This window comes from Zingiber officinale, chromosome 9A (genome assembly GCF_018446385.1).
Source record: "Zingiber officinale cultivar Zhangliang chromosome 9A, Zo_v1.1, whole genome shotgun sequence".
NCBI classification, from domain to species: domain Eukaryota; kingdom Viridiplantae; phylum Streptophyta; class Magnoliopsida; order Zingiberales; family Zingiberaceae; genus Zingiber; species Zingiber officinale.
Window position 1 is genome coordinate 124,763,061 of NC_056002.1, and position 72,089 is coordinate 124,835,149.

The window sequence follows — 72,089 nt, forward strand, 5'->3', positions numbered from 1 at the left end:
TTTTTCTTTACTTAGTCTCTTTTATTTATTTATTACAAGTGTTCATTATATAGTTGAAATCCGAGAAAGGTTCGTGTTTTAATTTATAGGGCAATTCACCCCTCCCCTCTTGTCGGCCTCCAAAGGGACCAACAATTCTGATTTGGTCCCTTTCTTTGTCCTACACATTGAGATTCATGCAATTCGAAAGTGGAGAAAAGATTTTCTAAAGTACTCACCTCAAGATCTTTGAAGATATAGTAGGAGTCTACTATAGATGTCTATTCTGGTGTTCTCAGGAACGCATTTAAAGCATACCTTAGCGTGTCCTGATTGGCTACCGTTTCTCTGAGGTCTGTTAGGCTAGTGATTAGTTCCTTGATTCTTCCATGTAGTTGAGCAACCGATTCGTCTTCTTCCATTCAGAGATTGTTGATTTGGTTTCGGAGTAGATCCCGTTTTACGAGTTTAGCTTTGGACGTACCTTCGTGTTGTTCCAGAAACTTTTCCCAAAGTTCCTTTGCTGATTTGTACATGCCAATTCTGTTGACTTCTTGCGGAGGTAGCACGCTCAATAGGTGGAATTCAGCTAGTCCATTTGCCACGAAATATGTTTGCTCCTTTTTGGTCCATTGATACTCCTCTTTGTCTTTCGGTGCTACAAGTCCATATTTTAATATTAATAATAATTCAAAATTGGTTTTAAAAATACCTTCATATGTTTCTTCCAAGATGCAAATTCTCTCTCGAACTTTGGTGGGTAAATTGTCGGCCCGTCCATTGTTTCGGTGCTTCAGTTGACGGTTAGTCCTTCTGAGACAGTAAGGCTCTGATACCACTTGTTGGCACAGCGGAGCCGGCAAGAGGGGGTGAATTGCCTGTCAAAAAGAAAACAAACACCTTTCCTATTCTTTCAACTCTAATTAAAAGCAACTATAATAATAGATGAAAATAACAACTTAAAAGATGAGGCACAAGATTTACTTAGTTACAACCTGCGTGGTTGTTAATCTAAGACCAATGAAAGTACTAAAAATAAAATCTCCTTCGTTGAAGGTGGAGAAGCCTCTTACACTGGTTGAAAAGCTTAGAAAGTTGCTAGGAAATTAAAACATGAGTTGTTATCTATTTCCTAGGTTCAGGGGTCTTTTTATAGCCTCTGGAAAATCTTATCCGTGGCTTGAAGGCACTTTCCATAGGACTGGAATGTGCCTCTAGCGAGGCACCAAAGGATAAAGCTTTATCCTTTGGCAACGGCTAAAATCAGCTTGGTCGAAGGTGCCTTCCATGCACACTGAAGGTGTCTTCCATGAAGGGTTCAAGGCGTATTCCATGCACATTAAAGGCGCCTTCCATGAAGGCCTGAAGGTGCCTTCCATGAAGGCATGAAGGTGTTGGGGTTGCAAGGTTTCAAATATAGTCTCACACTGAAAACACATGGGAAAGATCATGAGTTTATAAGAGAAAAAAGATATCTCCATTAGTATGAGGTATTTTGGGTAGAGCCCTGAAGGGCGCTAGAATTCCTTTCTATTTAAATTTCTCTGTACAAAAATTATACAAGAAAATAACTTTTCCTAGCAACCCGCATGTTCGATCAAACATGTGTTTGATCAATCAACCAAGTTCTTGAATGATCAAAGCACACCATGATCGAAGTACAAGATCGCTGGCCTCTTGTGTTGGTATTCAAAATTGATACAAAGAAAACCGAACTAATTACGCGGTGGAATTAAAGAACTAGTTGTACTTTTTCTTTGTAGCTAAAGACCTCTTGATCTTCTGTCGTATTCCTCTCCTCTTCTTGGGCGTCGTGTGGGCGACGATCTACCAAGACAACACCACCCTCCTTTTCTTCTTGATTTCCAAACCGCTGGCTATAAAAGGAGGCTCTAGGATAGGGCACCTTCTAATCTTCTTCCTTCTCTTCTTCTTCCTCTTCTTCTTCCTCTTCTCCAATCCGCCAGCCACCAAGTAGGAGGGAGCGTCGGCCACTAAGGAGGAGGGGCGCTGGCCACCAAGGAGGAGGGGCGCCGGCCACCAAGGATAAAGGGGGTGTCGGCCCTAGCAAAGGAGAAGGGGAGGGGTGCCGGCCCTAGGTGAGGAGGAAAGGGAGGGGCGCCGACCACAAGGAGGAGAAGAGAGAAAATTAGAAAGTTAGGTTTTAGGGGTCACCACCTACTCCTTTTTATAGGTTTGTCGTTGGTTACAAAGAAAGAAAAATAACAGAATTCTATTAAGAAAAAATCTCTCTTTCTATAACCAAACCAAAACCAAGTTAAGTTAAACCAAACCAAGTTAAACCAAGTTAAACCAAGTTAAACCAAATAAAGTTAAACCAAACCAAGTTATGGATGGGTGGATGTGAGACTTTATATAGAGGCTACAAGAGGGACCTAGACGAGGAATTGGTTTAGGCCTCCTGATGGGTTTGGGCTTCCTGTGTTCGGCCCGAACACCCAACCCAAGTCCATCAATAATAACTCATACCACTAAAGGGTTATTATTAAATTACCGCACCAATCCCATATTACAATATGGGCTCCTTCTTATCATGAGTGTGTTAAACTCCCTGTGTTTAAGATATCGTATGTCCGTTAATTAAATGAGTTACTGACAACTCAATTAATTAACATCTAATTCCAAGAGTAGTACCACTCAACTTTATTATTATATCAGACTAAGTCCACCTGCAAAGTTTACATGATAATCCTTATGAGCTCCTCAAGGGGACATCATCAACCTAAATAATTAGGACACAGATTCTTTCTATAATCAACAACACACCATATAAATAGTACTATTTCCCAACTCATCAGGCCTATTGATTTAACGAATAAATCTCATCTATTGATAAGTTAAAGAAATAAATACTAAGTATACATGTTTATTATTATATAGGGATTAAGAGGTTGCACATCCATAATAACAGAGGTTCTGTTTTTTTATATAGTCAGTATAAATCGAACAATCTCAAATGGTCCTGCTCAATACACACATAGTGTACTAGTGTAATTTTATAGCCAAGACAGACTAATATTAAATTATACTACAACTGTTCCAATGATTTGTCCCAATTCATCTTGATTGTGAGCTACTATTTATAATTTATAAGGAACCGATAACATGATCTTTTGTGTTGCACCACACACCATGTTATCTATAATATAAATTAAATGGACAATTATATTGACATATATATAAATATGAAATGCAAACATTTGACCAAAGTGATTCTCATTTCAAAATATTTCAAAACAAATGTTCATACAAAAGCTAGGCTTATAGTATACATCCCAACAAGCCCAAGAGCAAAATCATGAGGGCTTAGACCCAAAGTGAATAATATCATACTATTATGGAGATATCTAAATTCTTTTCAATCCTACAATTAGTATCAGAGCCCAGACTGCCAGAAAGTTTAACCGCCAACTGTGCACAAGAGCTATGGTCTAATTGAGCCATGTGGGTACAATATTGACCTCGAACAAAGAAATTAGGAGCTCCTATGTTCGGATCAAGAGGTCCAGACACCAGACAGGAAGTCCTAGTAGGTTGGGTGGACCGAGGGGCAGGAAGACCTAGTGGGTCGAGGATCGAACGTGGGAAATCTGTGATCCTTTATTTGAGGGGGGGGGTTGTTGGGGTTGCAAGGTTGCAAACATAGTCCCACATTGAAAACACATGGGAAAGATCATGGGTTTATAAGAGAAAAAAGATATCTCCATTGGCATGAAGCCTTTTGGGTAGAGCCCAAGAGCAAAATCATGAGGGTTTAGGCCAAAAGTGGATAATATCATACTATTGTGGAGATATCTAAATTTTTTTCGATCATACAGAAGGCGCCTTCCATGAAAGCTTGAAGGCACCTTCCAGCAGAAGGCTTCAGCAGCTACCGAGCTTCACTCTCTTCCTCTGGCTCTTCCGCTTGGGTGATTTTGGCCAATAGAAATAGGGCTCATCCGAACCCATTTTTCGACCTTCTCCTCGGGCAGACTTCCGCTCCATCTTCTTATCCCTCGAACATCATGCACGTCCTTCTCATCCACCAGTGTACTCTTCCGCAGCACCTCGTCCCTCGGATGCACCGAGCCTATCTACTCCCTTCCCGTGTCATCCTTCTCGCTAGCTGCGTCTTCCGCTCGACTTCTTGTGTTCCTAAACTCTTGCACATTTAGACACAAGGATCAAAATATAACAAGACCTAACTTAACTTGGTTGATCACATCAAAACTATCACGGTGTCCAATAATACTATCTAACAATGTATTTATTTATCTCATCAGAATCAGGCTGAGATATTGGTAGGAATCCATAACTGTCTATTTTGTCAATGATTTCTTCCCTGACTTGATTGTTCGTGGAAGTTTTTTTACTACAACATTCTTTATTAAAATTTTCTTATTTCGCCTAACAGGGTGTTCAATTAACAAAAATTTATGGTGATTGTCAAACCATGATACTTTCCCACTACAAGGCAATAAAAAATCATCCAACTTTGTCATGTAATGTGGACATGCTAATTTACCAGTCGTTCTATATTCTAACAACATTGAGTATAGTAGAAAATCACTAATAGTCCATAATAAGAAAATATGCAATATAATATTAGCTTTAATTGCAACGCCATAAGTCTCCGAGTCTCCATTCTACAATTCATTCAACTCAGTAATTAGAAGTTGTAAGAAAATATTTATCTTCTCTTTCAAATTATTGGACCTGGAATAAGTACAGTAAGGAATATGAATTCATCTTTTATGCACATCCATGATGGTAAGTTGTACAGTGTGAATATAACTAGTCAAAATAAATATTGTTGTCCCAACTGACCAAATGACTAAAATCCATCTACAAAAAGTCTTAATCTCATATTATGTGGTTCCATTGCAAAGGAGGAAAATATTGTATCAAGATGTTCCATGAAGAAAAATCACAAGAATGACACATTATACCTCCTTTGTACATATGCTCATGATGTCACCTCATGTGACATGTTGTTGCAGCAGATGCACATAAGCATTAAGTCTAGCAGTTAACGAAAAGTAATACATAACTTTACATGCAATTTTTTCTTCTTCTTTCTTGGTATGCGACTATCATGTTTATAACGAGTCTTCTCTATAATAAACCTAAACTTCTCACTAATTTTTTTATACTATATAAACTATCAGTCATTAGGTGATCAACAGGGAGGACATCAATTGACAAATATCATCATAACATCATTCTGAGAAATGATATTCTGCCTTAATATTCAATAACCTAATAGTAGCTGATAGTTGGAAATTACTAGATGGATGTCTTCCCACATTTCTCTTTCACTAGCCTTTATAATGTCATATAATTGCCGAACTTCAATGTTGGTATTGCATCTATATTGGACTGATCAATTGCATTGATTGCATCGTGGACCATTGATTGAATTACATTGTCATTATATGATGATTCCCCTAGAGCAGTTGTGTCAGATGAAGAAGCAACCAAAGTTCCAATTGAATTAAACAAATAATGCTCTCCATGACAGTACCAGTTGTAGTAATTTGGAATAATTTTTTTTACAAAGACGTACTTTCACAGTGTCCTCATCACAAAAAGTTTTATTTCTACATTTGGAATAATTACATGACCAACGTAATGCAGCATCATTCATACATTGTGGATGACTCTTAGAAAAGTTCACAAACTCTTCAACTCTAGCAAAATATTCATCTTGAATAAATCTATTTTCTAATTTATTGTACATTCAAATTTTGTTCATGTACATTATATCCTAATGATCATAAAATTTCCAATATTACCAACACAAGTATAATAAATTATGACCTAATTTAGTACCATAGAATTAACTTATTCATAAAAAACTACAACATACGTAAAAAAATAAATTTATGACCTAATTTTTGACCAAACATACCTATCCAACAACTACAACATATTTAATCTAAGAATTGGTGCAAAAGGAAGAAAATTAATGCATAGAAGCTATCATAGTATGCAAAATCAAGATATACAAAATTTTTAAATCAAAATTTAGATTTATTTCAATCTAGACCGAGCTGGCTAAGGCCAAGCTCATGGCAGCCACGTGGCCATCCCCATGGTTGATCGGGGCCAAGCTAGCCGCAAGCAACCTAGCTATGACTGACCAAGCTCGCGATTAAGGGGTTGCGACCAAGCCGACCACGGCAGGCCAAGCTGTACACAGCCGACCAAGTTTGTCACGAGCAAGCTAGCTAGGGCCGAGCTCATGGAAATGAGATCTAAAGGGGAGAGGAGAGGAAGAGAGGCTTACCGAAGCTAGAGAGGAGTCAGAGAGAAGCTACGAATGCACTAGAGAGTGTTGGACCCTTGGCGGCCGGCTAGAGGGGGTGAGTAGCCCTACAAAGAAAAATGAATCTTCCTCATGCTTTACAGCTTATAATCAACACTTGCATAAAGGAAATAAGAGACTTAAATAAAGAAAGGAAGAGGCACAAACGATTTACTTGGTTATAACCGGAGAGGTTGTTAATCCAAGGAAGTTGAACGCTCACTAAACTCTTCTTCAAGTGGAGAAGCCTCTTTACAGCAATTAAAGCACTAGATTACATAATAAAATTGAATAGGAATCAATCACAAGTGATGTTGTGACCTTCTGGGAACAGAGCTGTATTTATACCCCTGGTCGGGGTGCCTGGAAGGATTCCAAGCACCTCTAGGGGGATAAAACTTTATCCCTGTCGCAACACAACGCGCTACATTATGTTTGGTTAAATTTTCTGGTTCGAGCACCTAGAAGAGTTCTGAGCGCCCGGAGTCCGAGCTCTTGGACCAAGTCCGGGCGCCCCAAACAGGTCCAGGCGCCTCGAACTTGGTCGGAGCGCCCCGGACCGAAAAATCAACTTTTTGTTGATTTTTGGTCCCGGTCTTCCACTCTGTTTCCACTCACATTGGTCCGGGTCTTCCGCTCTTGTTCTGCTCGCTTGGGTGATCTCGGCCATCCGGAATATGACTCACCCAAACTCAACTTTCGGCCTTCTCGAGCAAACTTCCTCTTCGGCTTCTCGCCCCTTAAAAATGTCACGCGCCTCCTTCTCGTCCGCCCGTGTACTCTTCCGCAGCACCTCGTCCCTAGGATGCACCAAGTACGTTGGCTCTCTCCCATACCGTTCTTCTCACTAGCTGCATCTTTTGCCTGACTTCTTGTGCTCCTAAGTTCTTGCACATATAGACACAAGGGTTAAATACAAACAGGACCGAACATAACTTGGTTGATCACATCAAAACAACCTTGGGGTACTAACAGAGAGAAGCTGTACCGGAGAGAAGTTGCAGCCAAAATAACATAAGGAGAATGATGGGAGGTTCAGGGTAGGAGTTTTGGGAATAAAATTCAGTGTCAAAATTAAAATTCAGTCGGTATTTTGCCAATTGAATTAGGGTTCAGTCACCATCTAGCGACTGAATTAGATTCCGTCAGTGAAATACCGACTGAATTCTAAATCAATCGCTAAACCCATATTTTTTGGATTCCTTCTTTGCCCTAGCCCCATAAGTTACGTAGCTTAGCAACTGATTTTTTTAATTCAGTCGCTACATTAGCGACCGAAATTAAAATCAGTTGCTAAATCTTAGGTTCCGTGGCCTTATCTCTAAACTTGCAACTGATATATTATTTCAATCGCTAAATAGCGACGAAATTTAATTCCGTAACTATTTGAGGATATTCCTATAGTGTAATGCACTAGCCTACACTAAAGATATAACTTGATAAGCCTCAATCTTGCACAATGGGCGTCATTCAACTGGTTGCTCCTGTTGGTATTTAGCACAACTCAGTTTGAGAGGCTTTGGAAAGAATCAAAGGCTGCCTTTGGCAACTAGGAGCTCTCTTGGAGTTTGTTCACGGTGTGTGTGTCTCTGAGATGATTGCTCCCCCATTAGGGATCTTTCATGGAAGGTAACTCTGCTCAATGCGTATGCCACTCTCAGTCAAAGTTAAGATACACAGCAAATTAGATTAAAAAATAAAAAATAAAGTTCCATCCTTCAATTGCATTATGAACGAGATAGGAGATGTTGAGCATCTCTTTTTTTCATGCTTTACTAGTTCTATCAATCGAAACATCATATTCTCTATATTATTGGATGGATGATTTCCAAAATTAATTAGATACATCGCATACTCTCGTTTGTGATCATCAGAGAAGAAACTTATGCATGTATGACTTTCTCACAAACATAGTTTCAAATAATTTGGAATAATAAATACACAATGATTTTCCAAGCCAACAATTCTTTGGAGGAAGAGGGTTCTTGTGCAATTAGAAGGAAACTACTATGAATTGTTAAGAACAGTTTGGCCAAAATTGTTACACTGATCCAATTACAAAAATGAACCCCTTACGTGTTGCCTATATATTCTTTTATTGCTTTATGCCTTTATTTTTTTCAATTTTGACCGTCATATAATAAGTTTTGACTAAACTTACTACATGGATTCAAATCATTTAAATTTCACAAATAAACCCTTTATACTTTCCTTGGACCCTCTTAAGTCTCTCTATTCTTTTTTTTTCCAGTTCTAATTAATTTAGGTCTATAGTCAAAACTATAACATAGAGAGTCAAACTTCCTATTTTCCAAATGAACCTCTATTATATTTCCTAGACATTCTAAAGTCGTTCTATCCCTTTGTTTTTTTTTTTTTGGGCTAGTTTAAGTGGCTAAAATTGATACATCAATTCAAATTTCTAAGTTCACTTATTTGTTGTGTGCCCTAAAGCTCTAGAGTCATTTTATGTCTTTATTTTTTTTTTTAAATTTTGACCATTTTAGGTCTATATCATATTAGTTTTGGTTAAAATTACTATATAAACCCAAACTATCTAAAGTCCATAAACAAGTACTCCTTGTATGCTCTAGTGAGTTCTTGTTCTTGTCTTCTGCCATTAAAGCCTTAAAACTCGATCATGCCTCTTAACGCATAATGCCCCTTCTCCATCGGACTTCTCTAAAAACTAACTATAATTTCTTTCTAGGTTTGCATCTTTTTCTAAATAAGTGTTGTCTCATGGTCATGGGAATCTTCAATCAAACACATTTAAAACCTCAATATAAAACCAATGGTTTTGAACTTTCAAAATTATAGCTCCCTAGTGAACACAGTATTATTATCAATCAAAACCATAATTTTCAAACATCAAAATTTACATGACCAACCCTACAGGTGTGGTGTAGTTTTAAAGCACTTTGAGGGCAAATAAAAAGATCAGAAATTCGAATCTAGTTGGGATGATTCTCCAGTTGGGACATTTCTGAAGATTTCTAACTCTAAGTATGCATAAAATTGTACTTTAGATTTACTCTGTAGGTGAATAAGAGAGAAGGTCGTCTACCTTTAGAATTAATTAGGCGAAGCTTGGACATTTAAATAATCAAAAAATAAAAAATAAATAGCCAAGTTTGAGTTAGAAGCAATGAGTAAAGGCTTATATTTGATGTGTTTTTTTTTTAATATGACACTACACCACTCCTCTATACTAAATATTATCTCTACCGGCTAAAAGATTTCATCTTTCTATATATATATATATATATTAAGTATCGGAATGTTCTAAGGCACATATCTCATGATGATGATGATAGAAAAAACTTAATAAAACATGTTGACATTGTATGCCACCAATTGTTTTGATTTAATGTTCTTAGACATTAAGAATGGTAGTTTTGGGTCTACATAAAACATTGTTAAAACAATATCTTACAATTTAACAATAAAACCTCTGCTCTCATACATTTTATGGATGAAAGTTTGTTTGGTTTCGATTATGATTCAACAGGATCAGGCAGTTAAACACCAACCAGATAGTGATAGTGACCTTTAAATTTTCCCAAACCATTCAATAAATATGTTCACTAGGGTAGGCATACCTAGATCATAGCATAGGTTAATATATAATGTTATCATATATTTATTTTGTAATACAACTTGCTATTCTCTAGGAACTGAATTTCAGACGTAGGAAAATAATAATTCAAGTTGAGGAGAAGAGATAAATATAAATTCACTAGTTAAGTATCTAGTTGCAAATGATAATGCAGGAGAAAGATCTTCTCTTATCACAACTAAATCTCCATAGATGAAATAGTGACTGAGAACTAAGGTTTCCTTTGTTGACGACAATGCTTAGTTTGGTCTTATCTTATCTGTGTGTCAGTTGCAGGTAAAGAAAGGATAGCAGGGATGACCTCAAGATGGTTATATATGGTAATAACAATGAACTTCAATTTGCAACTCGATGAGACGATTATGTCAGAAAATCTGATTGCATTCATCAAGTTGGAACTTTCTAAGACAGCATCTCTGTCTGCTAAACAATATCCAATATATATGAAAATGCTAGAAAATGAAACAATAGCAATAGAGTTGAATATATGGCTCTTTATCAATTAAACATCATTTTGACTACTCAATACCCTGCCTATCATGTTGATTATGATTCTCTCTTTACCACATAATAGCATTCTTATGCAGGAACATGATATTCTAGAACACTGATATTGCAGGAACTTGGCAGTTAGCTATAAGTTAATCATGTGATTTACCTCCCTATAACTTGAGGACGGACTCTAAGGGGCATATGGGATGAACATAATCATCTTTTGTTACAATAATATTATAGAACAAAAACAAAAGAAACCTCAAGTTTTACAACAATACATATATAGTGGCATCTTCTTGGCAATGCAATATAGTAGCTGTAACTGTTGGGAAAAACCCGTTACAATCAGTGTGATTTTGCAACTCTTCTGAGTAAATACCAAAGTCACAAGAACTTACAATCAAGTAGGTTTGAGCAGATAATCTCAAACTGTCGACTCTAGCGAGCCGAGCCACGTGCCGAGTAGATGAGTCGTGGACACCGTGAGTTGTCGAGCAGCGCCACGTTGTGCTAAGAGTTGCTGACAGGATGTCGAGAGCTGCAACACGAACTCAGAGTGGATGCCGAGTCCAGCAGAGCGCTGTCTCCTTAAAACAGATTCGGCCCCTCCGTGGTGCTCAGAGGATTAAGTGGACGTCTGTTTCCCAGGATAAAACGGCAGGATCACGAGTACAACCGAGCACTGGTTGTCGTGACGATCTGAACTAGCTCCGAAAACTATCACTATTTCTGTTGAGCAAAAGAAGTGCACAACAGAAGGGAAAGAAACATGGGGATTCAAAGTGGAAGGGAAGCACGTGCACACAAAGCTTAGTTTTCCACACGAAACTCACTGAAGCTGTTTCTTGTGCTCTCCTTCGTTTCTGTGCTCAAGGTCTTATATAGACCTTGTGCAAGCTTGGCTTGCAAGCACAGCAAGCCACAACGTGGCTTGCTGTTGGCTTTCATTGGCCAGCAAGCCACAACGTGGCTTGCTGGTGGTTGCAAGCAAGCCACGTTGTGGCTTGCATGGAAGCCACTTGGCTTGCAAGCTTGTTTATCATGTGGCCTTGTTTGCCATGTGGCACAAGTAAACGTGCCACGTGGCGTGTAAGCAAGCTGGCAATTTTCCATATCTTGTATGCTGGCCAACAAGTTGTTTGACTGATATAACAAATAATGGGGTTCACAAAACTACCCCTCGGGTTGTTGTCGTCCGGGTCCTAGATTTCCAACCCCCTTCGTTCCGAATCAGTCGGAAAGCCTTGCTTGCAATCGTTGTGGGACTACAACCCACACGTCGCGTTTTCATTCAATTTTTTCCAACAATCCCCCACATGAATGAAAACAAGGATTTGTGATAGTTTTCGACAGTTGAGTCGAGTATAGGATAGGTAGGTGTTACCCTTTGAACCTTCCCTTGTAAACTCTGTTTGCTCACTGGCTAATTAGTAGACGTGATGTCTTTGAACTGTTTGGCCGTTGGTATAAGCATGGACAGATCTTACCCAAGACTCTCCCTGATATAGTTCAGGTCTCATGAGTGTGTTCGTTCTTGGCCATGAACACGCCTGGTTCTGTGAGAAGCTCTTAGAATTGTGCCTCCAATTCTCTTCGAAGCGGCCTCACTTCTTTCTCACATAGGTGATCCCTCAAGAGTTACCTTCTACTCTTTTTTGATCATTAAAAGCCCATCGGCTTATCCTGGTCTCGTCACTGTTTCATGGGGCTTCCCTTACAGTGTGTCTAGTTAGTGCAGATTAGTTGTCCCTTTGAACCTAGTTCTTGGGATCTCCAGTCAGCATAGGTTGGGTGTCCTCTGTACTGATCGCTGACAACGGCATCAAGCCCATTCCCTGTGATGAGCTTGCAACTAACTCTCGATTTAACCCTTTGGTTAGCGGATCCGCTAAGTTATCTTTTGACTTCACATAGTCAACATTGATAACTCCAGTTGAGAGTAGTTGTCTAATGGTATTATGTCTACGACGTATATGTCTAGACTTACCATTATACAGATGGCTCTGTGCCCGACCAATTGTTGATTGATTATCGCAATGTATGCAAATCGCCGGCACAGGTTTTGGCCATCGTGGAATATCTTCTAAGAATTGTCGTAGCCATTCAGCCTCTTCACCACATTTGTCAAGAGCTACAAACTCAGATTCCATCGTGGATCTGGTTATTATGGTTTGCTTAGAAGATTTCCAGGAAATGGCTGCATCAGCTAGAGTGAAGACATATCCACTCGTAGACTTAGAGTCTTGTATATCAGATATCCAACTTGCATCGCTGTATCCTTCGATCACAGCAGGATATCTTATATATTGCAGTCCATATTCACGAGTGTACCTTAAGTACCTCAGTACTCTTGTTATCCCTTTCCAGTGCTCAATACTGGGATTACTCGTGTATCTGCTCAGTCTGCTTATTGCGTAGGCTAAGTCTGGTCGTGTACAACTCATCAAGTACATCAGACTTCCAATCACTCGAGAGTATTCTATCTGCGAGATACTTTCACCTCGATTTTTCGATAGATGTTGACTCGTATCTATTGGCGTTCGTGCCAACGCAGTATCACCCTTGGTGAATTTCTCAAGAATCTTGTCCACGTAATGGGACTGATTAAGAACAAGTCCTTCTGTCGTTCTAAAAATTTTGATTCCTAGAATCACATCAGCTAGGCGCATGTCTTTCATGTCAAATCTTGAGTTCAACATGTCTTTAGTGGATTTGATTATCTTATCATTACTCCCAATGATAAGTATGTCATCTACATAGAGGCACAAGATGACATAGTCATTCTCTGTGGCTCTCATGTAGACACATTTATCACATTCATTGATCTTGAATCCACATTCCTTCATGGCATTATCAAATTTTTCATGCCACTGCTTTGGTGCTTGTTTCAAGCCATATAATGACTTCACCAATCTACATACCTTGTTTTCCTGTCCTGATACAGAAAACCCCTCAGGTTGGTCCATATAGATTTCCTCTTCTAAATCCCCGTTTAGAAAGGCTGTCTTGACATCCATTTGATGTATTTCGAGAGTCCATAGAGCAGCGATAGCCAATAATACTCTAATGGAAATTATTCTAGATACCGGAGAGTATGTATCGAAGTAATCAAGGTCTTCTCGTTGTCGGTATCCTTTGATGACCAATCTGGCCTTGTATTTATCGATTGTACCATCTGATTTCATTTTCTTCTTGAAGATCCACTTACACCCTAGTGGTTTACTTCCCGGAGGAAGATCCACAAGTTCCCAAGTGTGATTTTGCAAGATAGATTATATCTCAGATGCAATTGCCTCTTTCCAATGAGGTCCATCAGACGAGCTTACTGCTTCTGAGTAACTCCGGGGTTCACTTTCTAGTATGAAAGTGATAAAATCCGATCCGTAGGATTTTTCTACTCGAGCTCGTTTACTCCGTCTAAGCTCAACCTCAACTGGTTCCTCATTTTTTTTCTTCGTCTTGTGTTTCATATGCCCGTTTTGAGGAGCTAGCATCCTCTCGGGTCTTAAAAGGAAATACATGCTCAAAGAACGAGGCATTTCTCGATTCAATTATCGAGTTCTTGTGTATCTCCGGTATGTGTGATTCATACACACAAAATCTATACGCAGCACTGTTTTGTGCATATCCAATAAATATGCAATCAACAGTCTTTGGTCCTATCTTAATCTGTTTCGGATCAGGTACCAACACTTTGGCAAGACACCCCCACATTCGTAAATATTTGTAGGACGGTTGTCTTCCATTCCACAACTCATAAGGGCTCTTATCTATTTTCTTTCGGGGCACCTTATTTAAAAGGTAATTAGCTGTTAACACAGCTTCCCCCCACATGGACTCTGGCAATCCAGAGCTTAAGAGAAGAGCATTCATCATCTCCTTAAGAGTTCGGTTCTTTCGCTCAGCAACTCCATTTTGCTGAGGAGTATAAGGAGCCGTTGTTTCGTGTCTGATCTCATGTTCAGCACACAACTCAGCGAACGGTGACACATATTCACCGCCTCGGTAATCTTCCTATTAGTTGGTTTTCAACCTCATTCTTATAGAGAGCAAATTTCTCTATAGCTTCATCCTTACTTTTGAGAAGATACACATAACAGTATTTTGTGTTATCATCTACAAAAGTGATGAAATATTTATTACCACCACGTGTTGGCGTACCTTTTAGGTCGCACACATCAGTGTGGATTAGGTCAAGTGGTTCATTACTTCTTTCAATATGTTGAAAGGATGACCTTGTCATTTTTGCTTCAACACAAATCTCACACTTGTGTTTTGGGTCAAGGTGGAATGTAGGTATGCTTTGCATGTTTATTAATCTACGCAACACATCGTAGTTAACATGTCCTAGTCTACCATGCCACAAACACGAAGACTCAAGCATATAAGTGGAAGAGCTCTCATTTTTATTTATCTTGGGCCTAATGACCATTACATTGAGCTTAAACAGCCCATCAGATACATAGCCTCTTCCTATAAACACTCCATTTTTGGACAATACAACTCTGTCCGACTCAAAAACAATGCGAAAGCCATGCTTGCTCAGAAGTGATCCGGACACTAGATTCTTCCGAATCTCCGGAACGTACAGCACATTGTTCAGAGTGAGGTCCTTGCCCGAGGTCATCTTCAGCACCACCTTTCCTTGGCCTATGACGTCCGAGGTTGCTGAGTTCCCCATGAACAGTTTATCTCCAGTAACTTGTTCGAAGTTGTGGAGCAGCTCTTTGTTGCAGCACACATATCTGGTGGCTCCAGTATCAATCCACCATTGCCGAGGATTAGAACCTATTAGGTTCACTTCAGAAATCACAGCGCAGAGATCCATATCCTGTTCTCCCGCCAGGTTGGCCTCAGGTTTTTTCTTCTTTGGCCTTTTACAATCTGAAGCCTTGTGACTCATACGATCACAATTGTAGCATTTCCCTAAGAACTTCTTTTTCATGTTTTGTCCTTTGGGTTGCGTCGTGGAAGATTTTGGATGCTTCCGTTTTGAGCTTTGTCCGTGCTCAACAACATTGGCTTTTACAGTAGCCTGAGAGAACAGTTTTCTCTCCGAATTCTTGTTGGCTTCTTCTATACGAAGGCGAACAACAAGTTCCTCCAGGTTCATTTCCTTCCGCTTGTGCTTCAGATAATTCTTAAAGTCCTTCCAGCCAGTTGGTAGCTTTTCGATGATAGCTGCCACTTGGAAGGTTTCGCTCAGAGTCATACCTTCTGAGTGAATTTCTTGTAAGAGTACTTGAAGCTCCTGGATTTGACTGATTACAGACTTCGAGTCACTCATCTTATAGTCCAGGAAACGACCAACAATAAACTTTTTGGTCCCAGCATCCTCCGATTTATATTTCTTGTCCAGAGATTCCCACAGTTCCTTTGCCGTTTTTATCTCACAATACACAAGATAGAGTGAGTCAGCAAGATTGTTAAGGATGTAGTTTCGACAGAGGAACTCAGACTCGTTCCATTTGTCGAGCAGAAGGAGGGTGTTTACCTCATCTACACCCTTAACAACCTTGGGAATTTCTTCGGTCAAGATACGTGCCAGACCTAGCGTGGTTAAGTAGAAGAACATCTTCTGCTGCCACCGCTTGAAATTCACTCCTGTGAATTTTTCTGGCTTTTCCCCGTGATTGATTGGCACATTCCCAATCGGGGCAGAGGAGGCCGGCACATGTTGAGCCTGTTGCATCTCAACATTTTCTGCCGCCATATCAACAGAACGAGTCTGTTTTAAGTTTGTTGGGAAAAACCCGTTACAATCAGTGTGATTTTGCAACTCTTCTGAGTAAATACCAAAGTCACAAGAACTTACAATCAAGTAGGTTTGAGCAGATAATCTCAAACTGTCGACTCTAGCGAGCCGAGCCACGTGCCGAGTAGATGAGTCGTGGACACCGTGAGTTGTCGAGCAGCGCCACGTTGTGCTAAGAGTTGCTGACAGGATGTCGAGAGCTGCAACACGAACTCAGAGTGGATGCCGAGTCCAGCAGAGCGCTGTCTCCTTAAAACAGATTCGGCCTCTGTTTCCCAGGATAAAACGGCAGGATCACGAGTACAACCGAGCACTGGTTGTCGTGACGATCTGAACTAGCTCCGAAAACTATCACTATTTCTGTTGAGCAAAAGAAGTGCACAACAGAAGGGAAAGAAACATGGGGATTCAAAGTGGAAGGGAAGCACGTGCACACAAAGCTTAGTTTTCCACACGAAACTCACTGAAGCTGTTTCTTGTGCTCTCCTTCGTTTCTGTGCTCAAGGTCTTATATAGACCTTGTGCAAGCTTGGCTTGCAAGCACAGCAAGCCACAACGTGGCTTGCTGTTGGCTTTCATTGGCCAGCAAGCCACAACGTGGCTTGCTGGTGGTTGCAAGCAAGCCACGTTGTGGCTTGCAAGCTTGTTTATCATGTGGCCTTGTTTGCCATGTGGCACAAGTAAACGTGCCACGTGGCGTGTAAGCAAGCTGACAATTTTCCATATCTTGTATGCTGGCCAACAAGTTGTTTGACTGATATAACAAATAATGGGGTTCACAAAATTACCCCTCGGGTTGTTGTCGTCCGGGCCCTAGATTTCCAACCCCCTTCGTTCCCAATCAGTCGGAAAGCCTTGCTTGCAATCGTTGTGGGACTACAACCCACACGTCGCGTTTTCATTCAATTTTTTCCAACAGTAACGCCCCGGCCGGGGCGGGCCCCCCCCGACCGAACCAAGAACGACACCAGAATTACCTATCGGTTTGATGACTAACTCCACAGACCACCGGAGGTCCTTTCAGCGTGCTTTGTCCTCACTCGCACGCACCCTGGAAAACTTCCCAGGAGATCACCCATCCTCAGATTTCTCCAAGCCAAGCACGCTTAACTTTGGAGTTCTTAAGTTTGGGCTTCCGAAAAGGAAGGTGCACCTTGGTGATATGGATAGTACCATCTAACCTTTTAAGTCATACTTAACCAGAATCTCAGAATCGGGGTATTACAATCACCCCCACTTAAAGACACAACGTCCTCGTTGTGTAACCACAAATCACACCACAAACAAATCCCAGAATCTCCCTCGCTAGGTGATGCCCTAGGTGCTCCTACCACAGGCGCACTCACGGTCGCAAGGTCACTCTGATACCATCTGTAACGCCCCGGCCGGGGCGGGCCCCCCCCCCCGGACCGAACCAAGAACGACACCAGAATTACCTATCGGTTTGATGACTAACTCCACAGACCACCGGAGGTCCTTTCAGCGTGCTTTGTCCTCACTCGCACGCACCCTGGAAAACTTCCCAGGAGATCACCCATCCTCAGATTTCTCCAAGCCAAGCACGCTTAACTTTGGAGTTCTTAAGTTTGGGCTTCCGAAAAGGAAGGTGCACCTTGGTGATATGGATAGTACCATCTAACCTTTTAAGTCATATTTAACCAGAATCTCAGAACCGGGGTATTACAGTAGCATAAATCTTTAAATAAAACCCAAATGACTAAGAGAAGTGCACATCGACTCAAAACATTGAAATAAAATAGTTCTAACTACTAACTATTATTATTGGATGCAATGGTTGAATATATGCACAGCTTGTGATGTCAATGCAATGCCCTTAATCCAGTCTTGCAGTACTTTTAGGATCAGTAAATTTGAAGCCCAGAAAACAATTTGTTCATGGTTAAAAAGTATAGGTGCTTAATGCACAAAATAATCAACACTTAAAACTTGTTGGGACCGTTGCCGTCACTAGAGGGGGTGAATAACAATTCGCTTGATTATGTCATTCTTCATCTACAAAATATAAACAAACCTGTTCTTTTAACAAGCAACACAAACACACAAAATAAGAATGAAATACAATATAAACAACAATTTACCCAAATGATTTTTGTTATGTTCACTGTTGGATTATTTTGGATTGCTTTATGAAGATATGGAATACAGTAGCACTTTCCCTTCAATAATTTTAAGAATCGGTGTTCGAACTCCTCTACGAAATCCTCTTTTATAAATAATTAATTCTTTCTTCTTCTTGTGGAGGGGTATTTATATACCTCTTCATATGACTTAGGGAGTAAATTATCTCCCAAACCTAAGACCCAATAGCAACTTAATCCATTAACATTAAGCTTGGTTGAAAATCAAACCATATTGTTTTATAACCAAATCAATTTTGGTTTATAGCTAAACTAAACTAATTTGGTTTATTATTAAACTATAATGAATCTAATCTTACCTACAAGAGGTGTGATCCACCATCATTTCCGTCCAACAAATATCTTTCATATTTGCTTCTCATTTGGTCATACCAGACTTAGTATCTCTCAATATAAAAAAAAAAATTAAATTCTCAAACTTATTTTAAGTCTTTCAGATATACTCGAAGTGTGTGTGACCTAATAAGTTCATGGTTATGTTGGGCATCCATAATTAATCATTAATTATAGATCGATCATGAATGACACCTACTAATACATCATGAACCTCAATTAATTGAAAAATCACAGTTGATCCCAGAACTATTCTGAAATATTTCAACAAAGATAGTTATATTCACTTGGTTCAGAACATGGTCTATGTATCAGTCCCCACTAGGCTGACTACGTCGCACCTAGCCCAAATAGTAGTTCCTTGTCCTGTGGCTTCAAATTACACAAACACATATCTAAGAAGACTATCCTCTTGACGTGTAATGCTTTGGCCAAAGACTTATGAGTAATAATCCTAACAACAAGCCATAAGGTATACATCTCCTTATAAAAGGGAGTGGTGAATTATTTGTGGACTATTCAAATACTTTCATGCATTTTGACTTATACCCAATCATCCCAGAGTTGCACCTTCAATGAGATGTTTGCTTAAGATGTCAAAGCATAAGTCTTCATGACCAAGATGACTTGAATATCTCAAGTCAAAGAAAACTTGCATTCGAGCTGCAATGAAATCTTCATAGACATATATAGAATCATATGAAGTATTATAGCAGGTCACATTCAATGAACTAGTTACCCTTAACCAATATTCATATGTTAACTCTCAACATTCTAATGTTTCAAATCAATGAGAATTGACTGCTTGGATAAACCAAGGAGTATAACATATACTAGTCTTACAGAATTGATAATATTCAATCTTATCAATTCATCGACTAGAAAATCTTTCAATACGTATATAATTACACATAGAGAGATATCCACTAATTGTAATTCAATCATAACTTCTCTCATGCTATGCATTGTATTGTAGACTTCATTAATTGAATTTCATATCAATATCATATATAGAGAGAATACACACTTAAATAGTGAATTTATTTATCCAATAAATAATATAATATCTAAGGTGATTGTCTTAGGATGCATCTCAAATATAACACAACAATTGATTGTCACGTTGGATCCGATCGTTTAAATCTACATAATGGTATTTTTTTTTACCTTACCAATCGATTAGTCAGAAGCATTTTGTTCGCTAGAAATAAGCTATCGATTGATTGGTCCAATCGATTAGAAGCTAGCAATTGATTGGTGTAATCGACTAACCAAGTAAAAATATCGACTAAATGAGATCCGTTTTGCACCAAAAATTAACTTGTTTTGATATCTTAGTCAAAAGTTATGGTTTTCAAAAGTTTGCTCTGTCCAAACTTCCTCGTTATTTGACATTTGATCAATCTTGACCTGTCGGGACTTCACACTTCATGTCAACTCCCTATTGGACTTTCGATCGCCAAATGTCTGGTCAACCATGACTCAATTGGACTTTTCTCTAATTAACTACCTGTTAGACTTCCGATTACTAAGTGTCTAGTCAACCGTGACCCACTTGGACTTTTTTCTTCTCATGTCAACTCTCTATTGGATTTCCAATCGTCATGTATCCGGTCAACCTTGACCCACTTAGACTTCTCGTCTTCATGTCAACTTCTTGTTGGTTTTCTGATCACCACATGTTCAATCAACTATTATACCTATACTTTTCTCTCCTCATACCAACCAATGCCATGTTGGACTTCAGACATCATCAAGTATCCGATCAACCTTGATCTACTTGACTTCTTGTGTCAACTCCTTATTGGACTTCTGACATCGTCAAGTATCCAATCAATTTTAATCTATGTGACATCTTACTAATATATTGATCAAATATCAAATCTAAACTTGGGTTAACCTTATCTTGATCAATTTGATCGACCTTGACCTGAAATCGATTACATCAACACTGTGTTGAATCATTTGAATATACTTTGTTGATTCATATGTGGTTGCACGATCTTATAAAGGAATATATAAAATCTTGTTATTCAAGAGTTTTGGACGAGGTTAAAAAAATAATCAAAAATAATACCCAAGTTTTGATTAAAATTATTATAACAATATTAAAATAATTTTTTTATAATAATTTTGATCAAAACTATTATAATATAGAATAATTTGATCATAATTATTGAGATGAGATCCTCTGTCTCCAGATTCTTGTGTCCCGATTTTTCTTTATCGATCAAACGGATTATATCATATCTCAAAGATGTAGTGCAAATCATGAAGATATCATGACCATCCGATCGATAAAGGGACATAGAGACATAAGAATCTGGGGAGCGAGGATCACATCTGATAATTATTTATAATAATTTTGAATAAAATTATTACAGATTATAGTAATTTTAATCAAAATTACTATAATAGTACTATAATTTAAATTTTTAGATGAAAAAACTTGGATGAAGTATCCTTTTCATACTTTTATTGTCAAACCGAACACACTTAAGAGAAAAACTTGTGAGACATTAATATTCATGTTTATTTATTTATTTAGACGGAAATAAAAATTATAATAAGATTCTCACGGTGGAAAAATTTTTACTATTTATTTTGTAAAAAAGAATAAATTACATTCCTTTATTCTTTTGTTTACTAAATGGGCCTAAATCAGGCTAAAAATAATTTCCTCCATCACAATTATGTGTAATCAAATTCTTCCTAACTCGCAATCGGATCTCGTGCAATCGCAAACAATGGCCTTGAACGACCGCCTCATATGAGAGAGCAGATCATGGATCATTTTTTGTGATATAGAGGATGATCATTTTACATGTATTAATGGAATGGATGATCCTTGCTTATAAAAAGATGAAGATCATTCATCTCCATCAATACATATAAAGGGATCATCTTCTGGACCATAAAAAATAATCCAGAGAATTCGATCTCCTCAGATGACATCCCTTTATGACCGCGATCAATGGGCCCATGTGAGATTGCCTCACACGGTCGCACAGTCTCGTGCAGTCATTGCACCCATGGGATCACTAGACCGAAGTTTTTGTGTGTGATTTTTTTCTTCAATTGTGTTTCTCTTTCAATTTTTATTTTGTATTTTTTTTCTCCTAAGATTTTTTTTCACCTTCCGATTTCCTGAATTTTTTTTTCCTACTTCGAATATTATTTTTTCCTCTCCATTCTGCCTTTCAGAGTAACGTGTAAAGTTTAACCTTGTCCCAGGATTTGACATAGATGATAAATACATGTAATTTATCAGTAGCGAGTGAGGTTTGAATAAGTTTGTAGGTCATGAATATATTTATAAAATAAAATTTAAATTTAATTTAATTATAAATAAATTAAATTTAAATATTTAAAAGTTCGACTCAATTCAATTTGATTACATCCTATATAAAATACTTGTGCTCACGATCAACCTCCCTTCTATGGCCGTCACGTTGAGGGTCAGCAATATCACGATTCCATATTTTTTGTAAGGCTCGACCTTTTTTTTCTATTGCGTCATTTATCGGCTTTAATTTTGCCTCTTTTGCTGGGTTAATTTTCTACGTCAACTCTCCACTCATTATCAAGTATGATCTCATGAATAATACTATCAAACATATCAATGACGGAGTTGGTTAATCGATCAAATATCCATCATACCATATGATAGAGCAGAACGGGGCAGGCCAGTCTACTATGCTGATGGATTGGAAAATCTCAAACAAATTCAATCTTAGGTTGTAGGTTAGGCAACTTGTCTCACGAGGCATATATATATATATATATATATATATATATATATATATATATAGAGAGAGAGAGAGAGAGAGAAAAAGAGAGAGAAAATTTTGATATGTTAAGAGACGCTTTGTGCGCGATCATGAGCGATGCGAAGACGTGGTATTAGATTTCTTTGTAAAAAAAATATTTTATTTATTCTCTCTCCCTTTCGGCCTTCTTTTCAAAATATCATCGAGCGAAATTTTCCAATTTCTAAATTTCCCTCACCGCTCTCTCTCTCTCACGCCTTCTTTCTTCGTCGTCCGTCGAACCTCGCGCTCTTGCCGGGAAAGTAAAGCAAATGTGCTACAAGCTACTTGGCTCGGCGCCGCTCTCTCTCTCGCTCTCGTCTCTTCCTTCACCGACAACACACAGCTATTGTTGTGCTTACCACCTCTCTTCAATCTCGATCGTAAGGACGACATCTTTAATTCCTTCTATTTCATACACAATGGTAATTCGTTTCATTTTAATTTGTTATTTTCCATCATGATCCGAACATATATTAGAAGGATTAATGATATAACATGCAAGGACGACGCCTGCTACAAATGCCTGCAGGCTGTAGCCACTTGGAAAGGTAGCTGCTACATGTTGTAGTAGCTACTTCGACAGTTAACTACTACACCTTGTAGCAGCTAACTGTCCATGTAGCTGCTACGATGTGTAGCAAGCAGCCACTTGCTAAGTCGTTTTTGTAGCAGCTACATTTTCTAACAGATATTACCCCTAAAATTATTTAAGTTGATGTATATCAACTTGGTAAAAAAATTATTTGAAATTTTTTTTGCTGATGCAACACCTTTGCTTTGCTGCTAAACATTGCAGCAGCAACTTCACAGCTAACTATCCAGATAACTGCTACAACTTGTAGTAGCTTACTTAGAATGGTGGTCGTAGAAGGAAGGAAGGATTTATACTACGACCTGTAACGTCGACGCCTGCTACAAAGGATGATTGGAGGGAAGGAGGGGAGAAGTTGGCGTGGCTTTCACGTTCATTTTGGAACTATCGAGTAGAATACGCAGCGGGAATAAATGAAACAATTGCAAACACACAAACACAAAGGGTTTTACTTTGTTCGGAGCCTGAGGCGACTCCTACTCCAAGGCCCACGCTCGTTGAGTATTTACTTTGGGCAATCACTATAAGCTCAGAAATTTACAACTTGAAATACAAGTAAAGCAGTAATAAAATTATACTGACAATGGAAAACACAGAATTTTGAAACTTCGGGTCATCGGTGTCTTGTTACAGCTTTATCGGATCGTCCTTTGAGCAGCACATGGAAGAATGGTTGCGAGTTCTTGTTATCTTCTTGCTATTGCTCGAACTTGCCTTATAAAGCCTGTGGAGGGCGCTCTCAACCCCGTCAAAAATGCAGCGTTGATAAGCTTTGACTCCTTCACTGCTTATCTGTCTAAGGGCGCCTCCAACCGCATAGAGGGCGCCCTCCACCAACGTCCAGGGCACCTCCAAGCTCCATGGAGGCACCCTCGCGCCTTGCGTTCAGGGTGCCTCCAAGCTCCATGGAGGCGCCCTCTGCCCTGCTACGCGAAGGTCTTTAACTAATGACCCGAGGCGCCTCCAAGCTCCATGGATGCCGCCTCAGGACTGTTCATTCGAGGCTTTTACTTCTTTTTCACCCCCTGCAAGATGGGTTAGTCCAAAATACAAAACATATCCTGCAAGAGAAAGTTTAGCACAACAAAATAAGTCAAACATAAGTATTTGACAGTCTCCGAACTATCCGGTTATGACTTCGGATTTTCCGTCCGGAAACCCTAGGTTGAATTGACGCCTACTATTCCCTCGTCGGGGAACGTGTCCTCACCTACTCCACTCAGGAGAATTTACCTGTTGCCAGACCGGTCCTCCAGACCAACTGGACTTTTGCTCAGTGCTCGAGGCTCCAAGACTTTCTGCTCGACATCCGTTCCACGACCCGTCCAGTCTTCCACCTGGTTCGTGACACCAGGACTTTCCACCTAGAGTCCCCGACTCTAGGACTTTTGCCCAAAGCCCTCGACCCATCAAGACTTTTCGCCTAGGATTACCACCCCTTAGGACCTAGGGTTACCACCTCCTAAGGTTTTCAACCTGCCTAACCGCAGCTAGGACTTTTGCCTAAGTATACTTAGGACTTTCCTGCAAACTCATTCAAACATGTTAGACAACAATTACCTTAACTTTAAACCCTTTGCCATTATCAAAATCTAGGTTCGATCGTCGGATGCTTTCCACATCAATAATCTCCCCCTTTTTTATTATGGCAATAAAATTCAAAGTTAAGTAAAATATAAAAATAGTATAAATGCGTACAAGCACAAAAAATAGATTCAAGTGCAGTGCAATCAAATATGTAGGTGCACAGAAATATAAGCATTATAAACATTTAGTTGCACCTTGTTGTATCTCCCCCTTAATCACTTAACTTTCACATTTCTCTCCCCCTTAATTACTTAACTTTATATTTCTCTCCCCTTTTCCATATATCAAAATTATTACTTAGAAAATAATGGAAATATTTAGGTAAAAAGAGGAAAGATTTAGCTCCCCTGAAAGGTAGCTTTACTTGAAAAATATAGTTTTGTAAGAAGAAAAATTTGAAAGAGACTTTAACTAAATATTGAAAATAACTTAGCTTTAAAGGAAACTTAGGTAAGTACAAGTTGATTAAAAACTTAACTTTAAAAGTGTCGCCTTAGTCAAGTATTTAGTAAGAAACTCTTAATAAAAATACTTTTGATAAATACTAAGCTTAAAAACTAATTTTAATTCAACATTAAGCTTAATAATGATTTTAATTCAAAAATTGATGTTAAATCAACATTAAGTTAAAAAATGATTTTAAATAAAAATTGATTTTGAATAAACACTAAGTTTAATAATTTTGTTTGAACACTAAGTTCTAAGCTTAAAAATAATTTGTTTAACACCAAACACTTGAAGCTTTTGAAAGGCATTTTATAAAAAAAAACTTAAATTTAGTTTCTTTCACTCCCCTTTGACTAATGCTAGCATTCAAAGTCCTAAAGTCCAAGCATGAGTGTTAAAAAGAAAATAAACGTCTTCCTTAACAAATGTCTAACCTTTAGCTACTAGCTATTTGCCATGAGGCAGTAGCTTTCACTTGGTTAGTCAAATTAAGCAAGTGGCCCAGTTAGTTTGACTAAGCATGGATAACTTAATTTGATTAATATGAATTTGATATTTAATATTCAAACTTATGTTGATGCACAGACATAAGTATTCTAAAGTCCAGGCAGCACCCTATGCATCTCAAATCATTCTAAGTATTTTTCATACACAAGCAAGGTAATTCTAGTGTGCTTGTGAAATGCTCTGGCTGAAACCTAGGGGTACATACTTTCTAGGGCTAGATGCCTAGGCTAAGTCCAAATTTTGAAATACTAAGAAAATTGAAAACTTTTTTTAAAAAAAATATTTTTCCTAGAAGTTAAAAAAAAACTTGAAAGGAATTTTGAAAAGTAAAAAAATGCAAGTCTATAAAGCATGTTTATCAAACAAACCAAACCGAACTGTCTATAAATAATATGTCAATCATGTACAATGCATAGGAAAGTATATAGTCTGATCAAGTTAGAGCATCATCAGTAGGTGATGGTCATGGTCGTTCAGGGCCCCGTAGAGTCTAAAGGATCTGCTCAAGTCTGGTAGTCATGTCATCCCAGAGAGCAGTCATCTTCCCCCGGAGTGTGTTGAAACCATCCGAGACTGATTATAATAACTACGCAGAGGACTCCTCCAGATGAGTGAGTCGATCCTCGACGGATAGTGAAGTCGAGGGTCGGGTCAAGGTTGAGGGCTATGCTGGAGAAGGAGGATGCTCAAAGATCTCTGCCTTCGTAAGCTCTAACCACTCCTCTCCCTCGGCCGGGACATAAAACTCATCTCCTGCTGGAGCAGCTAGCTGCGACCCACCTCTCCAGGCTATGATCCCCTGAGCGGTAATGTCTATATGCACTAAGGCTAAATGGCGCTGACCGAACTCGTCATAAGGACTAAGGGAAGTAACCCTCCACTAGGTCGTGTCTATCCCTAAGGTCAAATACATATATGTCAAGACATGACAATAGAGCATATGGATCTCGAGTCTAGTGATAAGACCGAATGCATGTATAATGTTATGAAACATATGTAATGCTATATCTATATCCAAACGCTGACAGAGGGCATATAAAAAGGAGTGAGAAGGGTGCATCGTCGAAACGTTCCGAGATGGGATCGGCAAAATGCAGGAAGTCAAGACCCAATACATGATATAGTCCTGGACCCTAAGAGAGAGTGACCTGAAGTCAGTCACTACAGGTGGTCTCTCCTCCCCAAAAATATACACATAGATAGTATCTAAGGTAATATAGGAGTATGGCTCACCAAATGGCAGGTCCCTACTAAGGTAATACAAAAATGAACATGTGGATGGCCTAAGTCCTAGACTAGTGCATAAAAGGGTGGGAGAAAACTGAAAATCCCTTCCACCAACTCTGGTGGAGTAAGTCAGATTATCTACTCTATCTAGATTATTATAAAATTGAGTACACAAATCATGATTAATTGCATGGCTACAGTAAACCAGCTTATCTAGCTGGTAATGCTCAATCATCTGGGTGATAGATGTACAATATTTATCGAAAAAGGATTTGCTTAAATATCTACACTTTAATGGGGAAAAGGTATGCCTAATGAACTCTAGTTTATGTCGCTCAGTAGGAAATTTAGCATCAGTGGATGGGGTACTACTGGAAGCAAGGTCTACGATCCGTCTTTTCCTATTTGTATACATGCACATATATAATAAAAATGCACATAAAAATATATACAAACAAATAAAATGAAATGAGGTATACCTAGGAGGTATCTTGAGGTGTTAATAGGGTTGAAGGGAGGGAAATCAGGTTGAAAGGGGCGCCTCGACGTGACTCAAATCGTGACAAAATGATGCGGACAGAAGCTTTTGTTCGCTGAAAAAATCAGCGTTGAGGGTGCCCTCTGTTGGATCGAGACGTGCTAGAGGGGGGGTGAATAGCACTCGTGGCTAAATCGTTCGATTATCAAATTCGTAAGAGTTAAAACGCAACGGAATAAAGAAAACAAGCACACAGAGACACAAAAGAATTTACTTCGTTCGGAGCCTAAGGCGACTCCTACTCGAAGGCCCGCGATCCTTGATCGCTTTCCGTGGGCAACAACTATAAGCTCGTAAAAACTATTACAAACTAATTACAATTCAAAGCAGTAAAAAGATTATACCGACAACAAAAGACTAAATCTGAAGCTCCGGGTTGTCGGGGTGTCGTTACAGCACTTCGGGATCGTCTCGTAGGCAGCTTGTAGCAGACAGTTCACTTGGAAGACGATGATTCAAGCTGCTGGTCGAGATGTCCTTTTATTGGACGTTCAAGGCGCCTCCAGTGCCAGTCAAGGCGCCTTGAACCCCAAAATTTATCCCTGTTCCTGCGCTGTGATAACCTCCGCTGACTACTGCTTATCCTAACCTGAAGGCGCCTTCATCAAAGCTCCAAGGCGCCTTCAATGGTCCAAGGCGCCTTCAATCCCTATGAAGGCGCCACCAGCTCCACTTCGCAGCCAGCTTCAGGTTTTGCACCCGAGGCGCCTCCAAGCTCCATGGAGGCACCTCGGACACTGTTTATCCGAGGGAAAATATCATTATTTTGTACCTGCGAGATATGTTAGTCCCAAACAATATCCTACTGTTGGTTGCTACTCGGAAAACCTAGAGGTTCCACTGTACAAAAATTTTGTACAAAGGTCTGAACCTTTTCCTAGCTACCATGTGTTCTTTTAAATTAAATTTTGGATCGCCTGCGGAACTTAACACGTTTGATCCAAAACTTAATCTATTTGTTCTTTTAGGTTTTGACTTGGATCTCCTGCGGAACTTAACACGTTCGACCCAAATCACCTTAAGTTATTAATTCCATTAAATATTAATTTCCATAATTGGTTCCCAGTACTGACGTGGCGAGGCACACGGCTTTCTTGGATATGGGAGCAACCACCACCGATTAGACAAAACCTTTTATAGAAAGCTAATATTTAATTTCCTAAAATAACTTTAGGTTAACCGAAAAGAACAATCAAATCACAAGGAAAAGAAAAAATAAAAGAACACAACATCGAAAAACATATTCGAAATTCTAGAATCGTAAGCCTCTTGTATTTGGTATTATTTCCATAAATAACTAATATGATGCGGAAAGAAAAATTACTATTTATACCTTGTAGAAAAATCTCTTGATCTTCTACCGTATTCCTCTTCTAATCTCGGACGTTGTGTGGGCAACGATCTTCCGAGATGAGAAACCACCAAGCACCTTCTTCTTCTCCTAGCTAGGTTCGGCCAACACAAAGAAGCTTCACCAACGACGAAGAACAAAACACCAACCAAGCTCCAAGGGATACAAGCTTTCTCTCCTTCTTCTTCTTCTTCTCCAAGTAGTATCCGGCCACCACAAGAACTCCAAACAAGAGATAAGTTTCGGCCACCACAAAAGAGGAAGAAAGGAAGAGGATGGCCGGCCACAATAATTTTCTTCAAGGATGAATAATTTCGGCCACCACCAATGCTCCAAGGGATGCTAGAAATGAGACTTGCTTTCTCTCCTTCTTCTCCTTCCTTGATCCGGCCACAAACAAAAGCTCCACCAAGAAGATAGGTTTCGGCCAACAAGAGGAGAAGAGAGAAAAGGGAAGGGCCGGCCACCACACCAAAGAAAAGAGGGAGAAAAATAATAGAGGTTGTTCACCATGAAGGCACCCCTACCCCTTCTTTTATATTCCTTGGCTTTGGCAAATAAGGAAATTTATTTATAATAAAATTTCCTTAACTTTCCTTAACAACAATTAATTAAGAAAAAATTAAATAAATTTTCCTAATTAATTGTATGTGGCCGGCCACCTCATGTAGAGCAATTAGGATAATTTTAATCAACAATTAAAACTTCCTTTTTTGTCTTTGGAAAATTTTAAAAAATAAAATTTCCTTTTAAAATACCTTCATGGTTGATAAAAAGAAATTTCTATAATTTTAATTTTCAACATGTGAATAATTTTTCAGAGAGAAAAAATAAAATATCTTTCCAATCTACAAATAAGGAAAGAGATCTAATCTCTTTCTTTTAATCTTTTTGTAGATCTTTTTAAAGAGAGATATTTTAATTTTAATTCTCTGTAATAAATTGTATCTTTCACATAATAAAAATTAAAATTAAAATTCTTTTTAATTTAATGGGGGCCGGCCACCTAAGCTTGGGTTCAAGCTAGGGCCGGCCACCCATGAACCAAGGCTTGGCCGGCCCTAGCTTGAACCACAAGCTAGCTTGGTCGGCCCCTTTCTCATGGGTATGAAGGTGGGTATAGTACCCTATAAATAAGAGGCTACGATAGGGACCGAGAGGAGGAATTGGTTTTGGTCTCCCGATAAAATTAAGCATCTCGTGTTCGCCCCGAACACACAACTTAATTTTATCAATAATAATTCATTCCACTAGAGAACTATTATTGAACTACCGCACCAATCCCAAATTATATTTTTGGGCTCCTTCTTATTATGAGTGTGTTAGTCTCCCTGTGTTTAAGATATCGAATGTCCACTAATTAAGTGAGTTACTGACAACTCATTTAATTAATATCTTAGTCCAAGAGTAGTACCACTCAACCTTATTATCATGTCGGACTAAGTCCACCTGCAGGGTTTAACATGACAATCCTTATGAGCTCCTCTTGAGGACATTATCAACCTAGTATCTCTAGGACATAGTTTCCTTTTATAATCAACAACACACACTATAAGTGATACCATTTCCCAACTTATCGGGCTTATTGATTTATCGAACTAAATCTCACCCATTGATAAATTAAAGAAATAAATATCAAATATATGTGCTTGTTATTATATTAGGATTAAGAGCACACACTTCCATAATAACCGAGGTCTTTGTTTCTTTATAAAGTCAGTATAAAAGAAACGACCTCAAATGGTCCTACTCAATACACTCTGAGTGTACTAGTGTAATTATACAGTCAAGATAAACTGATACCTAATTACACTACGACCTTCCAATGGTTTGTTCCTTTCCATTATGGTCGTGAGCTACTGTTAATAATTTATAAGATACTGATAACATGATCCTCTGTGTGTGACACCACACACCATGTTATCTATAATATAAATTAATTGAACAACTACATTTATCATAAATGTAGACATTTGACCAATGTGATTCTTATTTCTAGATAAATGTTTATACCAAAAGCTAGGCTTTTAGTATACACTCTAACACCTACAACACAAAGTTAGCATAAAACAACAGTATAAATATGATAAAGAATATTATGACAGTCTCCGGACTGTCCGGGTCTGACTTCGGATTTCCGACCGGAAACCCTAGGTCGACCCGACGCCTACTGTTCCCTCTAGGGGAACGCGTCCTCACCTACTCCACTCAGGAGATTTACCTTATGCCAGTCCGGTCCTCCAGACCAACTGGGCTTTCCGCCTAGGGTTACCACCCCCTAGGACCTAGGGTTACCGCCCCCTAGGGTTTTTCTCCACCTAGGGTTACCACCCCCTAGGACCTAAGGTTGCCGCCCCTTAGGGTTTTCCTCCACCTAGGGTTACCGCCCCCTAGGACCTAAGGTTACCCCCCCTTAGGATTTTCCTTCACCTAGGGTTACCACCCCCTAGGACCTAAGGTTACCTCCCCTTAGGATTTTCCTTCACCTAGGGTTACCACCCCCTAGGACCTAAGGTTACCTCCCCTTAGGATTTTCCTTCACCTAGGGTTACCACCCCCTAGGACCTAAGGTTCCCCCCCCCCTTAGGATTTTTCCCTGCCTAACCGCAGTTAGGACTTTCCTGAAACACTCATTCAATATGTTAGATAACAGAGAATCTTAACTTTGAATCCCTTTGCCATTATCAAAACTTAGGTTCGATCGTCAGATGCTTCCTGCACCAACAATCTCCCCCTTTTTGATTATGGCAACAAAAATTCAAAGTTAAGAAAATAATGCCATTAAAAGCTAAGCATGAAAATACAAGCATAATGATAGTTAAGTGCAGAGCTAAATTAAGTGCAGAGCTCCCCCTTAATATAAAGACTCCCCCTTAATAAAAGCTCACTTTTTAAAATTTGAATTTCTTTCAATTTTCTTTAATTCTTTGAATTTTCTTTTACTCTCCCCCTTTGCCATATATCAAAAATCAGTTGAAAGCAAGTTTTAAGATTTTAAGAAAATAATCTTTTTGAGAGAAGGAAGAAGAAGGCTTGTGAAACTTAGTTAAACGGAATATTTTTCACCTAAGTTTAAAAGGCTAATATATGGATGATTTCGAATGATGCCTTTAGCCACTTTTGAGACTTAGTTGTATTTAGAAAGACATACCTAACTAAAGTTAGGAAAACTTAGCTAGATTTTTTTTTTTTTTAATTTTGGAGCCAAATTGTTTGATTTAGGTTATTTATTTTAGTTGGTCTTTAAGTCCAAGCATGAGGTTAAATAGATTTTAAGTTATCCAGATTATTTTGTTCAGGTATCAGAGCCCTAAAGTATGAGCATGCTCAAGCTTCAAATCTCCATTTCCTTCAGGGCTAATTCCATATTCTTGTTGTTGGTGCAATATCCCTCAGGTCAAGGTTGACCTGGGTAACCAAGCTGAGTCTTGGTTTGGGTTTAGATGTTTGACAATAAGATATTGATTGAAGAAGAGTCAAGTAGGTCAAGGTTGACTGGATACTTGACTGGGAAGTCCTAACTGGGATGTTAGGCAAAATGAAAGTCCTGGTGAGTGAAGCCAGGCAGAAGAAAAGTCCTGGTGAGTGAAGCCAGGCAGAAGGAAGTCCTAGTGAGTGAAACTAGCGGATGGAAAGTGAGGAAGCCGGTGAAAGTCCTAGTGAGTGAAGCTAGCGGATGGAAATCCTGGTGAGTGAAGCTAGGCGATGGAAATCCCTGAGTGAAGCGCGGTGAAAGTCCTAGTGAGTGAAGCTAGGCGGATGGAAAACCCTAGTGAGTGAAGCTAGGTGAAAGTCCCGTGAGTGAAGCCGGCAAGGGAAAATCCAGATGGATCAAGGATGATCGGACATCTAGTGCTGGGAAGTCCAAGTAGGTCAAAGGATTGACTGGATACTTGGCATGAAAGAAAAGTCCAAGTAGGTCAAAGGGATTGACCGGATACTTGGCACAGAGAAAAGTCCAAGTGGGTCAAAGGGATTGACCGGACACTTGGTAAGGGAGTCCTAGTAGGTCAAGGGAGTGACTAGATGCTAGGCATGACATACCAACAGGTCAAGGTTGACCGGATGTTGGTTTGGGATGTTTGGGACTTGGTTTTGGACAAAAATCAAGTGCTGGATCGATCCGTGGATCGATCCAGGCTCTGGATCGATCAGTGGATCGATCCAAACCTGTCCCAGCGAACAGAGAGCTTCTGGATCGATCCGTGGATCGATCCAGAGGTCCCAATCGATCAGTGGATCGATTGGGACGCGGCTGCTTCGCGCGATAAGCGCTGGATCGATCCGTGGATCGATTGTAAAGCCCGAAAAAAATTCCCAAATTTATTTTAGAAATATTCTAGGATTTTTCTGGAATTTTTAGATATTTTTCCGGAATTTTCCGAGTAGCGGAAGTAGAAAAAAGAAATATAAGCGTAAAACGGCCTAGGCGGGGATTGAACCCGAGACCTATGATTTAGAGGGACAATGTCATAACCAGTTGACCCAGCAGGGCTGTGCTGAAAGAGGAGGGGAACGATTATATTTAAGTTGGGTTTAGCCGAATTAGCCACTTAATATAAATAGAAGGTTTAAGTGGGTTTGGTTTATTTTTGCTTGGTTCGACAACCTTCTCCCTCTCCAAACCCTCAACGCCGACTCCTCTCCCTCCTCTCCTTCTTTCGGCGCCACACCAAGGAGAACCTAGGGTTCTTCTCCTAGGGTCCCAAGATCACTTTCCGGCGACGATTTCAACACAAGGACGTTCCCCTCCGCGAGTAGAGCACGTGGACGCGAGCGAAACGTCGAGAAGTCGTCTCCACCGGAATTCCTAGCGATTAGAATCGTAAGAAATTACGATCAAGAGGTAAGAGACCCCTCACCTGCGGTATAATAGCTCCGTTTGGTTTTCTACGCATTGGTTTTAGCTATATGCAGGTTTTTCGGCACGTAGGGTGTGTTTAAACCCTCCTCGAGGATGTAGGGATCTAGTTGAACACCTCTAGACGGGCCGGACGCGTTGTTCTCCTTTAGTTGGAGATTCTAGACGTTGTCGGGTGCCTAGAGGTGATCTCCCGATTAGAGGAGAGAGTTGAAGCACGCCAAGTGTTCGGTAAATTGTTGGTGTAGCTAAATACCACTTCAGTTATGTTTAATAGCTCAGTTAAGTGCATTAGGAGCACTTAAAACAGTACCTTAGTTTAGTTCAGCTTATTATATCTTATATGGATCAGATATTCAATGGGTGGGCTCCCACAGTCGCCTCTAGGTTCAGATAACCTAGCTCTAGGTTCAGATAACCTAGAAACAGCATGTTATATCAGTTAGCTATAGATATCAGTATTTTATTTTCAGTGGCACTGTACTGGATCAGATATCCTAGTAAGGTTCAGATAACCTAGTCGCTAGGTTTAGATAACCTAGTAGACCCTACTAAATTCGGGACTTGCAAACCCGGGTCTAGTTAGGGATGCGCGCACAGCAAGTACAGTTGCCGGGCCCAACAGTATGTTTATTATTTTCACTTATTATGTATTAGATTTCAAAACTCAAAATCAGTTATGCTAGTTGAGTTTGTTTCCAGTTACAGATTTAGTTTCCGTTAGTTTAGCTTATGTTTAGTTCATGTTATCATGCTTAGATACTAGTATGCCATGATTAGACTTAACCGTTATGCTTGTATGATCATATGCCATGCTTGTATGTTATGCTTTATGACCTCAGTACTCCATGTCTTAGCAAGTTCAGTGCATATTTTCAAATAGCATGATTTAAAAGCATATTGCATCGAATGCATGATTTTGTGAGGTAGATGGTTTCTTACTAAGCGAAAGCTTACAGATACTACTTTTCTTATACTGTAGATAAAGGTAAAGGAAAAGTGGACCAGTAGCGGAGGCTGGAGGTCAATGCGGAGATGAGGATGTGTGTGCATGGAACTGGAATCAAAGGTCCTTAGGGGACGTAGCAAATTGAGCATTGGACTCCTTAGCATTTACTTTAGCGTTTTATTTATTGGTTTTGGTTTCCATGTTCTAGGCACTTTTAGTTGCGTGTTGCCATGAAATTCCTAAACTATGTCTCATGTTAAGTTAGATTACTAGTTTATGCCGTTAGAATGTTAGTACATGTGGTTAGAATAGTTCCTGATGCATTAATTAGTTGGTATGTGGAGTTGGTACAACCCAGTTGCTGGAAATCAGAGTGCAGACTCGAAATCAGACCTCTGATCGGTCTACAGACCGATCAGAGGCTGAATTGTGCCACTGGATCGGTCAGCCGACCGATCCAGCGAGATACAGTAGCATACTGTATCCTCCTGGATCGGTCAGCCGACCGATCCAGGTCTGCCGACCGATCCAGCCTCTACTGGATCGGTCCCCAGACCGATCCAGCCAGTGTTAGCGTGGGGGGTCAGTGGATCGTTCAAGGGACCGATCCAAACCCTAGTTCCACCTCCTTAGTATAGCTATGAACATTTATAAGGTAGTGGGATATGAAGTCTCACCCTCACGGAGTTTAGCAGAGGCAGCTACAATAGTTTAGTAAAATTTTTATTTTACCCAGTTTTCCGCACAGTATAGTTTAGCACTAAACTGTAGCGATTCGCCTTATAGCCTAGTAGTAGAAGGCGGGTCGTTACAGAGTGGTATCAGAGCAGTGTTCCATACTTCCTACACACACATCAGCATTGCACCTGCAGCTTCCAAGTAAGAATACCTCTACTCTCTTTATTGTTCTTGTTTATAGTGACAATTCATGGTATATGCTTCTTGCTTATAGTTACAGTTCATGTTATATGCTTATTGCTCGTTAGTATGTGATAGGTTAAACATGATATCAGAAACTATATAACCGTGATAGTATTAGTTATACATATGTTCCTTATGTCATTAGAAATGGCACGAGGACGCCCATCTAGAAGGGCACTAGCCAGTGAGCCCCAGCAAGAGGCAGGCAGTTCAGTGCCTCCTCCAGATCTTACAGCATTAGTGGCTCAGTTACAGCAGCAGCAGGAGATAGCCACCCTCAGGGCTAATCAGCAGCAGGAGCAAGTCCTCACAGAAGCTAAAGGTCAAGGAGGCTCATGCACTCGGAAACAGCAGGGCCATAGCTCTCACGGCTCTAACCGGAAAGGGAACTCCAGCAACAAGCGCAAATCAGGAGGTTACCCAAAAGGAGGACCAGCCAGCAAGCAGCCCAGATATCCAAAGTGTGCTACTTGTGGGAAATTCCATCTTGGAGTTTGTCGTAAGGGCACACGAGGATGCTTTGAATGTGGACAAGAAGGACACATGGCCAAGCAGTGCCCGAACAAGACCGGTCTTCCTCAGCCACAGCAGATTCCGTATGCAGGCCAGTCAGCTCAGTTACATCAGATGCAGGCCGCTCTAGAAGGTCCACTTATCAGCCAGGGCAGATTAGAAGCCCCTCCAGCTTTAGCGAATGCGAGGATCTACGCACTCACCAGAGAGGACGTAGCCAATGCCTCGACGGTTGTCACAGGTCAGATTAGCATTTTTCAGTATAGTGCTACTGTTCTATTTGATACTGGGGCAACCCATTCATATATAGCCAGTATGTTCTCCGAAAATTAGAGGTACCTCGGAGATACTCATCGGCTTTTGACGACGCTACCTTGGAGAGATCATGGCGTCACACGGCTCAGGCGGTCTTGGGTCATTATAGCGCAGAGGAGCTCTTTTGCGATCCGATAGTGCTAGAAATGACCGACTATGACATTATCTTCGGAATGGACTTTTTGGTCAAATACGGTGCCTCTATCGAGTGCAAACAGAAAGTCACGTTCCAACCTGAAGCGGTTCGAATTCGTCGGGGAACCAAGGAGAAAGGCCAAGAGGTTTCTCTCAAATGAAGGCATTCTGGATTCAGATGCACGGATTCCTAGCACACGAGTCGGACACCGATCGGGGCGGGGACCAACAAAGCAGAGGTCCGAGTCGTTTGTGACTACCAGCAGTCTTGAAGAGCTACCGGGCTTAGCACCAGACAGGAGATTGAATTTGAGATAGAGCTTATTCCGGCACAAATCCAATTTCAAGGCACCATACCGCATGGCTCAGCAGAATCAAGGAACTTGGAGCAAATCTGAGGCTTGACAAGGGTTTCATGAGTCACTCACCATGGGAGCGCTGTGTTGTTCGTGAAGAAGAAGGATGGAAGCATGCGATTGTGCATAGACTACAGATCACCGAACCAGGTCACAATCAAAAAGGTATCCTCTTCCCGAATAGATGACCTATTCGATCAGTTGAAGGGGCATCGGTGTTCTCTAAGGTAGATCTCGGATCAGGTTATCATCGGTAAAGGTTAAAGAAGGGATATACCAAAGACGATTCGTAACGGATACGGACACTACGAGTTCGTGGTCATGCCCTTTAGCGTGACCAATGCTCCACTACATTCATGGATCTCATGAGCAGTATTCGGGAGTATTTAGATAAGTTTGTTATTGTGTTTATCGATGACATTCTTATCTACTCAGAACTCGGGAAGAACATGCAGAGCACTGAAACTAGTATTGCAGACACTTCAGAACCGACTTTACGCCAAGTTCACGAAATGCGAATTTTGGCTAGATCGGTGTCCTTTCTCGGTCACATCATCTCAAAGGATGGTATTATGGTGGATCCCAGCAAGATAGAAGCATTAAGTAATGGAAGCGCCAAGAACGCCAGTGAAATCGGGAGCTTTCGGGATTAGCAGGATATTACTGGAAGTTTGTAGAGGATTTCTCAGGTAGCCTCCCCACTGACAGCTCTTACCGGAAAGAACAGGAAATTCTCAGTGTGAGAACAGCTTCAGTGAGCTAAAAAGGAGATTGACCAGTGCTCCTATTTTGGCTCTACCAGACGACACCAGCAGCTTTGACATCTATAGTGTGCCTCTAAGTTGGGACTAGGAGCAGTCTTGATGCAAAACGGCAAGGTGATTGCCTATGCCTCCAGACAACTCAAGGATTATGAGAAGAATTACCCTACTCATGACCTTGAGCTTGCAGCAATAGTGTTCGCTCTCAAGATTTGGAGACATTATTTGTATGGAACCCAGTGTAGAGTATATACAGATCATCAGAGTCTGAAGTACTTCTTCACTCAGAAGGATCTGAATATGCGACACAGATGGCTTGAGCTGGTCAAGGACTACGATATAGACATCCTCTACCATCCAGGAAAGCCAATAAGGTAGCAGATGCACTTAGCGAAATCCAGTGCTACCTTATTGTCTCTTACAGCCATCGCCCCTACAGAAGGAGATCGTGGATTTGGTCTCGAGCTCATCGTGGGACAGCTCTCTACTATGACCTTAGAGTCTACCTTGCTTGGTGATATTCATCGGCTCGGATCGGGATCCTGAAATTCGAAAAATCAAGCAAGGGCTAGCGAATCGAAAGTGGAGAATTGAGTGTCCGGCGGGTGTTGTATTTTGGCGGCAGACTCATGTTCCGGATCGGGAGGAGCTACGAGACAGATTTTAGATGAGGCTCACAGGACTCCCTATGCGATGCATCCAGGCTCCACCAAAATGTATCAAGACCGAAGAAGCGTTTTTGGTGGCCCGGGATGAAGCGAGACATCGCCAGATATGTTAGCATCCGCCTCACCTGTCAGAGGGTCAAGGCCAGGAGGAGTTCTGCAGCCTATACAGATTCCAGAATGGAAGTGGGAGGATATCTCGATGGACTTCATAGTGGGGCTACCCAGAACCACAAATGGTTTTGATGCCATCTGGGTAATAGTTGACAGGTTGACTAAATCAGCCCACTTTCTAGCTATCAAGATATCCTACTCCATGGAGAAGCTAGCTCAGTTGTATCTCCAGGAGATTGTCAGATTGCATGGAGTCCCACGAACCATTATATCAGATAGAGACAATGATTTACATCACACTTCGGAAGTGTGTTCGGTCAACATGGGCACCAGTTAAAATTCAGCACGGCTTTCCATCCTCAGACAGATGGTCGGACGGAGCGAGTAAATCGGTACTCGAAGATATGCTCCGAGCTTGTGCCCTAGATTTCGGAGGTTGGTGCAAATATCTGAGTCTAGCAGAATTTGCATACAACAACAGTTATCAGGCCACTATCGGCATGGCACCTTATGAGGCACTCTATGGGCGGAGGTGCAGATCACCAATCTGCTGGTATGAGAGTGGTGAACAGAAGGAACTAGAACTTCAGACAGATCTAGTAGCAGCTACCACAGCAGCCATACAGCAGATTCGCCAGAGGATAGAGACAGCACAGAGCCGTCAGAAGAGCTATGCTGATACACGACGCAGACCCCTAGAGTTCTCAGTTGGGGATACAGTTTTCCTCAGAGTAGCTCCCATGAAGGGAGTCATGCGTTTCGGGAAGAAGGGCAAGCTAGCTCCCAGATATGTGGGACCATACCTTATCACGAAGAGAGTGGGCAAGGTAGCATATGAGCTAGAGCTACCTCGGGAGATGTCAGCGGTCCACAACGTATTCCATGTCTCCATGCTGAAGAAGCATATTCCAGACGCCACCCAGGTGATTGAGCCCCAGTTGGTACAGGTCCGTGATGATCTTAGCTATGACAGTCGGCCTATTCAGATAATAGACCGAGCAGTAAAGAAATTACGGAACAAGGAAGTACCATTAGTTAAAGTCAGCTGGCAAAATCACACAGCAGCAGAGGCGACTTGGGAGACAGAGGCCAGCATGAGACAGAAGTACCCAGAATTGTTTTAAGTTCGGGGACGAACTTTTTATAAGGTATGGGGGATTGTAAAGCCCGAAAAAAATTCCCAAATTTATTTTAGAAATATTCTAGGATTTTTCTGGAATTTTTAGATATTTTTCCGGAATTTTCCGAGTAGCGGAAGTAGCAAAAAGAAATATATTTAGAGGGACAATGTCATAACCAGTTGACCCAGCAGGGCTGTGCTGAAAGAGGAGGGGAACGATTATATTTAAGTTGGGTTTAGCCGAATTAGCCACTTAATATAAATAGAAGGTTTAAGTGGGTTTGGTTTATTTTTGCTTGGTTCGACAACCTTCTCCCTCTCCAAACCCTCAACGCCGACTCCTCTCCCTCCTCTCCTTCTTTCGGCGCCACACCAAGGAGAACCTAGGGTTCTTCTCCTAGGGTCCCAAGATCACTTTCCGGCGACGATTTCAACACAAGGACGTTCCCCTCCGCGAGTAGAGCACGTGGACGCGAGCGAAACGTCGAGAAGTCGTCTCCACCGAAATTCCTAGCGATTAGAATCGTAAGAAATTACGATCAAGAGGTAAGAGACCCCTCACCTGCGGTATAATAGCTCCGTTTGGTTTTCTACGCATTGGTTTTAGCTATATGCAGGTTTTTCGGCACGTAGGGTGTGTTTAAACCCTCCTCGAGGATGTAGGGATCTAGTTGAACACCTCTAGACGGGCCGGACGCGTTGTTCTCCTTTAGTTGGAGATTCTAGACGTTGTCGGGTGCCTAGAGGTGATCTCCCGATTAGAGGAGAGAGTTGAAGCACGCCAAGTGTTCGGTAAATTGTTGGTGTAGCTAAATACCACTTCAGTTATGTTTAATAGCTCAGTTAAGTGCATTAGGAGCACTTAAAACAGTACCTTAGTTTAGTTCAGCTTATTATATCTTATATGGATCAGATATTCAATGGGTGGGCTCCCACAGTCGCCTCTAGGTTCAGATAACCTAGCTCTAGGTTCAGATAACCTAGAAACAGCATGTTATATCAGTTAGCTATAGATATCAGTATTTTATTTTCAGTGGCACTGTACTGGATCAGATATCCTAGTAAGGTTCAGATAACCTAGTCGCTAGGTTTAGATAACCTAGTAGACCCTACTAAATTCGGGACTTGCAAACCCGGGTCTAGTTAGGGATGCGCGCACAGCAAAGTACGGTTGCCGGGCCCAACAGTATGTTTATTATTTTCACTTATTATGTATTAGATTTCAAAACTCAAAATCAGTTATGCTAGTTGAGTTTGTTTCCAGTTACAGATTTAGTTTCCGTTAGTTTAGCTTATGTTTAGTTCATGTTATCATGCTTAGATACTAGTATGCCATGATTAGACTTAACCGTTATGCTTGTATGATCATATGCCATGCTTGTATGTTATGCTTTATGACCTCAGTACTCCATGTCTTAGCAAGTTCAGTGCATATTTTCAAATAGCATGATTTAAAAGCATATTGCATCGAATGCATGATTTTGTGAGGTAGATGGTTTCTTACTAAGCGAAAGCTTACTTTTCTTATACTGCAGATAAAGGTAAAGGAAAAGTGGACCAGTAGCGGAGGCTGGAGGTCAATGCAGATGAGGATGTGTGTGCATGGAACTGGAATCAAAGGTCCTTAGGGGACGTAGCAAATTGAGCATTGGACTCCTTAGCATTTACTTTAGCGTTTTATTTATTGGTTTTGGTTTCCATGTTCTAGGCACTTTTAGTTGCGTGTTGCCATGAAATTCCTAAACTATGTCTCATGTTAAGTTAGATTACTAGTTTATGCCGTTAGAATGTTAGTACATGTGGTTAGAATAGTTCCTGATGCATTAATTAGTTGGTATGTGGAGTTGGTACAACCCAGTTGCTGGAAATCAGAGTGCAGACTCGAAATCAGACCTCTGATCGGTCTACAGACCGATCAGAGGCTGAATTGTGCCACTGGATCGGTCAGCCGACCGATCCAGCGAGATACAGTAGCATACTGTATCCTCCTGGATCGGTCAGCCGACCGATCCAGCACGATACAGTAGCCTCCAGGAGAATTTCGGGTGCCTGGATCGGTCTGCCGACCGATCCAGCCTCTACTGGATCGGTCCCCAGACCGATCCAGCCAGTGTTAGCGTGGGGGGTCAGTGGATCGTTCAAGGGACCGATCCAAACCCTAGTTCCACCTCCTTAGTATAGCTATGAACATTTATAAGGTAGTGGGATATGAAGTCTCACCCTCACGGAGTTTAGCAGAGGCAGCTACAATAGTTTAGTAAAATTTTTATTTTACCCAGTTTTCCGCACAGTATAGTTTAGCACTAAACTGTAGCGATTCGCCTTATAGCCTAGTAGTAGAAGGCGGGTCGTTACATCGATCCAGGCGCGTTTCCAGAGCACAGAGGCGCTCTGGATCGATCCGTGGATCGATCCAAAGCCTCCCCGATCGATTGGGAACATTCGAATCGATCGGGATCCGACCGTTGGCGTCGTTTATAGCTGCAGGCGTTCGATGGCTGCAAAAAGTACTTCTCCGATTCACTCCAGAGCTCTCGCCAACTCCTCCACAGCGCTCACAAAGCTCAGATCGCCAGTTCTTGAAGGATCTTGGAAGCTCTCCAAGTCAAGAGGCGGATCAAAGCCAAGAAGAAAAGCTAGGGTTAGGGTTTTGTACTCATTGTAAGCTTGTAAGCTTGTATTTCTTGTATCCTTTCCCTCTCTTCTTGTATTGAGTATTGTAGGGCTTCTCCGCCCTTCGTAGTTACCACAAAGGAGAGTTTTATTTAGTGGAGGGTGTGTGTGTTGGTGTGGATCCTTGGATTAGTCACCTCTTGTGAGGTGGATACCAAGTAAAACCAACCGTGTTAGCGTTGTGTGTTTGTTTCTGTATTTTCCGCTGCACATCTTTGAAGGAACAAGCAACGCCGAGCACCGAGCGAAGCGCGACGAGCTATTCACCCCCCCCCTCTAGCTACTTTTGGTCCTAACACTTGTAAGTCTCGTAAATTTAGGGGAGCAAGATTTTCAAGTTAGTTTTTCAAGTATTTTTCAAAGGATTTTGAAATTAGTTTTCCGAAGATTTTTCAAAGATTTTTGAATAGGTTTTCCAAATATTTTTCAAAGGATTTTGAATAAGTTTTCCAAGTATTTTTCAGAGGATTTTGAAACTAGTTTTTCAAGTATTTTTCAAAGGATTTTTTAAATAAGTTTTTCAAGTATTTTTCAAAGAATTTTGAAACTAGTTTTTCAAGTATTTTTCAAAGGATTTTGAAACTAGTTTTTCAAATATTTTTCAAAGAATTTTGAAACTAGTTTTTCAAGTATTTTTCAAAGGATTTTGAAACTAGTTTTTCAAGTATTTTTCAAAGAATTTTGAAATGTTTTTTAAAATGATTTTTGAAATAATTTTGAAATGGGTTTTTTAAAAGAATTTTGAAATGAATTTTAAAAGGATTTTTGAAATGATTTTTAAAAGTATTTTTGAAATAATTTTTTAAATGATTTTTGAAAATAATTTTGAAAAGATTTTGAAAGATTTTTCAAATAATTTTGAAATGAAGTTTTAAAAGATTTTTAAAATAATTTTGAAATTAAGTTTAAAAGATTTTTAAAATAATTTTGAAAATGATTTTAAAATATTTTTCAAATAATTTTGAAATGAAGTTTTAAAAGATTTTTAAAATAATTTTGAAATTAAGTTTAAAAGATTTTTAAAATAATTTTGAAAATGATTTTAAAATATTTTTCAAATAATTTTGAAATGAAGTTTTAAAAGATTTTTAAAATGATTTTGAAAGAATTTTTAAAATGATTTTGAAAGATTTTTAAAATGATTTTGAAAGATTTTTCAAATAATTTTGAAATGAAGTTTTAAAAGATTTTTAAAATGATTTTGAAAGATTTTTCAAATAATTTTGAAATGAAGTTTTAAAAGATTTTTAAAATGATTTTGAAAGAATTTTTAAAATAATTAAGTTTTTTTTTAAAAAAATAAATAATATTAATTATGAATTTAATTTGAATTTGAGTTAATTATAATTATGAATTTAATTTTGAATTAGAATTAATTTTAATTATGAATTTCTATTCCTTAGTTATCTCACCCGATCTAAATTTTCAATCAGGGAATCCTATAATTTTTGTGAGATGAATTATGGTTCAATTAAAGGGTTTAGTTTAACTTTTGTGTTAGATTCGGATTTAACTTTGGGTTCAACAAGTAGGCATTCTTTGGATAAACTTCTGGGCTATGGTGAGTCACAAGGAACTCATTAAAGTAACCATGCCTTCGAGGTTTTCCAAATAGTCCTACCCATTGAACTTAATACTAAACCTTGGTCTAACTAGTTAGGATCCATTTAAGGGTAGCTTCGGTCAGTTCCACTTGGCCAAATGCACCAGGTCGAAGCCATATCTTCCTAGACATGCGATGCCCAAGCTTCCCTAACGTACTATCATCCAAAAACTTCACCAGTACCGTGGGTCAAGTTAAACTTAGCCCATTTTATCTAACCTTAATTACCCTGCCGGATAGTCTACTCTTGTTTACCCATTTCGGGTAGATTAAGTTGGGTTACCAAGTCAGGTAGTTAAGTTGGGGGTGCCAGCTATTCTGGATCCTCCTTCTAATTTTTATTTGATAAGATAATTATTTATTTATTCATGAATTAGATTTAGGTTATATTTAGATTATGTTTAGTAAATAAAAGGTACTTGATTATTGCTTGGTATGTAGTGTTTAAGTTTTACTTTAGACTTATAACCCAAGTCTAGATTTCGAGATTTGACTAAATTATTAACAATCTTCTCTAATTTATCAATTTTATCTTTTAAAATATTATTTTGTATTCCTAATTTTCTTAAAGTTAATTTCTTATTTTTGCTTAATAATTTTGAGTTATTCTTGTTTAGATATGAATCAAATTTAATCATGGTATTATTAGCATGCGTATCTAATTTTGAAGAAAAATTTATACTAGAACAAGCAGGATTAGTTGAACTACTGCAATCATGTGTTGTAAAAACTGGATTTTCATACAATGTAAATTTATTTACCTTGATTTCTCCCTCTGGATTATTGTGTCTTTTGCTGTGATCCATTTGTTTGCATTTAGAGCATTTAATTTGTTCCTTCCCTCTTTTGATCGTTTTCTCCTTCTCCTTCGATTGTACCGGCCGAGTCTTATGAGTAGGACACTCGTTTCTATAGTGCCCTCTCTCCCTACACTTAAAACAAATTATGTGACATTTGCATTTTGAATTTACAATCTTACCTCTCAGATTCATGACAGGATACTCCCCCTTGACTGTTGCCACCTCGAGTTCAGATTCAGATTCAACAATTTCCTCTCTGGCCATTAATGTTATGAAATTGGTCTGGTCTGTTTCTTCTGAGTCTGGTTCGGAGGTTGACTTTGGAGATTCGTTTTCGAGTTCGCAGTCTTGTTCAACTTCTGAAGGAGTCTCATGAAGCTTGAGCAGTTTCTCCCAAAGCTCCTTAGCAGTGTTGAACCTTCCAACTCGATCAAGGTCTGAATTTGTCAGCCCGCATAGGAGAATACAGGTTGCTTTTGCATTTGTCTCGAAATTTCTTATCATTTGTGCATCCCACTTGTCACAGGTGATGGGTACTCCGTCTTCGATGGGGGAAATGAGTCCGATCTGGACTATGGTCCATATCTCCTCCTGTATTTTTAGTTGGTGCTCCATCTGGTCTTTCCAGTAACTAAAATTTTCGCTGGACAAGAGTGGTAGGCTTGCGGTATTGTCTCCATCTTCATAGGCCATTTAAAAACCTAGCACAAAAATGAACAAAAAACTTGTCCCAGGACTTAATTCTGGATTAGTAGTGCGGTATGAGGATAGAAATAGAAATTCACGAATTTTGGGAAAAAAAATAATAAATAATATTAAAATATTATTAAAAAATATTATTTCAAATTTTGCCAAATTCAATATTTTTTCAATACTAATAAACTGTGAAGAGATGAAAATGAATTTTTTAAAAATAATTTTGGAGGGAAAAAATGAAAGGCGTAAGGTTTTATTTTTAGCCTAAATAGACGAAAAAGCCACAAAAGAAATGCTTGAATGGTGGTTTCACCTATTCGAAGCGACCCCGCTCTGATACCAATTGTTGGATCGAGACGTGCTAGAGGGGGGTGAATAGCACTCGTGGCTAAATCGTTCGATTATCAAATTCGTAAGAGTTAAAACGCAGCGGAATAAAGAAAACAAGCACACAGAGACACAAAAGAATTTACTTCGTTCGGAGCCTAAGGCGACTCCTACTCGAAGGCCCGCGATCCTTGATCGCTTTCCGTGGGCAACAACTATAAGCTCGTAAAAACTATTACAAACTAATTACAATTCAAAGCAGTAAAAAGATTATACCGACAACAAAAGACTAAATCTGAAGCTCCGGGTTGTCGGGGTGTCGTTACAGCACTTCGGGATCGTCTCGTAGGCAGCTTGTAGCAGACAGTTCACTTGGAAGACGATGATTCAAGTTGCTGGTCGAGATATCCTTTTATTGGGCGTTCAAGGCGCCTCCAGTGCCAGTCAAGGCGCCTTGAACCCCAAAATTTATCCCTGTTCCTGCGCTGTGATAACCTCCGCTGACTACTGCTTATCCTAACCTGAAGGCGCCTTCAATGGTCCAAGGCGCCTTCAATCCCTATGAAGGCGCCTCCAGCTCCACTTCGCAGCCAGCTTCAGGTTTTGCACCCGAGGCGCCTCCAAGCTCCATGGAGGCGCCTCGGACACTGTTCATCCGAGGGAAAATATCATTATTTTGTACCTGCGAGATATGTTAGTCCCAAACAATATCCTACAACACAAAGTTAGCATAAAACAACAGTATAAATATGATAAAGAATATTATGACAGTCTCCGGACTGTCCGGGTCTGACTTCGGATTTCCGACCGGAAACCCTAGGTCGACCCGACGCCTACTGTTCCCTCTAGGGGAACGCGTCCTCACCTACTCCACTCAGGAGATTTACCTTATGCCAGTCCGGTCCTCCAGACCAACTGGGCTTTCCGCCTAGGGTTACCACCCCCTAGGACCTAGGGTTACCGCCCCCTAGGGTTTTTCTCCACCTAGGGTTACCACCCTCTAGGACCTAAGGTTGCCGCCCCTTAGGGTTTTCCTCCACCTAGGGTTACCGCCCCCTAGGATCTAAGGTTACCCCCCCTTAGGATTTTCCTTCACCTAGGGTTACCACCCCCTAGGACCTAAGGTTACCTCCCCTTAGGATTTTCCTTCACCTAGGGTTACCACCCCCTAGGACCTAAGGTTCCCCCCCTTAGGATTTTTCCCTACCTAACCGCAGTTAGGACTTTCCTGAAACACTCATTCAACATGTTAGATAACAGAGAATCTTAACTTTGAATCCCTTTGCCATTATCAAAACTTAGGTTCGATCGTCAGATGCTTCCTGCACCAACACCCTCAACTGCATGGGGGGCACCTCCTATCGGTGGGAGGCGCTTTCGGAAGGTGCCTTACGGTCAATTTTTTTAAAATTTTTTATTTATTCATTTATTTATTATTATGTTATTATTATTATTTTTATTTAAGTTAAGTTTTAGGTTTTTAATTAGGTTTAAGTTTAAATTTAAGTTGGATTTAATCTTAAGTTAGATTAAATCTTAAGGTAATTTTAAATTAGTTTTAAGCAGGTTTAATTGAGTTAAGTTTTAAGTTAGTGTTGATTTGACTAAGTTACATTAATTTGGAATTGAATTGATTTGTTTTAAGAGTTATTAATTAATTGATTATTCAATTCAATTTAACCAATTGAATTGATTAAATTAAATTGATTAGGTTAAATTGATTGAATTGATTATGTTAATTGGGTTAGGTTAATTAATTAAATTAATTAATTGATTAAATTGATTAAATTAAATTAATTAGGTTAATTAGTTAATTGGATTAATTGATCAATTTTATCAATTAGATTTATTAATTAGATTAATTAGATTTGCATTAAGTTTTAATAATTTGGATTGGTGAAATAATAATAGTAATTTGGATTAATATTTACTCTAAATTTTACCTAAGTCCATCTTACCCTTTTCTAAATTATCAATCAGGGAACCTTATAGGTTTTTGAGAGATGGTTAATTCAATCTTTGATTTAGGTTATCATCTAAGGATTAATTTACATTTGAGTTAAGCTCAGATTTTTCAATCAGTTAATTAAATATTTATTTCAAAGATTGGCTTCCAGACTGTGGCGAGGCACTAAACCTTCTTGGATATGGGATCATCCACCACTTCTAAATAAAGTCTCTCAAAAAAATTGAGTATTTAATTTTCTTTTTGAAACCCCTAGGTCTAATTAGTCAAGTGTAAATTACGCCTAAGTCCTTATCTAGCCTAATCTAAGCATGTATAAAAAGTAGTAAAGGCAATCATCAAACAAGTCTAAATAAAAATAGTCTTTCTATTGGCTCCCCCTGGATCATAGTGTAGGATCGAAAAGAATTTAGATATCTCCACAATGGTATGATATTATCCACTTTGGGCCTAAGCTCTCATGATTTTGCTCTTGGGCTCTTCCCAAAAGGCTTCATACCAATGGAGATATCTTTTATCTTATAAACTCATGATCTTTCCCATGTGTTTTTAATGTGGGACTATATTTGCAACCTTGCAACCTCAACAATCCCCCCTCCCTTAAACAAAGGACCACAGACTTCCCACGTCCGATCCTCGACCCACCAGGTCTTCCTGGCCCTCGGTCCACCCGACCTACTAGAACTTCCTTACCTAGCCGCAACTAGGACTTCCTGCCTGTTGTCTGGTCCTCTTGATCCAAACATAGGAGCCTCCACTTTCTTTGTTAGAGGTCAATATTGTACCCACATAGTTCAATCAGACATAGCTCTTGTGCAGATGATCACTGGCACCTACTGATCATAGACCTCCAAGAAGCTCACTATATGCATTATAACTCCCTTGGAGCCTCAGAACTCTACACATCTAAGTTTTAAAGTTCTGTAAGTACCTGCCATGTTGAAGAAATCATTATGTATTAGATTTATGTGTGTATTGGTTACAAACTTCATCCTAATGCAGGTGGATTTTTTAAAAAAATATGGACTCATCTTACTACGATATGTGGTATCTAGGACTACAATCATTAATGTCAAGAGACTTTGACGTATCTACAATCGCAGGTCTAACACAAGTAAAATCGTAAGCATATGTTTATCCATATTTTTTTTATACATCTCCATATTTCTGGTTGCAATTAGATTATTAACAGTGTGAAATCAACTTTATCTTTCAGGTCAAATTGTGCATTTTTTGTTATACGATATATTGAGAGTTTAATGTACCGAAGATCAACAAATTTTGGACAAGCTGGAATGAGAGAATATAGTTTTCATGTTGGTCATAAGATTTTTACTAGCAAACACTGGATTACTGACAAGTTGATGGTGTAAATTTATTATAAAAATGATTGTAAATTTATTGTAACCCCCATAAATTTTGTCTAGGTGGTGCAAATGTTTTGTAAAACTGCTGTAAATGTCTTGTCAAGCTACTATAGGGTATGGCAGCTAATATCGAGTAATTGCTCAGCAGTAGCTACTACAATGTGTTGCAGTCAATCGACCATAGATGCTATAAGGGACAAATAAAAGCTAGATTAATCTATTATAAATCACCTGTAAATGTATTGTTAAGCTGCCTAGAGCACGTTTAGTAGCTAACTATCCATGTAGCTGCTACAACGTCTAGCTGCCACTTGGTAAGTCATTTTTACAACAGCTAAATTTTCTAGCACATATTACTCCTAACAATATTATTGTTATGTATATCAACTTGGTAAAACACAATTTTAACTTTTTTTAATCGGCAATAGCTACTACAACGTTGTAGCAGTTAATCGACAGTAGTTACTAGACGTTATAGCAGCTACAACATAAAGTAGCTATTATAGAGTAAATGCTACACGTTGTAGCAACTAATCAACAGTAGCTGCTACACGTTGTAGCAGCTACAACATAAAGTAGCTACTATAGAGCAAATGCTACACGTTGTAGCAGCTAATCAGTAGTAGCTGCTACGTGTAGCAGCTTATCGATAGTAGTTGCTATAGTGGACAAATAAAAGTTGGATTACAACGCGTAGCAGCTTATCAACAGTAACTGCTACACGTTATAGCAGCTAGGTATTTGTTACTTCTAACTATCCTTGTAGCATTTACTGCTGCACGTTGTAGCAATTATTCAGCAGTTGTTGCTACACCATGTATATCTAACTTCCCTCGCAATTGCTAAAACGTGAAAGTGATAGTCTAATTACCCTTTTGTCCACACTTCCACGACCATGGCCACTACTAACCCATACTAAGTTTGGGAGTGGTCACCGTCACTTCGTCTATCAACCTCACTACAACGCCTGGTTTTCGCCTTCGAATCTTTGTCCTTATCGAAAGTTATTTTATTTTGACTTTTCACTTAGGAATTAGGGTTTAGACTTTTAGGGTTTATATGGTTTTGAATCTCCTTCTAGAATAGCGTAGTTACATCTACAATCATTTAAATATTTCCTCTATATTATATTTTCTCCTAATTAATCATCATGTACAATTAAAAATTTTAAATTCATTTCGAGCTAACTATGTTATTCTCTAGTAATGGAAGACACCTATGATGCTAATCAGCTATACATTCCCCAAGTTGTTGAAGATCGAAACCCACGAATTGAGATGAATTTGCATCATTAGAGGAGGTATTTTCGTTCTATAACCAATATACATGTGAAGCTGGATTTAGTGCAAGATTAGGCAACAGTAAGAAAAATAAGAGGACAAATTAAGTTTGATGGAAACAATTTGTATGTTTTAAAGAAGGACATACAGGTGATAAACGAAAAAAAGAAGCACAAGTTGACAGTATAAAGAAAGAGCACGTGGCGAAGTAAGGACTGGATGTAGGTCAAAACTTTCACTTGTTAAAGAACAGACCATGCCAAATTAGATTGTCACAAATTTCATGGAAAGTCATAATCATCCACTCTCCACTCCTTCAAAGGTGCATTTGCTACGCTCACATCGTCATGTTTCTGAAGCCAAGAAAGTATTAACACAGCATTTTTCTGAGGCTAATGTGACAACTTGTCAACAAATTCAAATATTGGAGATAGATTTTGTTAGTGCAGCGGGGTCGACAAGAGAGGAGGGGTGAATTTCCTGCAAAATAAAATATACCCTCCTCGTACTTTCAACTCTAAAATAGCAATAATAAAAAAATAAAATAACAGAAAGGAAAGAAAGAAGACTCAGGGATTTGACTTGGTTATAATCTAGGTGGTTGTTAATCCAAGGCAGTTAAACAGCTCTACTAGAAACGTCTCCTTCACTGTAGGCGGAGAAGCCTTTTTACACACTAAGAAAGCTCAGATGTTGCTAAGAATTGAATACTAAGTTGAATTAATTATTTCATAGCTCCAGGGGCCTTTATATAGCTCCTGGAAATCCTATCTCGAGTCTTGAAGGCGCCTCCAAAGGGGTTGAGGGCACCTCCAAGGGGATAAGCGGATGAAACTTTATCCGCTCGCAAACGGTTTGTTTAACCCAGTTGAGGGCGCCTCCAAGGGCATTGAGGGTGTCCTCACTCTGGTGAGAGCGGAGGCGCCTCAACAGTTGTTGAGGGCGCCTCCAGCTACTTTTCCAGCCCTTTTTCATCTTCTCTTTAGCTTCCGAACTCCCGATAGCTTAGGTGGTTGTGGCCAACCGAAATAGGGCTCACCCGAACTCAATTTCCGGCCTTCTCCTCGAGCAAGCTTCCGCCCCGGCTTCTCGTCCCTCAAACGTCACGCACGTTCTTCTCGTCCATCGATGTACTCTTCCGCAACTCTTTCATCCTTCGGGCGCATCGAGCCCATTGGCTCCCTTCCCATGTCGTCCTTCTCGCTAGCTGCGTCTTCCACTCAACTTCCTATACTCCTAAGCTTCTGCACACTTAGACATAGGGATCAAAACCAAACAGGACCTAACCTAACTTGGTTAATCACATCAAAACAACCACGGAGACCAACAATCTCCCCCTTTTTGATGTGCATCAACCCAAGTTCAAGTTAGGTTAAAAAAAAAAAGACAAGTAGTAATTTAAAGACATTACTAAACTAACATCTTAAGCATAAGGATTACAATAATAGAATTTGTAATTTTCTAAGAAAAAATATTAACTTGTTCCTATCCAAAAAAAATTTTAAGTATCAATTAACTTCCCCTAAACTTGTTCATATTTCTCTCCCTTTGATAACAGCAAAAATGGGGTAGGAATTTTTCAAAATAAATTTAAGTTAACAAAGAACTCTAACCTTTAGGCAATTTAAAATATTTTTGAGAAATTTCTAAAAATGTTTTAAAAAAACTTGTTAAAGCATTATCTAATTTCTATTTTCATGCTTTATCAGTAAGTTAATTAAATATTTTATTTCAATATTTTAGTTTCCAGGCAGTGGTGAGGCACTAGGCCTTCTTGGTTATTGGAACAACAACCACTTTCTTAGACAAAGTCTCATAAAGAAATTAACTGTTTAATTTTTCTTGCTGAAAGCACAAACTTACAAAAATTTAATCTAGTAAAGATTTTGGAACCTAGTATAAGTTCCTTCCTACTGGATTAATCAAAAATTTAAGGGGTACATAATTTCTGCGAACATATCTAAGTTATCCTTGGTGATGTTTAATATACCAATTTAATTTACCATAAATTCTAAGTTTTGATTTTTGAAATTTATTTAAGCATGCATGATCATTTTTTAATTTTTTATTTTCTAATTTTAGATTATCGTACATTTCTAGAGGGCATGCTTTTGCTAAGTTTAACTTTAACTCATCATTTTCCTTTTCTAATTTAACTAAATCTTTGGTAAGCACTTTAATGAACTGAAAGGACTGCTTAGAAGTTAGAGCACGTACCTTACTTACCTCAATTTCTGATGCTCCCCCTTTATCGCAGCTTTCTTCTTCTGATGATCCTCCCCCTTCATCTATGCTCATTTCTGAGTTGGTCTCATCTTCTTCAACTTGATGGTTGGCCATCAGTGCTAATCCCAAGAAGGCTTCGATTTCAGATTCGGAGGATGATGATTCATCCCATGTAGCATTCAGACTCTTGTGTTTAGTGGACGTCAATCTTTGGGACTTCTCCTTGTCCCTTTTCTTCAACTTTGGGCAGTCATCCTTGATGTTCCCTTCCTCATTGTAGTTGTAGTATCGGGCCGTCCTTCTGTTGCGTTGATGCTTTCTTGATTGTGATCTAAATTTATTAGTTTTAATAAACTTATTTAACTTCCTTACTAATAGCGCCACTTCATTTTCATCGTTCGATGCTTCGGAGTCAAGGACGTCCATCTCGACTTGTAGGGCAACGTTGAGATTTGACTTCTATATTTGTTTAGGTTCTGCAATTCGAGATTCGTGAAGTTTAAAAGTTGAAAATAAGTTTTCTAGCATATTTATCTCAAAGTCCTTAGAGATGTAGTATGTATCTACTAAGGGCGCCCATTCTGGAGTTCTTGGGAAGGTGTTGAGCGCATGCCGGATTGAGTCTCGGTTTGTTATCGATTCTCCAAGGTTGTTCAGTTGAGTTATTAGCTCCTTGATTCTCGCTTGGAGTTGTGCTACCTTTTCGTCGTTGTTCATCCAGAGATTTGTCAGCTGAGTCCGGAGGATGTCGCGCTTTGCTAACTTCGCTTCTGAGGTGCCTTCGTGGAGCTCCAGGAATTTTTCCCAGAGGTCTTTGGCGGAGACGTAGCTTCCGATCTGACTTACCTCCTGTTGGCCATGAAATCTCGTCGAGACGATGGAACTCTGCCTTTCTATTGGCCACGAAATCAGCTTTCTCCTTTTTCCTCTAGTTGTATTCTTCCTTGTCTTAAGGGGCTGCAAACCCATATTTCATTATTAAAAGAATATCAAATTCTATTTTGAAAAATACCTCCATTCGGCATTTCCATGTTACGAAGTGTAACACCCCACCCTCCTCACTACTAGTCTGTGAGGCGGCGCGCTACTGGACTACTAACTTTACTTAACTATCCTTATTCACATGTTAATAGAAATTCCTAAAACTCTTGGAGAACTCAAAACATACAATTAACTAGCAGCGGAAGACTAAATGACTCATCTAATACATTCTTAATAAATGGCAATCTTAATAAATTCTTATGCTAAGTCCCAAGGCTTCTATAGTCCAGGCATCACACATCCATCCGCACCTCCTTGTCGCCTTCCTTTGCTATAACTTTTCCTTTCCTTTATCTGCAGTAAGAGGAAATGTAACTATAAGCAAAATTGCTTAGTAAGCGCTATCTAACTCACAAAACTCGAATATGCATGTAACTGGAAGAAATCTAAAACTGAATGCTCAGAAAGAAATACTACTCATGCTCATCTACAAGCAAAAGAAACATACTGAAATGCTAAACTGTTGGAATGTATACTGAAAGCCTAAGCATCTGTAAACATTTATTTTGAATAAAGAATCACATTTGGTCAAATTATCTACATTTGTTTGTAGTTGTTCAATTAATTTATATTGTAGATAACATAGTATGTGATGTCACATACAGAAGATGATGTTATCAGTACCTTATAAATTATAAACATTAGCTCACGACCAAAATGGAAAAGAACAAACCATTGGAAGGTCGTAGTGTAATTAGGAATTAGTTTATCTTAACTATATAATTACACTAGTACACTTAGAGTGTATTGAGTAGGACCATTAGAGGTTGTTTCTTTTATACTGACTTTATAAAGGAACAAAGACCTCAGTTATTGTGGAAGTGTGTGCTCTTAATCCTAATATAATAACAAGCACATATATTTGATATTTATTTCTTTAATTTATCAATGGGTGAGAATTAGTTCGATAAACTTATTTAGATCACTTCATTTTCATCGTTCGATGCTTCGGAGTCAAGGACGTCCATCTCGACTTGTAGGGCAACGTTGAGATTTGACTTCTATATTTGTTTAGGTTCTGCAATTCGAGATTCGTGAAGTTTAAAAATTGAAAATAAGTTTTCTAGCATATTTATCTCAAAGTCCTTAGAGATGTAGTATGTATCTACTAAGGGCGCCCATTCTGGAGTTCTTGGGAAGGTGTTGAGCGCATGCCGGATCGAGTCTCGGTTTGTTATCGATTCTCCAAGGTTGTTCAGTTGAGTTATTAGCTCCTTGATTCTCGCTTGGAGTTGTGCTACCTTTTCGTCGTTGTTCATCCAGAGATTTGTCAGCTGAGTCCGGAGGATGTCGCGCTTTGCTAACTTCGCTTCTGAGGTGCCTTCGTGGAGCTCCAGGAATTTTTCCCAGAGGTCTTTGGCGGAGACGTAGCTTCCGATCTGACTTACCTCCTGTTGGCCATGAAATCTCGTCGAGACGATGGAACTCTGCCTTTCTATTGGCCACGAAATCAGCTTTGTCCTTTTTCCTCTAGTTGTATTCTTCCTTGTCTTAAGGGGCTGCAAACTCATATTTCATTATTAAAAGAATATCAAATTCTATTTTGAAAAATACCTCCATTCGGCATTTCCATGTTGTGAAGTGTAACACCCCACCCTCCTCACTACTAGTCTGTGAGGGCGGCGCGCTACTGGACTACTAACTTTACTTAACTATCCTTATTCACATGTTAATAGAAATTCCTAAAACTCTTGGAGAACTCAAAACATACAATTAACTAGCAGCGGAAGACTAAATGACTCATCTAATACATTCTTAATAAATGGCAATCTTAATAAATTCTTATGCTAAGTCCCAAGGCTTCTATAGTCCAGGCATCACACATCCATCCGCACCTCCTTGTCGTCTTCCTTTGCTATAACTTTTCCTTTCCTTTATCTGCAGTAAGAGGAAATGCAACTATAAGCAAAATTGCTTAGTAAGCGCTATCTAACTCACAAAACTCGAATATGCATGTAACTGGAAGAAATCTAAAACTGAATGCTCAGAAAAAATACTACTCATGCTCATCTACAAGCAAAAGAAACATACTGAAATGCTAAACTGTTGGAATGTATACTGAAAGCCTAAGCATCTGTAAACATTTATTTTGAATAAAAAATCACATTTGGTCAAATTATCTACATTTGTTTGTAGTTGTTCAATTAATTTATATTGTAGATAACATAGTATGTGGTGTCACATACAGAAGATGATGTTATCAGTACCTTATAAATTATAAACAGTAGCTCACGACCAAAATGGAAAGGAACAAACCATTGGAAGGTCGTAGTGTAATTAGGAATTAGTTTATCTTAACTATATAATTACACTAGTACACTTAGAGTGTATTGAGTAGGACCATTAGAGGTTGTTTCTTTTATACTGACTTTATAAAGGAACAAAGACCTCAGTTATTGTGGAAGTGTGTGCTCTTAATCCTAATATAATAACAAGCACATATATTTGATATTTATTTCTTTAATTTATCAATGGGTGAGAATTAGTTCGATAAATCAATAAGCCCGATAAATTGGGAAATGATATCACTTATAGTGTGTGTTGTTGATTATAAAAGGAAACTGTGTCCTAATGATCTAGGTTGATAATGTCCCCAAGATGAGCTCATAAGGATTGTCATGTTAAATCCTGCAGGTGGACTTAGTCCGACATGATGATAAGGTTGAGTGGTACTATTCTTGCACTAAGATATTAATTAAATGAGTTATCAGTAACTCACTTAATAAGTGGACATTCGACATCTTAAACACAGGGAGACTGACACACTCATAATAAGAAGGAGCCAAAAAATATAATTTGGGATTGGTGCGGTAGTTCAATAATAGTTCTCTAGTGGAATGAATTATTATTGATAAAATTAAGTTGTGTGTTCGGGGCGAACACGGGATGCTTAATTTTATCGGGAGACCAAAACCAATTCCTCCTCTCGGTCCCTATCGTAACCTCTTATTTATAGAGTACTATACCCACCTTCATACCCATGATATAGGGGCCAGCCAAGCTAGCTTGTGGTTCAAGCTAGGGCCGGCCAAGCCTTGGTTCATGGGTGGCCGGCCCTATCTTGAACCCAAGCTTAGGTGGCCGGCCCCCATTAAATTAAAAAGAATTTTAATTTTAAAATTTTCTTATATGAAAAATATAATTTATTGGAGAGATTTAAAATTAAAATATCTCTTTTAAAAGGATCTACAAAAGATTAAAGAAAGAGATTAGATCTCTTTCCTTATTTGTAGATTGGAAAGATATTTTATTTTTCTTCTTAATAAATTATTCACATGTAGAAAAATTAAAATTATAGAAATTTCTTTTTATCAACCATAAAGGGATTTTAAAGAGAAATTTTATTTTTTAAAATTTCCAAAGACAAATAAGGAATTTTAATTGTTGATTGAAATTGTCTTGTTTGCTCTTATTGATGTGGTCGGCCAAGACATGAAGGTTTAGGAAATTTTGTTTATTTTTTCTTAATTAATTCATACCAAAGAAAATTAAGGAAATTTTATTGTAATTAAATTTCCTTATTTACCAAAGCTAAGAATTATAAAAGAGGAGGTTGGGATGCCTTCATGACACACAACTTTTATTATTCTTCTCCCTCTTTTCTTCTTTGGTGAGGCCTCTTCATCCTTGTGGCTGAACCTCACATCTTCTTGGAGATCAAGTGGTGGCTGGATTCTAGCTTGGAGAAGAAGGAGAGAAAGCTTGTATCCCTTGGAGCATTGGTGGTGTTTTCTCTTCATCCTTGGACGAGCTCTTGTTGTGGCCGAACCTTGTAAGGAGGAGAAGAAGGTGCTTTGGTGGTTTCTCATCTCGGAAGATCGTTGCCCACACAACGTCCGAGGTTAGAAGAGGAATACGGTAGAAGATCTAGAGGTTTTTTGCTTGCAAAAGAAAAGGTATATTAGTATTTAATTTCCGCATCATACTAGTTTTATCTTCATGTAAAAAATACCAAATACAAGAGGCATGCGATTCTAGTATTTCGAATTTGTTTTCGATGTTGTGTTCTTTTGTTTTTCTTTTCCTTGTGATTTGATTGTTCTTTTCGGTTGACCTAAAGTTATTTAAGGAAATTAAATATTAACTTTCCTTAAAAGGCTTTGTCTAGGCGGTGGTGGTTGTTCGCATATCCAAGAAGGTCATGTGCCTCGCCATGCAGTCCTGGAAGCCAATTTTGGAAACTAATATTTAATGAAATTAATAACCTAGGTGATTTAGATCAAACGTGTTAAGTTCCGCAGGTGATCCAAGTCTTAACCTAAAAGAACAAATAGATTAAACTTTGGATCAAACGTGTTGAGTTCCGCAGGCGATCCAAGTTTAATTTAAAAGAACACATGGTAGCTAGGAAAAGGTTCAGACCTTTGTACAAAATTTTTGTACAGTGGAACCATTAGGTTTTCCGAGTAGCAACCAACAATTGGTATCAGAGCTAGGGTTTTGCCTCTGTGTATTTGGTATTAGTTTAATTATCATGTCATAATAAGCAGTTAATAGTAGGATGTGCTAACTTTGTGGATGCAGGATCCAACTATTATGGCTTATAGTTTTTATGTGTGTGATTGGACCCTTAGACATGTCAAGGGCATTTATTGAGTGTGCATGATTGTATTATAAAATACAGCAGGAGCTGTATTTAGTTTTATTAGGATTTTATTTTTGATCTAGTTACATGTACATTCCTTTTATGGAATATAGGATCGATGGATGTAAATTTTATTTTATGTTCAATCTAGTTTACATGTACATTCCTTCGAGGAATATAGGATTGAAAAATGTAAAATTCTATTTATGTCACGGATCGAATCTTGCAAGGCGTGGAACCTTTTGAGGGCCAGAGGTGCAGCAGAACAAGGAGCAAGATGGATGCGACATCTAGACCCGGTGGCGGTGGCCAAAGATGGCAGCAGCTAGGGTTGGCGACACACGGAGGACAGCAATAGATAAAAGCCATAATAATTGAAAATTAGTTTTTCTATTTATTGCTTTTTATGCTGTGACTGTGTGTGCTTGTTAGTATGCATGTTAAGTAGGCTAGCATAGTCAAAATCCCTCATTTTTAAATAACTAAGTGGGAGAGGGATTTTAAATAAATTCCATGGTCTCCATTACTGGTTTGTAAGTGATGCAGACAAGCTTGCGCGTTGGCTCTGAGTGCCTTCCTCCATATCGGATGAGCTTGTTTGTGGATCACTAGAACAAACTTCCATTTTGGATGACTATAGGAAGTTAATTAAGAGCGTGTGATCTTCCCCATCGGAAGGGGCGCAATCTTATTAATGGACTTAGTGTCAAGTAATGGTATACACTTAGGCACGTCTAATAGTATCCTCCCCATCGGAGTCACTACTATTATTCATGTGACCAAAGGAAACCAACTATTAATTTTATTTGTCAAAAAGTTAGGTTGACAAGATAATAAAATTAATGGGTTAAACCCTCATTTTACAAATGTAGAATTTGTATACGTCCACACTATCGTGGCTTACAAAATTCTCGGTGTTTTGAGGTGTTGGTTAATTTAAAATAGTATTGTTTGAGGAATCAATATTATTCTAAATTTAGAGTTCTGACCAAAAGTTATTTGTGATTCTTAGGATGACTTTCAACCCACTGGCCATCATACTAAAAGGGAATAGACTTACTGGTCCTAACTACATAGATTGGAAAAGGAACCTGGACATTGTTCTTACTGCTGAAAGCTATAAGTTTGTACTGACTGAACCTTGCCCTGATGCACCTACTGGTGAATCTACCCAAGAGGAGATTGAATATCATAGGAAATGTGTAACGCCCGAATATTCTCAAAACTATTTTAGGAATATTCTATGATTTTTCTGGAATTATTAGATATTTTTCTGGAATTTTCCGAGTAGCGGAAGCAGCAAAAATAATTAGAACCGCAAAATAGCTTAGGCGGGGATTGAACCCGAGACCTATGACTTAGGGATAATGCTAGTAACCAGTTGAACCCAGCAGGGCCGTGCTAAAAGAGAAGGGAAACATTTATATTTATATTTGAGTTGGGCCTAGTTACCCACTTAATATAAATTAAAAACTTAAGTTGGTTTGGGTTATTTTTCTTTTATTTGGTTCGGCAATCTCTCCCTCTCCAAACCCTCACGCCGAACACCTCTCCCTCTCCTCCCTTCTCTCGGCGCCACAACAAGGGAAGACCTAGGGTTTTTCCCTAGGGCCCCAAGGTCACTTTTCGGCGACGATTTCGGCACAAGGACGTTTCCCTCCGCGAGTAGAGCACGTGGACGCGAGCGAATCGTCGAGAAGTCGTCTCCACCGGAATTTCTAGCGATTAGATTTGTAAGAAATCTAGCACACAAGGTAAGAAACCCCTCACCTGCAGTATAAGTAGCTTCCGTTTGATTTCTATGCACTAGTTTAGTTATATGCAGATTTTTCGACATATAGGGTGTATTTAACCCTCCTCGCAGGTTTAGGGATTTAGTGAGTACCTTTAGATGGGCCGGACACGTCTTTTCCCCTTCAGTTGGAGGTTTAGATGTTGTTGGGTGCCTAAAGGTAGTCTCCCTAATAGAGAGGGGAGTTAAAGCACACTAGGTGTTCGATAAATTAGCTAGTTAAGTAAAAATACAAATTAGGCATTTTAACAGTTCAGTTGAATGCATTAGAAGCATCTAAATCAGTAAATCAGTTTATTCTAGCTTATATGGGACTACGGTCCAATGGGTGGGCTCCCACAGTCGCCTCTAGGTTCAGACAACCTAGCTCTAGGTTCAGATAACCTAGAAACAGCAAATTAAAACAGTTAGCTATATTCAGTATTTTATTCTCAGTGGCACTGTACAGGATCAGATATCCATTAGGTTGGACTCCCACAGTCGTCCCTAGGTTTAGATAACCTAGTTAACCCTACTAAATTCGGGACTTACAAACCCGGGTCTAGTTAGGGATGCGCGCACAGCAAGTACAGTTGTCGGGCCCAAACAGCATGATTATGTATTTTCACTTATTATGAATTAGTTTTCAAAGCTCAAATTAGTTATGTTAGTTGAGTTGGAATTCAGTATCAGTTTAGCTACAGTTTAGCCTATGATATGTTCAGTTCAGTGATCTTTATTGATTCATATGATTAGTTGCAATGTCATGTTCAGTATGCATGTTCAGCTATTTCAGTTTATGCTTGCAACCATAGTATGCCATGCCAGTACATGTTTTCAAATAGCATTCTTTAAAAGCATGTTTGCATCGTTGCATGTTTTAGTGAGGTTGTTGGTTTCTTACTAAGCGAAAGCTTACAGATACTTTTTCCTTATACTGCAGATAAAGGTAAAGGAAAGATGGACTAGTGGAGGCTGGAGGACAATGCGAGGAAGATGTGTGTGGATGGAACTTGGAATAGAGATCTTAGGGAATTTCAGCAAGCTTGTTTAAGCACTAGAACCTTTTAGCATTTTGTTATCTTGCACCTTAGCATGTTAAATGTTATGAACTAGTTAATCAAGCATCCTATCATGTTTAGAATACTATTTTTGTGATGTTAGAATGTTTGGCATTTAGTTTAGAAATGTTATAGGTGATTTTGGCACGAACAAGTGCTGAAATCAGACCCTTGGTTGAAATTAGAAACTCGAATCGATCAGCTGATCGATTCGAGGGTTCCCAATCGATCAGCTGATCGATTGGGCAAGTTGTTCCACGAACAGTAGGCTTCTGGATCGATCAGCCGATCGATCCAGCAATTTCTGTCGCGAACAGAAGGCTCTGGAATCGATCACTGGATCGATTGGCCAATTTGGATCGATCAGTCGATCGATCCAGAATATCGTCCCGAGCACAGTAGCGTGCTGGATCGATCACTGGATCGATCCAACCTATGTCCCGCATACAGTAGCCGGCTGGATCGATCACTGGATCGATCCGACTATTCCAATCGATCCGTGGATCGATTGGGAGGTCTGGTGTCAGTGGGGGAGTGTCTAAGTTCAGTTCCTTGGCCATGGGGAAGGTAAAACATGTTATGAGTAGTTAGTTTACCTCCCTTAGCATGTACAGAACCAAGAAATGTCAGTAGTTTAGTAAAATTTTAATTAGTCCAGCTTCCGCATATGTCCTTAGTAATGGTCAGGGAATAATTTAGCACAGCATAATGTGACGATCGGCCTTATAGCCTAGTAGTAGAAGGCGGGTCATTACAAAATGGGTAAAAGCAGATGAGATGGCGCGGTGTTACATTTTGGCTTCAATGTCAAATGTATTGCAACATCAGCATCAAGATTTACCAACAGCTTATGATATTATAAACAATCTCAAGGAACTCTTTGGTCATCAGGATCGGGCTTCTAGACAAGAAGCCATGAGAAAGATAATGACAGCCACCATGCAAGAGGGTACTCCCGTGAGGGATCATATCCTAAAGATGATGACTTATCTAAATGAAATACAAATCCTTGGAGGAGAAATTGATGGGAAAACCCAGATCGATATGATCCTTCAAACACTACCTAGAAGTTTTGAGCAATTCCGCCTGAATTATAATATGAATAAAAGGGTATATTCATTGGCAGAATTACTGATAGAACTTCAGGCAGCAGAAGGTTTGTTCCGTCATAATTCTCATATTCACTATGCTAAAAATGGTTCTACTTCTAAACCGAAAGGAAATAAGAAGAATAAACAAGTTAGTTCAGCAAAGAAAGTGAATAAATCTCAGAGTACAGGACCTAAAGCTGGAATGAAGAAGCCGAAGGGCAAGTGCTTCATCTGCAAGCAGTCAGGGCATTGGAAGGCGGACTGTCCTCGTAGGAATCAAAACAACAAAGGTATATCTCATGCTCTAGTTGTTGAAACATGTTTAGCGGTGTTATCTACCAGCACCTGGTGTGTAGATACAGGAGCTACTGATCATGTCTGCAATTCCTTGCAGGGGTTCCAGGAAACCCGACGACTAACTGAAGGAGAGATTACAGTCTACATGGGCAATGCTACTAAGGTGGCGGTTGTTGCAGTGGGAGACGTCTACTTATCTTTTAATAGAAATAGAAATTTGGTTTTAAGAAATTATCTTTATGTACCCAGTTTTAGAAAGAATTTAATTTCAGTTTCTAAACTGTTTATGGATGGATATTCAGTTTCCTTTAGTAACGATGTAGTTATTATGAGAAATAAAGTGATTATCTGTTCTGGTACATTAGTTGGCAATTTGTATACTTTAAATCCAATTTCTCCCACAAAGCATAATATGGAAATTAATAACACATCTTCTAAATCAAATAAGAGAAAAGAACTTTCGAAAATGAACCAAGCATATCTTTGGCATCTAAGGCTTGGTCATATTAACTTAAGTAGGATTCAGAGACTTATAGCCGATGGACTCTTGGGTTCATTAGAGTTGGAAAATTTTCCAACTTGTGAATCTTGCTTGGAAGGTAAAATGACCAAGAGGTCGTTCAAGGCCAAGGGGTATAGAGCCAAAGAAGTGTTAGAATTGGTTCATTCTGATTTGTGTAGTCCTATGTCTGTCCAGGCAAGAGGTGGTTTTGAATATTTTGTCTCTTTTATAGATGATTATTCAAGATACGGATATATTTACCTAATGCGTCGCAAGTCCGAGTGCTTTGATAAGTTCAAAGAATACAAGGCTGATGTGGAAAAACGACTAGGTAAAAGTATCAAGACACTACGATCTGATCGTGGTGGCGAATACCTCTTAGGAGAGTTTAGGAATTACTTATCAGAGGTCGGGATTCAATCCCAATTGTCCGCACCTAGTACACCCCAACAGAATAGTGTGGCAGAACGAAGGAATAAGACTCTTATGGAGATGGTTAGATCGATGATGAGTTATTCAGAATTACCAAATTCGTTTTGGGGATACGCTCTGGAAACAGCAGTGTACATTCTGAACTTAGTACCTTCTAAATCAGTTTCTTCTACTCCCACAGAATTATGGAATGGGCGAAAACCCAGTCTAAGACATATTCGAATTTGGGGTAGTCCAGCACATGTGCTGAAACCAGATGCTGATAAGTTAGAATCTCGTACAGAAGTTCGCGTGTTTGTGGGTTATCCCAAAGGAATGAAAGGTGGTTTATTTTATAGTCCTAAAGACCAGAAGGTCATTGTTAGCACCAATGTCCAGTTTTTAGAAGAAGACTATATAATGGATCACAAGCCCAGTAGCAAAGTTGTTTTAGAAGAACTTAGAGAGGGCACGTCTACTTTAGTACCAACAGTACAAGATGAAGTACCACAAGAGACTGCAACACGTGTCACACATGATACACAACCACAGACGGTGCCTCGTCGTAGTGGGAGAGTGGTGAGGGAACCTGAGAGATTCATGTTTTTGGGAGAGTCTTCAGACTTGATCCCGGGTAAACATGAACCTGATCCAGTACATATGACGAAGCACTCCAAGATATAGATGCAGTATCTTGGCAAAAAGCAATGAATTCTGAAATAGAGTCTATGTACTCTAATAAGGTCTGGGAGCTTGTAGAACCACCTGATGGTGTAAAAGCCGTTGGATGCAAGTGAATTTACAAAAGGAAAAGAGGGACAGAGGGGAAGGTAGAAACCTTCAAAGCTAGGCTTGTTGTGAAAGGGTACACTCAGAAAGAGGGAATCGATTATGAGGAGACCTTTTCACCGGTAGCCATGCTTAAGTCTATCCGGATACTCTTATCCATTGCTGCTCATATGGATTATGAGATTTGGCAAATGGATGTCAAGACAGCTTTCCTTAATGGAATTCTTGAAGAGAACATCCATATGAAGCAACCAGAAGGGTTCATTGAAAAGGGCAAAGAGCATCTAGTATGCAAGCTCAATCGGTCCATTTATAGACTGAAGCAAGCTTCAAGGTCTTGGAACATCCGGTTTAATGAAGTAATCCAGTCATATGGATTTATTCAGTGTCCGGATGAGTCTTGTGTATACAAGAAGTGTAATGGAAACATGGTGGTATTTCTTGTACTATACGTAGATGATATTTTGTTAATTGGCAACAATGTCAAAGTATTATCAGACGTAAGGGTATGGTTGTCCAAATAATTTGATATGAAGGACTTAGGAGATTGTGTACACATTCTTGGGATCAAAGTTATAAGAGATCGCAAGAAAAGAATGTTGTGTCTGTCCCAAGCTTCATATATAGATACAATCCTTGCTCATTTTAGCAGGCAAGATTCCAAGAAAGGTTTCTTACCTTTTAGGCATGGAGTAGCTCTATCTAAAGAGATGTCTCCGAAGACATCAAAGGAGATAGAGGACATGAAAGCAGTTCCTTATGCTTCGGCTGTAGGAAGCCTAATGTATGCAATGCTATGTACGAGACCTGATATCTGTTTTACCGTGGGCATGGTTAGCAGATATCAGAGTAACCCTGGACAAGGACATTGGACTGCGGTAAAGCATATATTAAAGTACCTGAGAAGGACTAGAGATTATATGCTAGTTTACCAAGTAGACGATTTGCTCCCTGTGGGTTACACGGATTCAGATTTCCAATCAGATAGGGACAACAATAAAACCAGGCTATCTGTTTACTTTAGGAGGTGGAGCCATTGCATGGAGGAGTGTTAATGCGCTTCGACTCAACCATGGAAGTCGAGTATATAGCACCTCTGAGGCAGCTAAAGAAGCAGTATGGCTCGTGAACTTTCTAATGGACTTAGATGTGATTCCTGGTTTGCCCAAAATCATCACAATTTATTGTGATAATAGCGGTGCAGTTGCAAACTCGAAGGAACCACAAGCTCATAAGGCAAGTAAACATATAGAGCGCAAGTACTACCTGATACGAGATATCGTGAAGCGAGGAGAAGTTGTCATCGCCAAGATTGCATCGGCAGAACCTGGCGATCCTTTCACTAAGGCCCTTCTCAAAAGCTTTCGATCGGCATGTAGGATGTACGTAAGTATGAATGCTTTGACAAGTTCATAGTATATGGGGATTGTTGAGTGTATACTGAAAGCCTAAGCTTTAGTAAACATTTATTTTGAATAAAGAATCACATTTGGTCAAATTATCTACATTTGTTTGTAGTTGTTCAATTAATTTATATTGTAGATAACATAGTATGTGGTGTCACATACAGAAGATGATGTTATCAGTACCTTATAAATTATAAACAGTAGCTCATGACCAAAATGGAAAGGAACAAACCATTGGAAGGTCGTAGTGTAATTAGGAATTAGTTTATCTTAACTATATAATTACACTAGTACACTTAGAGTGTATTGAGTAGGACCATTAGAGGTCGTTTCTTTTATACTGACTTTATAAAGGAACAAAGACCTCAGTTATTGTGGAAGTGTGTGCTCTTAATCCTAATATAATAACAAGCACATATATTTGATATTTATTTCTTTAATTTATCAATGGGTGAGAATTAGTTCGATAAATCAATAAGCCCGATAAATTGGGAAATGATATCACTTATAGTGTGTGTTGTTGATTATAAAAGGAAACTGTGTCCTAATGATCTAGGTTGATAATGTCCCCAAGATGAGCTCATAAGAATTGTCATGTTAAACCGTGTAGGTGGACTTAGTCCGACATGATGATAAGGTTGAGTGGTACTATTCTTGCACTAAGATATTAATTAAATGAGTTATCAGTAACTCACTTAATAAGTGGACATTCGATATCTTAAACACAGGGAGACTAACACACTCATAATAAGAAGGAGCCCAAAAATGTAATTTGGGATTGGTGCGGTAGTTCAATAATAGTTCTCTAGTGGAATGAATTATTATTGATAAAATTAAGTTGTGTGTTCGGGGCGAACACGGGATGCTTAATTTTATCGGGAGACCAAAACCAATTCCTCCTCTCGGTCCATATCGTAGCCTCTTATTTATAGAGTACTATACCCACCTTCATACCCATGATATAGGGGTCGGCCAAGCTAGCTTGTGGTTCAAGCTAGGGTCGGCCAAGCCTTGGTTCATGGGTGGTCGGCCCTAGCTTGAACCCAAGCTTAGGTGGCCGGCCCCCATTAAATTAAAAAGAATTTTGAATTTAAATTTTTCTTATGTGAAAGATATAATTTATTGGAGAGATTTAAAATTAAAATATCTCTTTTAAAAGGATCTACAAAAGATTAAAGAAAGAGATTAGATCTCTTTCCTTATTTGTAGATTGGAAAGATATTTTATTTTTCTTCTTTATAAATTATTCACATATAGAAAAATTAAAATTATAGAAATTTCTTTTTATCAACCATGAAGGGATTTTAAAGGGAAATTTTATTTTTTAAAATTTTCAAATACAAATAAGGAATTTTAATTGTTGATTGAAATTGTCTTGTTTGCTCTTATTGATGTGGTCGGCCAAGACATGAAGGTTTAGGAAATTTTGTTTAATTTTTCTTAATTAATTCATGTCAAGGAAAATTAAGGAAATTTTATTGTAATTAAATTTTCTTATTTACCAAAGCTAAGAATTATAAAAGAGGAGGTTGGGGTGTCTTTATGACACACAACTTTTATTATTCTTCTCCCTCTGTTCTTCTTTGGTGTGGTCGGCCTCATCCTTTCTCTTCTCTCCATCCTTGTGGCCGAACCTCACATCTTCTTGGAGATCAAGTGGTGGCCGGATTCTAGCTTGGAGAAGAAGGAGAGAAAGCTTGTATCCCTTGGAGCATTGGTGGTGTTTTCTCTTCATCCTTGGAGGAGCTCTTGTTGTGGCCGAACCTTGCAAGGAGGAGAAGAAGGTGCTTTGGTGGTTTCACATCTCGGAAGATTGTTGCCCACACAACGTCTGAGGTTAGAAGAGGAATATGGTAGAAGATCTAGAGGTTTTTTGCTTGCAAAAGAAAAGGTATACTAGTATTTAATTTCCGCATCATACTAGTTTTATCTTCATGTAAAAAATACCAAATACAAGAGGCATGCGATTCTAGTATTTCGAATTTGTTTTCGATGTTGTGTTCTTTTGTTTTTCTTTTCCTTGTGATTTGATTGTTCTTTTCGGTTGACCTAAAGGTATTTAAGGAAATTAAATATTAACTTTCCTTAAAAGGCTTTGTCTAGGCGGTGGTGGTTGTTCCCATATCCAAGAAGGCCATGTACCTCGCCATGCAGTCCTGGAAGCCAATTTTGGAAACTAATATTTAATGAAATTAATAACCTAGGTGATTTGGATCGAACGTGTTAAGTTCCGCAGGAGATCCAAGTCTTAACCTAAAAGAACAAATAGATTAAACGTTGGATCAAACATGTTAAGTTCCGCAGGCGATCCAAGTTTAATTTAAAAGAACACATGGTAGCTAGGAAAAGGTTCAGACCTTTGTACAAAATTTTTATACAGTGGAATCATTAGGTTTTCCGAGTAGCAACCAACATAAACATGTAAAGCAAATCTAAACAAGCACGCTAGCATAAAAGAAAACTAAACTTGCAGGATTTTAAACTTATGTGAAGCTTGTTTTACTTGTTTAAAAACTTATACTTTAATACTTCAAAATAATAATCAACTTTCTTCTTGGGCCCAGCAACTGTACTTGCTATGCACGCATCCCTAACTAGACTCGAGATAGCTGGTCCCGAATCTAGTAAGGTTTACTAGGTTATCTAAACCTAGGGACGACTATGGGAGCCTAGCCCAAGGAGAACTGAGAGTCCAGCATACTAGATTATCTAAACCTAGGGACGACTATGGGAGCCCAACCCAAGGACAACTGAGAGTCCAGCACCATGCCACTGATAAAAGTAAAATACTTGTTATCTTTTAATACTTCTAATATATAATGTCTTGGCATTTTAACAAGCACCTTGTGTGTCAAAAATTTCTAAAGTCTTGACTTTGGGATCTACTTAAGGCCTTGGCCTTTTTCTTTCTTTTCTTTATCTTTCTTATACTTGTTAATACCTCTAATAAAAGAATGCTTCTTTAAAAACTGAAATGTTTAAACAAATTCTAACTTTGAAATGCATAAACAAAAATCTGCATACTATGCTAATCAAAATTCTGCATACTATACTAATCAAGATTCTGCATTCTATGCTACACTATTTCCGCATACTATGCAAACATAAATTCTGCACTATAATACTTAACCAAACTGCACTATAATATTTTTCTTTAAAAAACTGCACTATAAGTTCCACCAAAATCTGCACTACAAGTTCCACAAAAAATCTGCACTATAAATTCCACCAAAAATCTGCACTACAAGTTCCACCAAAAATCTGCACTATAAACTTTAAAAAAATCTGCACCATAAGCTCTTAAGAAATCTGCACTACAAGCTCTAAAGAAATCTACTCTAAAGAAATCTGCATTTTAAGCTCTAAGAAATCTACACTACAAGCTTAATAAAAATCTGCACTATAAGCTTACATAAAAATCTGCACTATAAACTTAATTAAAATCTTCACTATAGGCTTAATTAAAATCTGCACTATAAAAATATGCACTATAAGTTTAATTAAAAATCTACACTATAAGCTTAATTAAAATCTGCACTATAAGCCTACATAAAAATCTGCACTATAAGCTTAATTAAAAATCTGCACTATAGGCTTAATTAAAAATCTGCACTACAAGCTTAATTAAAATCTGCACTATAAGTCTACATAAAAATCTGCACTATAAGCTTAATTAAAATCTGCACTATAGGCTTAATTAAAATCTGCACTATATGCTTAATTAAAAATATGCACTACAAGCGCTTCTCATGCTTCGAATTCGAGAAGAACAAAGGTCCGAAACTAATCCTACTGCAGGTGAGAAGCACTTACCTTTGCGTTCTTGGGCTTACAACCGGAAAGAAAATGTCTAGGGTTTGCGGGAATTGCAAGCTTCGACCCCTCCTTCATGCTCACGGGTTCCCCTTGACAAGAGGATCACAACCATGTGAAGATCTCCCGAAAATCTCCCTTGGTCGGCCGCCGGAGAGGAACCCTAGATCCCCCCCTTTTTTCCTTCTCCCAAACAGGAGACATTGTGCCGTCGGGAGAGAAAAGGAGAGGAGAGGTTTAGGTTTTGGAAAATAATCCCTAAGTTCTCCCTTTTTATAATTTAATATTTCTGTTAACTATCTTAAATAAATTCGCTACCTTTTCTAAATAGACAAATCCAACATCAACTTATCCCTTTTATAATCCAATATTCTGTTAACTATCTTAAATAAATTCGCTACCTTTTCTAAACAGACAAATCTAACATCAACTTATCCCTTTTATAATCCAATATTCTGTTAACTATCTTAAATAAATTTTGCTACCTTTTCTAAATAGAACCGCCTGCTTGACCACTTGGTTAGCCAGATTTGCTTAAGGCTTGGTTCGGCCGGAGGTTGCAGGTTCGAATCTCGGCTAATTTTCTTTATTTTTTGCAACTTGTTTGTTTTGGTAAAAATATCAAACGAACTCCAAAAATTGCATAAAAATACTCTAAAAATTTCTAAAAATCTCTAGAATTTTTCTAAAGTATTTCTAAATATTTTTAAGTACTATTAGGACTCGAAATGAGGAAATTTAGGTTGTTACACGAAGTCACCGTCAAATTTCGGGGGATGAATACTTGCACCGGCCATCGTCTTGATCTTGATGCTTCAGTCGACGGTCAGTCCTTTTGAGGCGGTTTAGTTCAGATACCACTTGTTAGTACAACGGGGCCGGCAAGAGGGGAGGAGTGAATTGTTTGCAAAATAAAATATACCCTCCTCGTATTTTTAACTCTAAAATAGCAACAATAAAATAAAAACAAAATAATAGAAAGGAAAGAAAGAAGACTCAGGGATTTGACTTGGTTATAACCTAGGTGGTTGTTAATCCAAAGCGGTTGAACATCTCTACTAGAAACGTCCCCTTCACTGTAGGCAGAGAAGCCTTTTTACACACTAAGAAAGCTCAGATGTTGCTAGGAATTGAATACTAAGTTGAATTAATTATTTCCTAGCTCCATGGGCCTTTATATAACTCATGGAAATGCTATCTCGAGTCTTGAAGGTGCCTCCAAAGGGATTGAGGGCGCCTCCAAGGGGATAAGAGGATAAAACTTTATCCGCTCGCAAACGGTCTGTTTGACCCAGTTGAGGGCGCCTCCAAGGGCATTGAGGGTGCCCTCAATGCTACTGAGAGAGGGCGCCTCCAGCTACTTTTCCAGCCCTTCTTCATCTTCTCTTTAGCTTCCGAAGTCTTGATAGCTTGGGTGATTGTGCCCAACCAAAATAGGTCTTACTCGAACTCAATTTCTGGCCTTCTCCTCTAGCAGGCTTCCGCCCTGACTTCTCGTCCGTCGAACGTCGCGCACGTTCTTCTTGTCCACTGGTGTACTCTTTCGCAACTCTTTCGTCCTTCGGATGCACCGAGCCCATCCCATGTCATCCTTCTCGCTAGCTGCGTCTTCCGCTCGACTCCCCTGCGCTCCTAACCTCCTGCACACCTAGACACAGGGATCAAAATCAAACAGGACATAACCTAACTTGGTTGATCACATCAAAATAACCACGGGGACCAACAGATTCTGGAGGGCCTGAGCATCTAGGTCACAGAAAGGGATATTAGAAACTTTGAGAAAGAGCTAAGGGATGAACAAAAGGGTATTGATGCTGAAACATTGATCGAGTTATTTACAACTGAGAAAGATAAGAATTTAGCCTTTTTCTATGATTATGAGACAGATTCAATTGAAAGATTCACTAGGTGTTTTTGGATGGATCATGTATCAAGGAGGACATATAGTGTCTTTAGTGATTTAGTTGTATTTGATACCACATATAAGACCAACTGATCCTGTCCGAATGAGGGAAGCTGGAAAGCTGGGGATGGGGTGACTGCTGACGGGATGAAGACCTCGATCCTGTAAAACAAAACCAAACCAGGGAAGGGGTCCTTGGTGCTGACCCTTTGATGCTCAAGTCAGAATTAGGAAGAGGGAATGAGTAATCCAGAAATAGGAATATCTTTTCTGTCCTCATACCTAGAGTACCCTTTTATACCTTTCTTTGTGATCGTTCATCTACCCTTATTTAATGATATTAATTGCCAGAGGAAGGCTTATTTGTCTTGACTTCTGTGCATTAATGATAAATGGAGTGTTCTTCTTGGTCTTGGCTTCTTCATATTTAATGATGATAGATGGAATGTTCTCTTTTGTTTTCTCATCTCCTCCTGTGTAGTGTCATTCTTGCGCCAGACGGGCAGTCTGAGCGGCTCGTTTTCCTTCCAAACGGGTGGTCAGAGTGGCTCATTTTCCTACTGACCAAAATAACTAACTACGAGTTGTCCATTCGTCTGATCAGTCCATGATGTCTATTCGTCTGACCGGCCAGGTGATCCACTCAGCCACTCCTTTGCCGATCTGGATAACCAGGCAACCACCTTTGGCTGAGGCTCTTTCCGTAAGCTCAGGCGTTGACCGCCTTGACTTTGACCGACACCATGTCAACTAATCCACGACAGGTGGACCCTTATCACCGTATCACCAACAAATATGGGTTGATTTTTACACCCTTCATAGGAGTCAATCATCATCATCAGAGCATTGTATTTGGTTGTGCCTTTCTAAGTGATGAGAAAATCGAGTCTTTTATTTGGTTGCTTCAAAAGTTCATAAAAGCGATACTTAAAGGTCCACCAACCATGATCACTGATTAGGATCCAACGTTGATGAAGGTCATTGCCCAAGTTTTTCCTCAAACAGTGCATCGATATTGTTTATGGCACATACTCAATAAATTTCCAAATAAATTACCCCC

The 72,089-nt window shown here is 39.1% G+C and overlaps 1 protein-coding gene across 1 annotated transcript; it reads right to left on the reverse strand.

The window, feature by feature from the left end:
• Positions 1–10,158: 10,158 nt before the first annotated feature.
• LOC122019546 lies at positions 10,159–45,112 on the reverse strand. Its single transcript, XM_042577002.1, has 5 exons — positions 44,677–45,112; positions 16,219–16,358; positions 15,433–16,131; positions 15,192–15,294; positions 10,159–10,328 (listed from the first exon to the last, which is right to left on the reverse strand). Exons 1-5 carry the CDS (start codon positions 45,110–45,112, stop codon positions 10,159–10,161), a joined length of 1,548 nt encoding a protein of 515 aa, XP_042432936.1.
• Between the last annotated feature and the right edge of the window lie 26,977 nt (positions 45,113–72,089).

What these genes read in the sequence shown, in the direction of transcription:
- LOC122019546 (XM_042577002.1), bottom strand. Translation starts at nt 45,112, where the DNA reads ATGGAGCACCAACTAAAAATACAGGAGGAGATATGGACCATAGTCCAG. An exon ending in AACTGTTCTCTCAGGCTACT is followed by an intron (nt 15,295 to 15,432) that starts GTAAAAGCCAAT and finishes ATGAGTCACAAG; the next exon opens with GCTTCAGATTGTAAAAGGCC. An exon ending in TTCTGAAGTGAACCTAATAG is followed by an intron (nt 10,329 to 15,191) that starts GTTCTAATCCTC and finishes ATTGTTTAGCAG; the next exon opens with ACAGAGATGCTGTCTTAGAA.